At 40.0% G+C, this 72089-nt stretch overlaps 2 protein-coding genes across 2 annotated transcripts in view; both read right to left on the bottom strand.

Moving 5' to 3' along the window:
* Positions 1-30411: 30411 nt before the first annotated feature.
* Positions 30412-41400, bottom strand: LOC127619434 (tribbles homolog 1-like). Its single transcript, XM_052092292.1, has 3 exons — positions 40768-41400; positions 40119-40411; positions 30412-34639 (listed from the first exon to the last, which is right to left on the bottom strand). The coding sequence occupies exons 1-3, from the start codon at positions 41050-41052 to the stop codon at positions 34174-34176; spliced, it is 1044 nt and encodes a 347-aa protein (XP_051948252.1). The 5' UTR covers positions 41053-41400; the 3' UTR covers positions 30412-34173.
* A 28596-nt stretch (positions 41401-69996) lies between these two features.
* LOC127620097 (CBY1-interacting BAR domain-containing protein 1) overlaps positions 69997-72089 on the bottom strand; it is a 7002-nt gene continuing 4909 nt past the window's right edge. The window contains exons 8-9 of the mRNA XM_052093198.1: positions 72048-72089; positions 69997-70401 (exon numbers count right to left, since the gene is read on the bottom strand). The exon at positions 72048-72089 is cut by the window's right edge and continues 78 nt beyond it. Of these exons, the coding sequence (XP_051949158.1) occupies positions 70294-70401; positions 72048-72089 (150 nt within the window). The 3' untranslated portion in view covers positions 69997-70293. The remainder of the gene's footprint in view (positions 70402-72047) is intronic.

Here is a 72089-nt window from a genome sequence, read left to right as displayed (position 1 = left end):
CAGCACGCCATGGTTTTTAAACTGGCGAACTCCAGGGGTGGTAGCCAGCGTCTTTACCACCTAGCTATCCAGGCCCCCCTTAGCACATACATTTTTGCTTATTACTCCTATTTCACATTGCAGTGAAAGCACCTTTAGCATTCTGGCAGCATATCCAGTGTGTGAATGTCTGTTGAACGTTTTGACGTCAAAACTGAAGAAAAAATGTATAATGTAAGATGTCATGTAATGGTTTACTTGCATTGTCGGTTTTTTAAAATTAGCAGATTTTTTACAGTTATCAGCATTTTATTGTGCATGTAAACATGTTTCGTGTTGATTTTAAGGATATTTGATGTGTTCAAGTCCTCCTGGAAAGTTTTTACTTATGAGATCGGAAATCGTAAATATGTACATAATGTGCATTCAAGTGATTATACTCGGAAAGAACAGACCCCCTTTTGCAATTTCATATTTCTTTCTGTCTTTTTCGTGTACTAGCGAAGGCAGGAAGCTTTTTTCATAACAATATTTTTGCAAACCAAAATTATTCATTACACATTTGGCTTCAGTTTCCCAGTGAAATGTCCAGTGGGGGGCGCCAAAAGGGAGTGAAATTATGTTGTAATCAGATGAAGTTGAATATTAGATGGATGTTTTCATGAGTAAAATGTACCTCCTTAACCTAAAACTTTAACCTAAACCTAACCAATAGTGACCTAAAAGATAAATGAGAGATGAACAAAACAGACATCCTTCAACTTACACGCTTTCAACTCATAAATATGTTAATTCATTTACTTTTGTACAATAAACACATTTGATACAGTCTTTGGTCGCCACTTGATGTCCAATGTAAATCCGAACTGCTGCTTTACACTTAATGATCCTTTGACTGGTTTTGTATGCCTAATTAATTTCATAGAGGCCTTAAATGCATTGGTAATATTCAAAGCTTCTCTCTGAGTGTGGAGACAGGAATTACGCATTGAGTAATACATCTAAGAGAAGAGGGAGTCTTGAGGTCTGCCTCATGCAGATAAGTGCTGTGTAAGATTGCCCTTACCCGGCATTAAAGCACTCTCACTACTCTTGTCTGACACAAGTCTCCTCCAACACAAACCTGCCATCCATATCAGTGCACCTTTACTGATAAGAGGATCCAGTGGTCAGTGCGTTAAGTTATATGTTAGAGAAGAAAAAAGGAAGGTTGCTGCGGTCCTCATGGGAGGACTGTGAACATGAGTCGATTAAAACAAGGATGAGTTTTGGGCACTAAATCAGTTCTAAACATGTCATAACAACACATGCTAGTGCACAACAGATACAATTATGAAAGCATGGGAACAGCATTATTTATAACACCTTTTACGCATCTTGTTTTCACAGAATGTTACATTTTATAATCCTAAACAACTCACATTTAGGAACAAAGACGGCTTATTGTAAGAAATTAACAGAAAAGAGCTTTAATATTAATAAAGTTGACTTTTTAGGTGTTAAAAAGTATATGCAAGTAAACTTGAAGCGGTGACTAAAATAAGACAAATGTTAGTTAAATATAATATTGCACTTTTTTTTTTGAGGAATATGAAAGTGAAAGTGAATATTAACTAAAATTGTAATCTGTTTGTCACTTAAAGCTACACTAAAAAACTTGTTGGTTTAACTTCATTCAATTTTGGACATTGGTTCCACACAACACAAATTAGTTTCTTTGATATTAATTAAAAATGTAGGCCCTACACAAATACGTTGGCTAGCAAATACCTATATTAATTGAGTTAACCAAACTTAAATTTGACTAATTATAATAATATATAATACATTAGCATATATATATAGTTTTGTACTATAACAAGCATGGTGCTGCTGAGAGTTTCATTATACTAGTGTTTGCTTCATGAAAAGTGATAATGTAACCAACCTCGATCTAACCATTAGTTCCACTCTTCTCCACAATAGTACCCTAAAAATTTTTTACATGAAATAAACTCCTCTAAATCCCAACATAACAGAATATTAAACACTTAACAATTCCCCCACTTGTTTCATTTTGCAGAGAAATACATTAAAATAACACTTATCTTATTGTAATACACTCTCCCAGTCCTGTCCCGTGCAAAGCATGCTGGGAACTGGAAATCCCCTTCCCGGATTCAGCAATACATTGATACAACAAATATTGTTCACATTGTCCCGACACAGCTGAATTAATTGAACATAGATGGATTGTACATAATGAAATTAAGTTGAGACCAAATGCTAAAGAATTGTGTTGCAGTAGCTCATTTTAAATGAGCAAGCAGTACAAATCACAATGAGGGAACAGCATCCATTAGAAGTCTGAATACATTTGAACATTTCATCACCACTTTTTGATGACTTTTTGTTGACATTTTGATCACTAGGACTTTACATAATATATTTATGTTCTCATCTCAAATATAACTGTATAATGTTGATTTAAGATACAAGTGTACTGGTTTAGTATTTTCACTAGAACTGCTTTCCCTTGTATGGCTTTAGAGGACTTTGAATTTAGCACATGAGAAATATTGACTATTTAATGGTAGTTTTATGGTGAATTTTGGGGTATTTTTTGAAGCTTTACAGCCCCTGGTCACTGTTTGCTTTGCTTTATGGAAAAGAGCAGTGTGAACATTTTTCAACAACATGAGAGTGAGTAAATGATGACAATTTTTTTCATTTTTGTGTGAACTATCCTTTTAGCTGTGAAAGTGGTTTGGTTGTTTTTTTTTTATGTTTACCTACATACTTCTAACACTACTCAGGCTTTGCAAACATAAGAAATTTAGATATGGCAATACCTATAAGCAGTTTGCTGGGAAATAAGACTTGTTAAAGATGTCAAAGAGTTTAATGTGAGATTAAAGGGTTTCCAAGATACAAAAACAATGTCTGACACAAAACATCTAAGTATGTGCTTAAGTGAAAAAGCTTTATTTTGGCAGTGGAGAAATGGCAATAGGCTCTAATCAAGCCTTTCTCACTGATGTATGATTTCACTGGGTAATTTGCTTTGCATTTAATTACATGGTTATAATAAATTAGAGCATATCCTTCCTCCACAGCTTGTTTCTTAGTCACCAGTTTCACACTTGCCTCACAATGACAGAATGAGTGGAGGAGCAACATAAACGATGCTGTCAACTTGTTTGAACACTGTTGAAACGATTGCTTAATGAACTTGAATGAAACTGTGGATCAGTCACTGGATGAGCTTAATCCGGTGTGCATTATATAATTAAACAGTCAGTTGAGTTTATTATGGCCTGAATTCTCTCTATGATATCTTGTACAAAATGAATTTCATTTTAAACAGAGTTTGCCTTAATTTTTGATCCTTAAAATTCCTAATGGAAAAAAAATAAAAAATAAAAAAATAAATAAATAATAATAAAAAATATATATATATAAATATAAATAACCGCATTTGAATAGACAGAATAAACACTTAAAGGGATTTCAAAATGTGTTCCGCCTCAGGAACAACTTTTCTTTTCGTCAGACATAACAAATCTGTTACTTTCAACCCCTCTCCTCCTAAGCTTTGTCTCCATTTTGGTTTGTACTGCAACATCTGTCCCTCCCAACATTTTGTCTCATTAAATATCTTGTTTCGGTCAGTAATATGTCTAAATACAAAAGTACATGATCAAATACCATGCCTAATATTTCAAGCTTCTCTGCTGTGATGGTTGTCATGTAATAACTCTGCTAAAACTAAAGTTGTTGTTTCATCTGAGCTCAACTTCAGGAGCCACTGTGATGAATTTAAAATTCTGAATAATACATCGCTCAATTATATCCAGGGTTGGGGAGTAACGGAATACATGTAACAGGATTATGTATTTAAAATACAAAATATAAGTAACAAAAAAAGTTACATTTAAATAATTGGTAATTAGAATACAGTTACTATGTATTCCTGTGAAAATCTTTAAAACAAGATCAGTTTGATTGATCTTGTTTTAGAAACAACACTGCATAAGATATTTAGGGTTTTCAGAGAATGTATTTTTAACTGTGTATTTTGAGTTTTTTAGTCCAAACAAGTAATAAATCTACCAGTGCTGAAGAAGTAATCCAAAGTATGTAGAATATATTACTGACCTTGAGTAATCTAACAGAATATGTTTCAAATTACATTTTGCAGCATGTATTCTGTAATCTGTAGTGGAATTCATTTTAAAAGTAACCCTCCCAACCCTGATTATACCACACACAAAATCTCTCCCTACTTGTAAAATGCTGGGCGTCACGTTCATTGCTGTTGCCACAGATAAAGCTTAAATGATCGGCTCACTGATCAGTTCAGTCTGGGGAACTTTCAGATGACAGGAGTCTATGCAAATATAGATACCTCTATAATCTATAACAACATTACACTTATTTACATTTCATGTCTTCTCTAAATGCTTTCTCGAGTGTCAAGAAGGGCACATGAAAGGTCAGTGAACTACATTCAAGAATTATGTGTAGCACAAAAAATAATAATACATGAACCAGACCTTGGAGAGAATTACCTGTGTAATTCTGCCAAAATCAAGGATGCAATTTGTAGAAATTTGCATATGGGGTGCAGAGTTCAACGGGTCACACAAATACTTTAACCTCCTGAGACCCAAGCATGACTTATGTGTGAATTTTCCATTTCCCCTTTGGATTTGTAGTACACGGTACATAGTAGTACATAGTAGCAAATATACAAAAACATGTTTTTTTTTGTTTTCTTAAAAATGAATTTCCTCATATGTGTATGTAACCCTCGACTCAGGGTTTTGTTATCTAACTCTAAATATCAATTGTCTAAGTTCGGTCAAGAAGCTTTGGGAAATTTTCTTTTTAAGCTAAATACTTAGAACTAATTGAATAATCAAAATCTCATAAAAAGGGAAAAAACAAATAAAGTAATGCCACACACAGGGATTCGGTCAACCAGAAAATCTATATTGTGAGGCAACTAAAATGCTCTCTGTTCTGGCACTTCAAAACACCAAAGCAATAACCTCAAATGACACTCAATTTCCAATAATTAATTGAGCTTGTTAACAGAATTTAATACAATATAATTGTAACCCCAAAAAAATCAAAATGTGGAAAGTTCAGTTTTCTTTTCTTGGGGCAAAAAAACAAAAAAACGTTTCAGTCCCATGTAACGTGTGTAGAGCGAAGAAAAAACAAAATGTCTCAGTCCTACCACTTCCACAAGCAAAATATTCAGTAAATCAAGGACGAAGGAAAGAAGAGCTGAAGAGTTCATAGTTTGGGATGAGATGATGAAAAGGATTTGTTCCGGATGAATCCACTCAAATGATCCGGGTCCCAAGTGTATCACCAACAACCAGTCCAAGGGAAAAACCAGTCAGAATGTCTCAGAAACGGTCACAGAAAGCAATATGTATTCATCGACTTCTCTTCCACAGTGATTCAATTCAACTTCCTGGACGCTATGCGTTTTTCGCCGTGCTCCGTGCACATTCACTCTGTGCACTATTGCTGTGCACTCACTCCTTGCATGAACTAACCTATCTCTTAAAGGGGCAGTAACAAGTTTTAATGAAATGCAGCTAGTTATTGAAACAGGATATAAATGTCAAGGGTTACACTCTCCCCTTCTAAATCGCATGAGTCCCTGCGTGCGTATTAACAGGAAGACTGGCAGAGAGAATGCCTCCCAAGGAATCAAAAAATGTCATTAGGGCAAGAATTATGGGCTTTCCTAATTCCTCATATTCTAGTGTCTTTGGTGGGCGTCTCTCCCGACCTGAACGTCTGAGAGGTACAGATTCAGCCTCAACTGAATTGTGTGACAAATCTTGGGATTCTAACCCTGCCTCTGGTAAAATCTCCTCTGGGATTTCAATGACAATATGACCAGGGGAATGCTCAATCTCAATAGCCTCTGAAACCACAGTGACTGGTGTTCCCCCAGTAACAGCTTCTGAATCTTCTTGTGGGGGTTCAATCACAGGCTGGACAGACTCTGATCTGGGAATAGTTGAAATACATGGAGAGAACTCAGCTGCGTGAGGGTTCAATGGGTTCCACGTCTTCCCAGAAATATCATGTGAGGTGAGTGGCCCATCATCTACTCGTATAATGTAGGGACTTCTTGTGACTATTTCAGGAGTGGGTATTTGAAGGCAACTTCCTTCCTCATCTCTGGACAGCTCCTCAATATAGTCACATTCCTGCATGTCTGTATTTACTCTTGTTCTCATCCCACGTTTCCTGTTAGCTGTGTGTTTTGTTCCAGGCACCTGCTCTTCTGGGCTCACAGGCAAAAACCCGCAAGGCAACAAGAGATCCCTGTGAAGGGTACGATTTGGACTATCACTCTTTTCTGGCGTAACCATGTATACTGGACCATCTGAAATCCTCTTGACTACAGTGTGGACAGTCCTTTCCCATCGGTCTGCAAGTTTGTGCTTCCCCCTCAAACTCAAGTTTCTCACGAGAACCCGGTCACCAGGAATCAGTTCAGCTGCTCTGACCTTTAAATCAAACCTTGCTTTGTTCTTTGCATTCATTTTGCGAGAACTTTCAACAGCTAATCCATAGCTTTCTTGGAGACGCTCTCGTAGTTTCTTTACATACTCAGAGTGGGATTTGTGTGTTCCACTTGAAGAACTGATGCCAAAAACAAGGTCAATTGGTAGCTTTGCTTGCCGCCCAAACATTAATTCATAAGGTGAATACCCTGTGGTGTCATTCCGGGTACAGTTGTACGCATGCACAAGGGGCTTTACAAAGTCTCTCCAGTGAGATTTACCTTTCTCATCAAGGGTTCCAAGCATACTGAGAAGAGTTCTATTGAACCTTTCCACAGGGTTCCCCCGTGGGTGATAAGGCGTAGTCCTAATCTTGTCAGCTCCAATAAGGGCACACAACTCTCGGATGGTGTGAGATTCGAAATCCTTTCCTTGATCACTGAGGAGGCGACTTGGAAAGCCATAATGGACAATGAAATTCTCCCAGAACGCCTTTGCAATGGTCTTAGCTTTCTGGTCTTTTGTTGGTACCGCCACAGCAAATTTGGTAAAGTGGTCGGTCATGACCAGTATATTTCTAGTGTCATGACTGTCAGGCTCGAGAGACAAATAATCCATACATACTAGCTCAAGGGGATAAGTTGTCTGTATGGATTCCATGGGAGCTGCTTTCTGAGGGCACACTTTCCTCCTGAAACATCTCTCACAGGTGTAACATCGCTTCTCAACATCCCTTGCCATCTTCGGCCAAAAGAATCTAGCACGAGCTAGGTCAACTGCACGCTCATAGCCAAGATGGCCCACCTCATCATGAACACCATTCAATGCTCTCTCTCTGCACTTTTGAGGCAGAACCAGCTGGTACAAAGCAGCCCCGTGGGTTGTCCACTTCCGATATAGCACTCCATCTCGTAACTCAAGCCGTTTCCATTCCCGCAGGAGCAGTTTTACCTCGAGGGGCTCGAACTTGGATTTGTTGGAAGTTGGGTTTCTGACCTTGATCCATGAAAGAGATTATCCTTCTCAGAGTTGAATCCTCCCTCTGAGCCTGATACCAATCGTCACAGGTCATTCCAGGAATAGTCTCGTACCCTGTGGTGGTGAAACCTTCAGGAACAGATGAAGCATCCAAAGCCAAGGACTCTGCAAGAACAACAGACTCTGATGCCTTGGACACGTCACTTGACAAGACAAACGAATGACGTTCGCACATCGCAGAGAGTAATTCGGGGGAGATCACATCAGTTTCCTTGCATAATCGCCATTTCAAGTCTCCAATAGCCCTCTCTTCTTCAAGGAACGCATCATCTTCCTCTGGTAGATTTTGCGGTCTTCTGGACAATCCATCAGCATCCTTATTGACGGATCCAGCTCAGTATTTTATATTGAACCTGAAAGTAGACAACGCCGCAAGCCAGCGATGTCCTGCTGCATCGAGTTTTGCCGTGGTCAGCACATATGTCAGTGGGTTATTGTCTGTGAGAACAGTAAATTCAGTGCCATAGAGATAATCACTGAATTTCTCACAGACGGCCCATTTCAAGGCCAAATATTCTAATTTGTGGGTAGGATAGTTTCTCTCACTTTTTGAAAGACCCCTACTGGCATATGCGATCACGTGGAGCTTGCCCTCCTGCTCTTGATATAAGGCTGCGCCGAGGCCCTCCCCACAGGCATCTGTATGCAAGACATAGGGAAGTTCTGGGTTTGCGAAAGCGAGAATTGGGGCAGTAGTCAATTTCTCAATCAGAGTCATAAATGCATTCTCACACTCAGCTGTCCACTCGTCATCAATGTGGGCATTGGTATCCACAGGAGTGCTCGATTTCTCTCGCTTGTAAACCTTCCCCTTTTTCCTTGGAGGACTATATCCTGCAGTCAGACTGTTTAATGGCTTTGCTATTTGAGAGTACCCCTTGACGAAGCGCCGATAATACCCAGCAAAGCCCAGAAAACATTTTAGCTCTCGCCTGGTTGAAGGACGAGGCCAATCTTTCAGAGCGGAAATCTTTTCAGGATCGGTGTGAACCCCATCAGCATCCACCACATGTCCCAGATACTTTACAGATGATTTGAAAAAGTGGCATTTCTCAGGAGATAACTTCAGTCCACACTCCTTCAGACGAGTCAACACTTTCATCAGCCTGGCTTCATGTTCCTCAAGTGTTTTAGAAAAGACAATGAGATCATCCAGAAATACGAGTACTTCATTCAAATGCAAGTCTCCTACACACTTCTCCATAAGCCTCTGGAAAGTGCTAGGTGCATTTGTGACACCTTGAGGCATGCGATTAAATTCAAAGAAGCCCAGAGGACAAACAAAAGCGGTTGTGTGTTTATCTTCTTCGGCTACTTCAACTTGGTAATATCCTGATTTAAGGTCCATGACAGAGAACCATTTAGCCCCACTGAGTGCAAAGAAAGCTTCCTCTATGTTGGGAAGTGCATACGCATCTTTTATAGTGTGCACATTAAGCTTCCTGTAATCGACACAAAGTCTGATCTGGCCATTCTTCTTGCGAACCAAAACGAATGGTGATGCGAAGGGGCTCTCTGACTCTCTGATTATTCCAGCATCTAGAAGCTCCCTGAGATGTTGCTTAACAGCTTCCCGGTCACTGGGATGAATTGGCCTAGGTCGTTCCTTAAAAGGTGTCTCATCCTGTAGTCTGATGTGGTGTTTCACTGCAGTGGCATGACCATATGACAAGTCATCAACAGCAAAGACCTCTGACATGGAATTGAGTTTATCGGAGATGCGTTTTTTCCATTCTTCAGGAATGGGTGAGTTATCAAGTTCGAACACCAGCTTCCCACAGGACGCCTGAGCAGAACAAGACAAAAGCTCAGTCTTCAGAGGCAGAACATAAGCAGCTGCCATCTCAGCGATCACACGCTTGGGATGAAGGCTAATATCCCGGTCAGTTATGTTTTTTATTATGACAGGAATCTTTGAACGAGCCTTGTGTGGGGCACTAACCACAGCACACTCAAGCAGAAGACCACCCGGCAAGGGAAAAGACTCTGGTTGCTCTAAGACAAATAAGGCGTTTGACATTCCCTTAATCCTCACTTGACCAAAGAGGCATATTTTCTGTATGGCAGGGATAGTGATTTGGCCTTTCCCTAGTGCTTTCACTTGAAAGGATTTCCTCCCACTCTCATAATTCTGAGCAACATGTTGAAAAAGCAACGCATAATCACTACTGCCACCGGGTTTTTGGAAGAACTTGGCCCCTTTTTTTTCTACCCCCTGCTGATACAAGTGGTCGAGAACATTTGTCCCAATCAACAGTGGGACCTTACTGTTGAAGTGACAATCTGGGACAACAAGTAGGAGAGAAGGAAGCTCCTCCTCTGCACCTGTGACAGTACAAGGGAAGGTTATGATGGCTTGGATGTAACCAAGGTATGGAACATTCTGTCCGCCGGCACCCTCAACCTCAAACAACGCATGAATTGGCTGAATGGGAACCGAAGAAAGATTTGTCAAATAAAACGCCTCCGAAACAGTCGTAACTTGTGACCCTGTGTCTAAGAGAGAATCACACCGAGTGCCTTCAACAAGGACAGATGAAACACAACGTTTGCCAATAAGATCTTGCGGCAAGAATTCATCCTTAACCCTGATGTTTGTTTGGGTTTCTCTCGCACCATGGACTGTATCATGAACCATCATTGTGGGACGAATATGAGTGCTGGCAGCTCCTGAGTGTCCCGCAACAGGAGCTGTTAGAGGTTTAAAGAAAACTGTGATGTCCCATGCAATTTCCGGTACTCCTCGCGTCTCTCCCTCAGCTGTGAATTCTTCTTCCGAACAAGCTCAGGGTTGGGATCATTACTGCAGCGAACTGCAATGTGTCCATCTTCCCCACACTTGAAACAGAACCAGGGCTTTGGCATAGTTGTAGAGCCAGATGTCACATTGGAGCTGGACACAAGGCAGTCACTGGTAATTGCACTTCCTTTAGCATTTTTTCCACTTTTTATCTCATAGTCTCTAGTTTCACCTTTACTCGACAAGTATGCAACTTGTTTTTTCAGCGCAGCTATCTCTCCTTTAAGCTTCTGGGTTTCATCCTGTAGGCATTTATTAGTTGGCTCAGGCGAAGGTTCTACGTTAACAGGTATACCATACACTGAGTGAGCATGAGCAGCTGCTTTCGTGCTGCCAAGATGTTTCTTCATTCGATCTAGCTTTGCTGCCTTTTTGTCTTCCTCTGTTCTCACAGAGAGCAGGAGTTCAGGAAAGGTTGGTGGATTGTCTTTACGATGTTCAAGCTGAAGTCCTATTATCATGGCCTGGTCCCAGCACCCTCGACAGAACTGGCGGAGCAGATGCTTACGGGAATCTGCAGCACTGGCTCCCCCTCTGGATATTGCTCTGGTAAGAAGAGTATGCAGTCTTTGCAGATATGCTGAAGACTTTTCTCCCGCATTTTGATTTAGGTTAAGAAAAGTGGCAAAGAGCTCCTCTCCATCTTCTACTACACCAAAGGCTGATTCAATCTGGTTAAGGTAAGAGCTAGGTGAAGAATTAACACCTAAGGGCTTGACAATGTCCGCTGCTGGGCTGAGCAGGCTCTCTAAGATCATCCTTACTTTTTGAGAATCTGGCGAAGAGGGGTCAGAAAGTAGGAGATCAACTTGAGTACGCCACGTCTCATAGTCGACTTCCCCATTTGGCTTGGGGGTCCGGCCGGAGAATGTGCGGATACGGCTCTGCCTCAAAGGTGAATGCGCAGACTCATTACGGATGACGTGCTCCACAACAACCCTTTGAATCTGAGGGGGGTTAAGCATACTTTCATCAACATGCAATGGACTTGGTGGAGCATGCAAGGGGGAAAGGTTTGGAATCCTAGTTTGAGCTTGACTTAACTCAGCAGGGTTAGTTCTTCCTGGGTCATGAAGACTTGGGCTGCGAACAGTTGTATGTGGATCTGCTTCAGCAGCTTGGGAATCATCCGAATGAAGCTGAATGCTCTGAAGTTCATTCTGAAGAGCAAGCATGAATCCTGCTCTACCACTTCCGGAGATAGCGTTCAGTTCATCTAGATATCTTAATGCCAGTTCCCTGCCTAGCCTCTGCTGACATAGATCACGGACTATTCTTACATGCCATGTCATGGCAGGGTCTTTTGGGCTTGGCAGGTCACCTAAACAATCAGGCCTGATACTCAGAATAGATTTCTCAGACAAATACTGAATTAGGACTCTCCCAGCTGGCTGCTCTGGCTCATCAGGAACTCTAACTATTTTCTCAATTTCCCTGTGTGTCTCAAAAATATTCTGAATATCCTAAACGTCACAAGTTTCTTCTACCCCCGTAATATACAGACAGTTCGGACTATGTACATCAAAGCGGTCACAAAGATCCATATTTAGTTATGGGGCATATAATCAAGCTCAAAATAACTTTGAAAAAAAATGTAGATCCCACTCTCAAAATATTGAATGAAAATCAAATCACACAAAAAAATAGTTCTTTGAGGTAATTAACACAACAAGTAAAATTTAACCCAAGCTCCTGGCTGCTGGCTCGCCACTATTTTATGTAACCCTCGACTCAGGGTTTTGTTATCTAACTCTAAATATCAATTGTCGAAGTTCGGTCAAGAAGCTTTGGGAAATTTTCTTTTTAAGCTAAATACTCATTATAATAACTAATTGAATAATCAAAATCTCATAAAAAGGGAAAAAACAAATAAAGTAATGCCACACACAGGGATTCGGTCAACCAGAAAATCTATATTGTGATGCAACTACAATGCTCTCTGTTCTGGCACTTCAAAACACCAAAGCAATAACCTCAAATGACACTCAATTTCCAATAATTAATTGAGCTTGTTAACAGAATTTAATACAATATAATTGTAACCCCAAAAAAATCAAAATGTGGAAAGTTCAGTTTTCTTTTCTTGGGGCAAAAAAACAAAAAAACGTCTCAGTCCCATGTAACGTGTGTAGAGCGAAGAAAAAACAAAATGTCTCAGTCCTACCACTTCCCCAAGCAAAATATTCAGTAAATCAAGGACGAAGGAAAGAAGAGCTGAAGAGTTGATAGTTTGGGATGAGATGATGAAAAGGATTTGTTCCGGATGAATCCACTCAAATGATCCGGGTCCCAAGTGTGTCACCAACAACCAGTCCAAGGGAAAAACCAGTCAGAATGTCTCAGAAACGGTCACAGAAAGCAATATGTATTCATCGACTTCTCTTCCACAGTGATTCAATTCAACTTCCTGGACGCTATGCGTTTTTCTCCGTGCTCCGTGCACATTCACTCTGTGCGCTATTGCTGTGCACTCACTCCTTGCATGAACTAACCTATCTCTTAAAGGGGCAGTAATAAGTTTTAAAGAAATGCAGCTAGTTATTGAAACAGGATATAAATGTCAAGGGTTACATGTACAAAGACAGATTTGTTTTTATTTTTTAAATTGTTAATTATACTTCCCAGAGTGCTGGTTATTCCTGTTTTTAGACGTTCATTAATTCTGATTCAAAAGTAATATCCAGCATCATCCAATCACTGTCAACCTTGTTAAAATAAAATGTTACATTATTTTATTATAATTCTGAATATATGTACTGATTAGAGTAGTAGTAGTGGTGTAGTGGGCTAAAACACTAAACTGTTGAGCAGAAGGTTGTCGGTTCGATCCCCACAGCCACCACCATAGTGTCCTTGAGCAAGGCACTTAACTCCAGGTTGCTCCAGGGGGATTGTCCCTGTAATAAGGGCTCTGTAAGTCGCTTTGGATAAAAGTGTCTGCCAAATGCATAAATGTAAATTGATTACAATTGTCACATGTCTGCCAATCATTCTGAGTGGTCCAAATGTAATCTACAGCCTGAAACAGAATTTTTGGTTGGATTTTAGGAGTGAATGCAATTAGCTGCATAGAGAGCTAAAGCAGTGATTCTCAACTGGTTTGGACGATATGCGAACTGCAGTGGGTCTAGTGAGGGGGGCAGCTGGGTCTTAATGTGCCTCATGATGAGTGCGACAGGACGGTAGTCGTGGAGGCAGGACACTGAAGACTTCTTTGGCATGGGGACAATGGTGGTGGCCTTGAAGCACGTTGGAATGACGGCGCTGCTCAGAGAGATGTTGAAGATGTTGGTAAAAACCAACTGAGCACCCTGCCAGGAATGTTGTCTGGTCCAGCAGCCTTCCGTGGGTTGACTCTACATAGAGTTTTCCTCACATCAGCCGTGGTAAGGCAGAGCACCAAGTTATTGGGAGGAAGGGTGGTCCTCAGCAGTGCACGCACCTCCGCAGTCATCCACAGCTTCTGGTTGGAGCATGTGGTGATGGTCTTGGAGAAGGTGACATCATCAATACACTTGCTGATGTAGCTGGTCACTGATGCTGTGTATTCCTCCAAGTTGGTAGAGTCACCATATGTTGCAGCTTCCCTGAACATGTTCCAGTCAGTACACTCAAAACAGTCCTGAAGAGCAGAGATGGCTCCTGCTGGACAGGTTGTCACCTGCTTCTGGAGCAGTTTTGTGCATCTGACGAGCGGTCTGTATGCTGGAATTAGCATAACAGGGATGTGGTCTGAGTAGCCAAGGTGGGGGCGGGGCTGCATTTCTGTCGGCACGAAATGAGGCGAGCCCGTCTAGATGAATGAAGGTGTCCGGAACTCTGTCGCTGAACCACGTCTCTGTGAAAACAAAGATGCAGCAGTCTCTAAGCTCATGCTGCATAGTCTGCTGGAGTTGGATGTAGTCCAGTTTATTGTCCAGGGAGAAAACATTTGAGGGCAGGATAGACAGGAGAGCTGGCCGGCTAGGCTTTGTTTTTAGCCTAGCATGGACCCCCGCCCTATTGCTGCGTTTTCCCTTCCTTGCACACCGCTTACGACATCCTCTCCCCCGGGTACCGGCATTAGGCGACGCTGAGGACTGGAGGCCTGGTCTCCGCAGCAAGCCGAGTTCGCGTAGCAACTCCTGAAGATCATCGTACAACAGAACAAAAGCTTAAAATGACCGCAAAAAGAAACAGATTGAGGAAACTAACCAATATGAACACAAAAAATTAACAATGTCCAAATAAACGTCCAGTGAGTAATAATACCATGTAACGAGTAATGCACATTCAGTAATGCAGTCCCAGTCCTGGTCCTCTTTCATCGAGATCGTGTTGCGTCTTGTGTGGACAGACAGCATGCTTGCCGCTGGAATCTTATTGCGTTGTGTCTGGATAAGACACAATATGTGAAAATTCACCTTACAGTTTAAGTGATTCATAAAAACTGACCACACGCAGGTGGAATTTTGTTATCCCTACTAATCAGAGCCGAATATGATGACAAATTGTGATAAAGGTGTATTTGGTGAGGAACTCTTCATGATGTTCTTGGTCTTCATCAACACATGATTGCACGGCCTAGTGGTGAAGCGTAGTTGCAGCAAGTGAAGATTGTGAATTGACACCCTACTGCTTTCTCTGCAATGCCAGGATGTACAGGGTTGAATTTCCAACTGAAATTTAACCACTGAAATTTTAGAGGTCAATTTGCAAAGCGAAGTTTTATGGATTGAATATTGCCTGTTGAATAAAAAAAGATTAAATAATAATAATAAAAAGAATATTTTGGAACAGAATATTTATTATATAATTATTACATTTTGTGTGAAATGTTTTCAATTGAAATATTCAGAGCTTAAATATACAACCATATAAAATGGCATCCCTGCAAAAATCTTAATACTGTTAAAGCAATGTCTTTATTTTTCAATTAGTGCAATTCTGTGTGCTTTTTTTCTTTCAAAGACATTTGTCATTAATATGCTTCCATACTCTGTCAGCATTGTCTCCCAGGAGCTGGTCGAGTGGGAATGTGATGAAGCACCTCTCAATGTGATGATGACTTGGAGAAAGAGATCAGAGTGATGCACTCAAAGCTGTTTGAAGCCTGCTGTTCACCCGGAGGGGCCGAAGGGCCTTCAGTCCACAAAGGTGAGGGGAATTGATGGATGTGGAGCTTCGGACACTGCTGGACATCGGTGAACACCTGCTGTGTGCTGTGGTCCAGTTGAAAGCTATTCTGAGACATAAGTGGGTAAACTAGATGAGTAAGAAATGACACCAGCACTGTAATACAGTGGGATATATATACAGAGCCTCCGGAAAGTATTCACAGCGCTTCACTTTTTCCACATTTTGTTATGTTACAGCCTTATTCAAAAATGGATTAAATTCATTATTTTCCTCAAAATTTTACAAACAATACCCCATAATGACAACGTGAAAGAAGTTTGTTTGAAATTCTTGCAAATTTATTACAAATAAAAAATGAAAAAATCACATGTACATAAGTATTCACAACCTTTGCTCAATACTTTGTTGAAGCACCTTTGGCACCAATTACAGCCTCAAGTCTTTTTGTGTATGATGCTACAAGCTTGGCACACCTTTCTTCTTTGCAGGACCTCTCAAGCTCCATCAGGTTGGATGGGGAGCGTCGGTGCACAGCCATTTTCAGATCTCTACAGAGATGTTCAATCGGGTTCAAGTCTGGACTCTGGCTGGGCCTCTAAAGGACATTCACAGAGTTGTCCCATAGCCACTCCTTTGTTATCTTGGCTGTGTTTTTATGGTCATTGTCCTGTTGGAAGATGAACCTTCGCCTCAGTCTGAGGTCCAGAGCTCTCTGGAGCAGGTTTTCATCAAGGATGTCTCTGTACATTGCTGCATTCATCTTTCCCTCGATCCTGACTAGTTATGGTAGCTCTGTTTGTTTTAAAGGGATGGTGCACTCAAGCATGATCCTTCTGCCATCATTTACTCACCCTCATGTTGTGAAAAACTTGGGTTGCTTTTATCACCGTGATAACCATCCCTCCACGGTGACAGAGTGCCACAGGTGGTTATGCATGTGGCGTAAATATGCCATCTTACATAAAAGACCTTGTGAAAACTTGAAATATATTCCTAAAATAATGCAATTTGATGAAGGTAGTAAAGTATTAGATCCTTAGTAACTGTGTTGTGGATTCTTCATCCAAGGGATGTTTTAATTTGAACAATTTTGAGATTCTTGATTTTGCACTACATAGCGCATTGTTATGGAAATGGACTATTCACAACTTGAGATAAGCATCTAGAGCACAACTCAAGTCAAGTGTAAACCTATCAACTCAGTGTAGTGTTTTGTATTTGATTGCATTGATATGCACTCTACATGACTGATCACAGATAAGGTGTATCAACAACACTTTGATTAGTCCCCGACTGAAACTACAATCCCAAAATTCCTTCACAAACTCAAGCAAAGTTTATATGTGATAACATGTCAACAAACAACATGAAAGATTGTCAAGCTCCATTGTCCAATTGCTTCGGCGCCAATTTAAGTTGTGATATTATATATTTGTCAACAATGTTTGAATTAAAATTGTGAAAATTATCATAATACATGCCTTTTGAGAATTTTCATTTTTGGGTGAACTATTCCTTTAAGCCTTATGGTTTTTAAACTAAGTTCTATAGCGTAGCTGCTTCTGGCTGAAAGGATGACTTAAAGATGTTTTCACTCTGCCCATCCTCTGCACTTTCAAGTTTTCCTTTCATCTTTGAACTCAATAAAGGCAGACCACTTTTTACCACGTTGCTACAAAACTGAATATATCTTACTTATATTTCTTCGTACAGATTTTGCACTATACTTTGACATTGCAGTTGATGAGCTATTAGCTCTTGAACCATGAAATTTGACTCAATTTTAAATGAAATTGGTGAAATTAAAAATGTATCTAAATGGTGATATTGAATGCACTTTTAATGTAGAGAAGAAGTGCAACACATGAATAGTTATTTATATGAATAATTAATGCCATTTTCATGAGAAATGTATGTTTACCGTCTTTATCTACAGTTATATAGTTGGAGCTTCTCTCATTAAGGCTTTTTCTTCTCCCAAAGCCAATATGTTGTTCTGAACTGCTTAGTGTAAGGCATTAACATGTCAAAAGCTCTCTGAAGCTATTATCATTACAGGCTGACAGCATACAGAGTCTCCACAAAGGCCTAATAATCAGACTGAGATGATCAGTACCATGTTTTGTGCCTCTGAAAAGCAGCAGTGCTAAGATGTAATTAAAGTAGCCCAGCTTCTACAGTAGGAGGTCATGCATACCACTCTCTTCCTGTCCCTCACCTGCTGACATGTGAACCTCATGCTATTACACATCTCTTTGGGCCTCCGCTTCTAATGCATCCACCTCACCACCACTATCATGTTTGGAATGTTCATTATGCACATATGACCTTTGATTATGTAGGAACCTTCATTGTATTTGGGGTAAATGGCAGTCTTTGTTCATTATGGTACTGAAGCCCACAGAGGAAAATGTAATAAAGCACATTGTGGTTTGACAGTTTACAGATGGGTGGAGGTAGGTGTAAGCTACCTCATTTCACACTTCAGTCAACTAACAACCACAAGAGCAGGCAGCTTACATTATACATGTGTGCACACATGTGCTTTTGCACTTAACAAAGAGTTTAGAAAGCAATTAAATAACAACATAAAGCAACATAAGCTGAGGGATAAAATTTTACAGTAATTGAACCATAGGACAGGGGTGTAAAATCACTTAAACGCATGTATACAAGTAGCAAATTGCTTGCCTGTTATGTGTTTTTAAAATCTTTGATGTTCTTTTAACAATTCTACTTCTTACAATTATTCTTCCAACTTCATTATCCTAATTATAGGCTGTTTAAATTAACGTGCTGACAGGTCAGTGGACGGGGCCAGATGGAAACGATGGATATGAAGTTTACGCTTTAATTGAAAAAGTCCCCTGATACATGATGAAGTCACTCATATGTGGTAGCATTTCAAATCATCCATCCCCATCCTCCTTGACTTGTCGGCTGCTTTCGGCACAATGAACCACAAGATCTTCCTGTCCACCCACTATGATCTGGGCATCACATGAACTGTGCTTGAATGGTTTGAGTCATACCTCATTGGCAGATCATTTAAGGTCTACTGGAGAGGAGAAGCGCCAAAGTCATACCAGCTGGGGCCTGGGTAGCTCAGTGATGAAGACGCTGGCTACCACCCCTGGAGTTCGCTAGTTTGAATCCCAGGGCGTGCTGAGTGACTCCAGCCAGGTCTCCTAAGCAACCAAATTGGCCCATTGCTAGGGAGGGTAGAGTCACATGGAGTAACCTCCTTGTGGTCGCTCACAAATTTATGAGGCAAAATTGAGCAATCCGATGGCAAAGTTGTCACAGGGGCTCGTGGGTGTTCATGGACCTTTTGAGTTTAACCTCTGTCATGCGTGGGGTTAATGCGCATGTTTTTCTTTTTTCTGTTTGTTTTGGGGGAAGTTTGTGATTTGATTGATTCACAAATGGGGAATGTGTTCTGTATAATCTTGTTTTTGTCACATAATTAATTTTTTCAACTATATCAAAATGTCAAATGTTAATATGAGTGGATTGTCTCTCTCATCATGGAATGTGAATGGGTTAGGGCACCCCATAGAAAGATGTAAGGTTATTACTTTTTTAACGTAAGAAATATGATATAGTGTTTCTTCAAGAAACACACCTTTCGCCGCAGGAATCTGGAAAATTTGGGAAGATATGGGGTGGACATGTTTTCTTTAGTGCTGGCTCAAGTAAGAGCAGGGGAATCATTATATTGTCAAATGAACATATACAATTCAAATGTAAATTACAGATTAAAGATTAATTAAGGAGAGTAATTATTGTTTTAACTGAAATTCAGGGGCAAAGGTTGATTTTGGCTAATATTTCAACTCCTAATGCTGATGAGCAGGGCTTTTTTATAGATCTTGAAGGGATGTTGCAAGCCGCTGGCACCCCTCATGATATAATATTGTGAGGAGACTTGAATCTTTTGATGGACTCAGTCCTTGATCATAGTGAAGCAAAAGTGTGTTATTTTATAGAAACCCTGTAGCGGCGGTACAAACAAATTGACTAATTTCAGATTATTTTACTCTGGATAGGGGCACCCGGCAGGGTTGCCCTCTTTACCCATTATTGTTCTGTCTTGCCCTGAAACCATTAGCAGCCACGATAAGAAAGGAGGATAATTTTCCAAGGGTGATTGCGGGAGGTGTGGCGCATAAGCTTCTGCTTTACACCGACGATATTTTATTATTCGTCTCTGTAAAGGGATTAATGGAAAGGAGGAAGCGAGAACCAGCTTGTCAACATAAATAATAATTTAATAAGGAACTTAAACGAAAAGACACAAACACACATATATGACGGACAGCTGCCCGTAAACGCTGTCTCTGTCACACCACCGTCAGCAGTCGGCCTTTATCCCTCTCAGAGGCTTGATTAGCCTGATAAGGGGCCGGGTGTGTAGAATCACGACCCGGCCCAACCCTCTGCTCTGTCACAGTCTCCGACCCCACTAGATCTATGCCTTGCCTCCACAGAATGATTATTTCCTTTACCAAGTTCTCAGGATACAGAGTCAATTTGTCTAAATCCAAAGCTTTGGCTTTGACAGCGTAATGTCCAGTAACGGCTTTTCAGCCAGGCGCCTTCCAGTGGCCCAAACAGGGCATTAAGTATTTGGGAATTTTATTCCCAGCAAATTTGTCTGATTTAGTCATTCATTTTGATCTCTTAATAAAACGTTTTTTGAATGATGTGGACAGGGGGACTTCATAACATTTATCGATGATTGGGAAGGTTAATGTTATTCCTTCAACTACCTGCTACAATCTCACCCTGTATATGTACCCCTCTCTTATTTCAAGCAATTTGATAGCATAGCGAAGTCCATATGGAATGTAAAGTGATACATTTGGCTCATTGGTCACTTCCACCTGAGAAAGCCATTCCCTGGTTTTGTATTGAAAAGGAACATCTTGCCCAATCCTATTCCAGACAGTTTACTGTTCAGAATCAGAATGAGCTTTTTTGCCAAGTATGCTTACACATACAAGGAATTTGTCTCGTGACAGGAGCTTCCAATGCACAACAATACAAAAACAGCCGCAAGACATAGATAATAATAAAAAAAAAATTATTATACACAAATGTACATACACACACACAGTCACACACATACATAGATACACACATACACATACATAGTGCACTTCTAATACAAATCTATTATCTGTTATGTACAGTGCAAAATAAAATCTGTTATGTACAGTACATATATATATATATATTTATTTAATTTTTTTATTATAATTTTTTTCTTCCGAGGAATGAAATGGCGGAGAGAAGAGGTAGAGGTGTTGGATAAATATAAAAAAGACTAAACCGTGTATTGCACATAATTATTCTCAATGGGCCAGTTTTAACTGTTCATGAGATGGATAGCCTGAGGGAAAAAACTGTTCCTGTGCCTGACGGTTCTGGTGCTCAGAGCCCTGAAGCGTCGGCCAGAAGGCAACAGTTCAAAAAGGTAGTGGGGCAGGGTAAGTGGGGTCAAGAGTGATTTTTCCACCCTTTTCCCTAACTATAGAAGTGCATTGTTCTTGAAAGGGGAGGGGTAACTTTACATAAGAGGACAAACTACATATAAGCTGCATATAAGCATTTACCTAGAAGCTGTTTTCTTCAAAATGAGACATTTTTCACTTAACAGTGAGCTTTTTTGGTTAAAGAATCCAATGTTATAACTCAAATGTCCAGCATGATAAACAAATTATCTGAAAAATATGTTAAATACTATTGATTTTCACAAGATTTGGTTTGCCATAAAAATCGGACAATATTGTGGATCATTAAAAAAATCTAAATTAAACAGAGTATTGGGTCTCTACATATGTATATCTATGCATTTTACAACAGCTTTGAAAGTGGAACTATCTGTTTTATATATCAATTTTGTTTATTTATAAATCTATTTTGAAAATCTCTTATGTCCCTTCAAATATGGATTCAATTTGACAGAGCAACATTGAAAAAGCAAGGCAAGTAATGTGTGGGTGTAGAAGCTAATAGCATTTTTCTAAGGTTCTTGCATTCTGCCCGACAGAGAGGAACAAAACTCATTTTTCATATAAATAAAATAATGAATTGAGTCTTTAATACCCTCTTTGTAAATTGCTTTGGTAAGAAAGCATTTGCCAAATGAATAAATGTAAACACAGACACACACCAATACTGCTATTCAACAGATTTGTTGTTCACAAATATACTTTTAGAGAAGCTAAATCTATCAGCCAGAACATATTTGTAATGACCAACCTAATGTTCCCATATTTAATATCCCCATATTTTTCTTACTTTTTTCAGCCACAGTTTATTTATTCTTCTGTTAACACATCATGGCCCTGTAGTTGTATGGGGAGAACAACAGTCAAGGCTGCCAATGAGATCTATGGGATTTGAAGTAAACACAATAGGTGTTATGTGCTGAGAATCTAATCTTGTTGCCAGGATTCTCCCTTCGGTGGCTTTACTGAAAGGGAAAAATGCACAGTTTGCTCACCGAAGCTGCTTGTGTGCTTGGCTATAATAATGGTCAATTTTTGGAAACTGCAGTTAAGCCTCTCACAACGTGGTGTAAGATTAAGATTAGAATTAATCTTTCTTGTTATTTTGGGTGGGTTTTAAAAAAATGCTGATTAGGTATTTGCTGATGGAGCCTGGATCTAAGCTAGGAGCTAAGCTACTTACAGCTCTTGCTTTACTGTGTAACGTTCAATACATCAAATATGTACCAGTTTATCATGTACTTGATAAAAAAAGCTCTATTTGCACAAAACAGCAACATTTGTTTAATGTTAACCCCCAAAAAGGAAAAAACATTGTGCTTTGTAGCTTTATGAACCTCTTTCCACAAAAAAATATATTCTGAAATCTTTCGGACAGTAGGACTATGTCATGTTAGGGTCATACTATTTTCTTAATAAATTGTATAGTTTCATCCTTTCAGGTGTCTACATTGGCTAATAAACTGTGCCCAGTTCAGTGTACTGGTGACTCGCAAACTGCTGTGATTGACTCAATGTACTGTTGTCTCAAGAGCTGCTGTCCTCGGATCAGTGTACTGTTGACTCAAGACCTGCTGTCCTCAGATCAGTGTACTGTTGACTCGAGAACTGCTGTCCTCGGATCAGTGTACCGTTGACTTGAGAACTGCTGTCCTCGGATCAGTGTACTGTTGACTCGAGAACTGCTGTCCTCGTATCAGTGTACTGTTGACTCGAGAACTGCTGTCATCGGATCAGTGTACTGTTGACTCGAGAACTGCTGTCCTCGGATCAGTGTACTGTTGACTCAAGAGCTGCTGTCCTCGGATCAGTGTACTGTTGACTTGAGAACTGCTGTCCTCGGATCAGTGTACTGTTGACTTGAGAACTGCTGTGATTGACTCAATGTACTGTTGACTTGAGAGCTGTAGATTGGATCATCTTAATACGTTGATAAAACAGTAAAAGTCATAAACATATTTTCAGTATGTTTTATTTATTACACTCTATGTTATTCAGCAAAATACACCTGAAACACACATTTTGCCTCTTAATCACACACATGCTCAATGTCACTAGCTCGTTGGTTCTCAGTATGTCGGACATCTCCGAAAGAGGCGATTCTCAGTTCAGTGTACTGTTGACTCGAGAGCTGTTGCGAGCCCAAGCGTTCAGTCCAATTTGTGAACTAGTCGGAGCAGTTAATTGCAAAGAAGTGTTGGCAAAAGCAGATATCACCATTTCTAGGATCATATTACTCCCGGTTATAGGCTCATTTTGATTTGGAGTGTCAGGCACATCCAAGAGACAGGTTAAGATAGAGTAACTTATGGATCAGTGTTCACTCGAGACGTGAACTCTTTCAAACGATTCAGTCCGATTTGGTGAACTAGTTCAACTCGTTTGTAGTTTGTCCCACAGTATTAGGTGAGAGCAAACAAAATCAGGTGATTAGAAGGAGAACAAAGAGGCATATAATTATACACATAAATATTTTGTAATAATGATGATGCTGTTAATTAATCCCAACCAGTTGTGAACATTATATTTGGCTTTATGTTGAATATATTCATATATACAACAATAACATATGATTCAATTACATTTTTAACATCTGAGTTTAATAAATAACTGGTAGTGAAACGCTTTCCTTGACGTCATCATGGCCAAGACACGGTGATCTCTCGGGTAGGCAGGGTGTCGCCTCCTGAACGTGATGAACACTTAGATTCACTTAGCCTGAAATACCACTCCGGAGGTGGCTCCAGACCTTTAGGTGAACTCAGTAACTTTTGTCCTGGTGTCATCTTATACTGACACCTAGTAGCTTGGATGCAGCATCGTTTAAAATCAATAGTTTTCAGTTTCAGATGCCATTGTAGAAATTCACTATTCACAGCCAGCCATGATTAGTTTAATCAATGAGTGAAAGTGTGAAATAACAGGACGGTCACAGAGATTAGAAGTATTCGACTGGTCATGTGATTCTTACATGGCAGCCCCCATGTGCAGACCCTCTCCATGTAGAATAAAACAGCTTTTATTAGGTTACTGATATGACTGGAGTCTTCATTTTAATGTGAGTGGTCATGATTTCCTACATATACTGCAAAATTACTGAGTGCACCTATAAGAAAACCCTTTTAATAGCTACATTAAAAAGTATAAAACTACATAGCGCATGTGTTCTAAAGCACACATAACAATTGAAACAGTATTAGTGTCTCAGTAAAAAAGAAAAAGTAATCCGTCAAACAGTTTGACATATCCATAAGTTGTTAACTGTCAAAATGGGAAGCTCTGTTCTGTGTTACCATTCCAGTGGTGTACACACTACATTCCAGAGCAGACTTCCAGTCTGTAGCAGGTCTATTAGCAGATGTGATTGCTGATGAAGGAGCAAGCTGGAATAAACATGACATTTAGAGGAGGCGGTAATAAAATAATGAATGAGTGGCTCCAGCATCATCTGTCTGAGCAGTTTTGAAATGATGGCTGCTTTGAAACTTTCAGTTCCATCAGGAGTAATGATATAACACTGCTAGCAGAGCACTCATAAACATGTGATCTCATGAAGGGGAACAGTGTACCACAGATCTGGTTTAGAGCAACAATGTTTAGATTATTAAAAGATTAGCTTGCTCTCAGATTTGTTGCAACATTCCTCATGTTATTTGTCACTTGCAGGGACAAAAAAGCCTTTTGAAATGGCAATGAAGCTAGAAACCTACAGTAGCTTGGAAAATTGTCATATTGTCATATATTGTCATGCAGTAAGGCATTATAAAATGTATTCTAACTGTGAAATGAATTGAACAGTAACATCAACAAGACTGGAAGTCTGTAACATCAACAATGTTACTGTTAAAAAAGAAAACCATTTGATTTGACATTTTCTGAAGGAAATCTGAATAAACAAAATTAGTGTTTCTTACCTGTTATAGAGCTGTTCAGGTTGTAGTCCAAAATTCAGAAGAGAATTAGCATTTTCGAGCCATGGGTTCCCAGTGGATTTCCTTATGGGTTTTTTATAATGACAGTTTTGGATTTATGAGTAAAATAAGGTCTGTGGTAAACATTACTTTAAAGGTGCACATCTAGGACTTACACGGACACCTAGCGGCTTGGATGCAGCATAATTTCAGTTTCAGATGTAATTGTAGATATTTAGTATTCACAGTCAGCAATGATTACTTTAATCAATGAGGGCTAGTGTCAAATAACAGGACGGTTACTGAAATTATACAAGAAGTATTCGACTGGTCATGTGATTCTTACATGGCAGCCCCCATGTGTGGACCCTATCCATGTAGAATAAAACAGCTTTTATTAGGTTACTGATGTGACTGGAGTCTTCATTTTAATGTGAGTGGTCATGACTTCCTACATATATTGCAAAATTACAATTCATGTCTTTAGAAGTTAAACATTTTTAATGAGGAAAAAATTACTGAGTGCACATTTAAGATAATTGGAAATGTTGTTCTACAACATAAATAAAACACAGTTATACCCCAAACCACTGGAAGTGTTCAAGCGGCCATCTTGGATCATAGCATCTCATAGAGCATCAATGACTGACAGGCGAAAACACTCCCCTTTCACCTTCTCCGACCTGTGGATATGACAGTTACATTTTACCCTCTAGTGAGAATCATGTTTAAGGTTGAATTATCTTGTTATGGATAATATTTGTTACAAGGGAGAAGATATACACCGATAGATATGTTAGAGCCCTGGTGATCCGGCTATCAGTGCAGCACAACAATCACCTAAGGAAGCGGCAAAACAGTCCACAAGTTGTATTTCTAGTAGGAAAAGTTGTAATATCTGCTTGTTTAGGGTGACAATACGTCCTTACCCCTGAATAGGACTTTAAAAAGTCATACCGGGATTTCTAAATCACCTTAAATGTCATAAATATGGGATTGTTTGCCATTTAAATCAGGTTATCAGTTTAATTTTAACAAGCTTTGCATGTCTCCCTCAGGTGCTGCATGTGAGGGAGAGAGAGTGCTCTTATTCAAGTGACCATGAGAATAAGGCACTTTTTGATAAGTCTGAAAATGTCTGTTTGTATCTTACCTCAGTTTCAGTGAACATGTTTACATTCAGCAGGGGTGATTCTCTCCTTCCCCAGTATTTATACCATGATTAATGGAAACAAGTAAATGCTTCACTCTGCAACCCCCCCAATGTTCAAGCTGATCTGTTAATTGATGAAGTTTGTTATAGGTGGATATTGTTTAATAAAGATAGGCTACATTTAACTCGCTATGGCTTTCAAGAAACAGGAAAAATTGCAGAATTTAAATAATTGCAGAATTCACTGAAATGAGATGATTTCCTATAAAATCAATAAAGACACTGGAATGTTTGGGCATAGCAATATGGCAGAACAGTGGCTTCACTGAGATGACGTCATGAGCAATCCAGTTCTATATTATATATCAGGGGTTCATGACTAAACAGCTCTGTTACCGCAAGATACTATGCAGTTGTTAAGGTCTTCGGGGATGTTTTTAACTTGTCATTATGGGATTGCTAGGTTATTCCAGATGGCTACTAGGGTGCTACTAGTGTGTTGGTGTAGATTTATGGTACCGCTCTCAAGTAAGTCAAGTAATAGGCTAGTACTGTACACCTCTCCTCAAGACGCTGCAAATATTGAGATATCATTAATCTCTGTAGCAAAAAATAAATAAATAAAAAAATGGTGCAGGATGATTTATGCATAGAAATGTAATACTTGTGTTTAGAGGTTTGGTTCAAAAGTAACCAAAAATGAAAATTATAAATGACACATTAATTACTCACCCTAATATCGTTTCAAACCCAAATTACTTTCTTTGGGTTTTGTTCAACAAAAAATTAGACCAGGTATTCATTTTCATTATTATTTTTTAAGCATAACAGCCATGTTCAGCGTGTGTTCCATTGAAAAAATAACTGTAAACGACTTTGGAACGACATGAGGGTGAGTACAAACCTCATATTCTTTTTTTTGTGTGTGTGTGTGTGAACTCGTTCTTGAAGCGTGAGCAATAGTAATTGTTATGTTTTCTTTAGTAAGCGCCCTTAAGTAAAACTGACAGGCTATCCCATTACTTCCCTTTGATGCCGAGTTACAGGGTAAAATTATCTATTTTGTGTGGATGAATGGCGCTTTTTTTTTGGAGAAGTGATGTGCATATTTTACCAGACTGTGATGCTTAAACTTGCATGGAGAACCATCAAACCACCATAATAAGATGGGGGTGTTTGTTAGGAATATGGCTGATGTATTTATTTTGGAATATGTTTTACATGATTGACTGTTAAATATCATATATACACAGAAAGTGTTGAGGAGTAACAGAATACATGTAATGGGATTACATATTTAAAATACTAAATATAAGTAACTGTATCCCACACCAGTTACAATTTAAATCATTGGTCATTAGAATACAGTTACATTCAAAAAGTATTTTGATTACTGAAGAGATTACTTTGCATTTTATTGTCATTTGTTTCATTTAATATTTAGTCCTTTCAGATGGAAAACATTTATATATATATAAAAACATCAAACCATCTGTTCAACAGGCCTGAACACTTGATCAGAGTAGCTGAAATACTGGCCTCTGGTGGTTCATTCTGGTATAGCTTGGTTCTTGGCATTTTATTTTTTTGTGTTTTTGTAGATTTGGCAAGGTGTTATTTTAAACAAACACTAAATTATAATATTAATTGTACGAAACCCCCCTCCCCCACTCATTTATCCAATTCTGTTTCTTTTCCAAAAATAAATAATTTTATGAGTAGGTAATTTTTGCAGTACCTAATATATCCACATGGCTGTGACATTACATTGATAATCAAACATGAAATGTCCTCAATGCGTGTCAGGAAATATTAATTCACATCTTATAATTGATCCACATTCTTGAATTTAAAAGCAACTGAAGTAAGTCTTACAAAATTGTTGCCCTTGAGCACGCCAGTTTGCCTCGGGTAGGCCCAGAAGGTCCGTCCTTGAAATGAATGTACCTGTAGTGTACAGTAATTATTTGTATGAAAATTCTTCAAATGGATGAGCAACAAGTGCAGGTTGGATTAATTCTTGATGGTTTTGTACTATTTGATCATCAGTCTAAATCTCTTTTTAATTGTATTTATTTGTCAATGCAGAATGTGGTTCCTATAGCTCAGCTGGTCAAGCAAAGCAAATGCAAAGCCAAGGTCACAAGTTAGATTTGTATTGAACAAACAGTCTGACAAAGTGTACTACTGTATAACTTGAAACCACCGTACTGTAGAGTTTGCCAAATGCATACATTTAGAATTTACTATATAAATGACAATGAATCTGGTGCATTATTTGCCTCAATGTGATAAAGAATTAGATTTAGATGCAGGTAATATACTATGTTAAATGTATAATATGAAGATAATATATAATAAGCAATATTATTAAGCCTCTAAAGACAGTTGCTGCCACTAAGGGCTGATAACATAACCATCACTCAAAAGAGATTCATAGTTAGGGCAGTTGAAAAGTGACACATTGCAGCGCAAGTTGCTCACAGAGCCACTTTATACCCCTTTATCTATACCCATGTTTATTGCCTGACTACATATCACAGCTGCCTAACAGGAACTTAAATATTACCTATCATCCTATCACATCATCCTTTGATTTGAAGACATCTTTATACAGCATGCACACTCATCATTATGTCACTTAGACAGACAAGAGTTAAGATGGCACATCATTTGTGTAGTTCAGGTTCAGTGGTACTTTTTTTTATCAGAGTGTCACCCAAGGCCAGCTCTGACATGTTTACCAATTGCATCCATGGCGTGCGACACTCCTTGGCTGACACCCAGCAACGGAGACGCTCCAGCTACTCTGTTGATACCCAATCAGCCGCTTACACAAGTCTCTATGAAGTCATAACAGAGGGGCGGAGATGTCAAAATGCACATTAAGCTTTCTCTTTCAGCCACCCGGAATCTAGCACAGGAGGTGGCTTTATACCTGCCAATCATTAAAAGGTTATACTGACACCTAATTTTCAAGGGATGGGTTAGTTCACCTAAAGATGAAATTCTGTCTCACCCTCATCTACTCACCCTCATGTCGTTCCAAACCCATATGCCTTTCTTCTGCAGAACACAAAATGAAAATAGTATTTTGAATACAATGGCTGTGGATAGTGATTCAAGCTAAAAGTACACACAAGTATCATAAAAGAAGTACATGTGACATGTGACATATTCTAATCTTGTGAAATCAAACAAGGCACAACCTAAAATGAAAGTAATTTTTCAGTATAAATCTTGACGTCTGTTTTGCCTTCATGAGCGCTACGAGATATGCTTGTTTTTAGCAAACCACTATGAATGAGCATCTCTAATGTACTTAATTTTTCAATAACAAAATGACTTAAAGGTGTCATGACATGCCTTTTTTATTATTTTGATATGTTACTTGAGGTTCACTTATTATATTAGTAACGTTTTTTGCACAAAAAACAGTCATATATTTGTAAACATGGTCAGAAACACTTGGTTTTGGTGCTGCCTCTCCTTTAAGACTTGACAGTAAATGCCCACTGTTATGACTGGCTCACTGCTCTTGATTGACCTGTTCTCTCTACTTGCATCTCACTGCTCACCAGTACTGGGCAGGGTAGGGAAGTGATTTGAAGTAGGGGTTGATGTGTAGTTGTGGAGGCAGTCAGATGCAAATGTTTACCACAGTGTGATATAAGAGTCATATAGACTACTTTTATAGGTATTATAAAAGTGGTCTATATGACTCTTATATCACACTGTGGTAAACATTTGCATCTGACTGCCTATCAGTCACTATCAGCTGCCATTGTATTGAATAATCAATGAGATATTCCTAAAAAACAAATCCTTTTGTGCTCTGAAAAAAAAAAAAGAAAGTCTTACATGTAAATCATGAGTAAATGATGACAACATGTTCATTTTTGGGTGAACTATCCCTTTAAGGCCTTTAGGCTTTGAAAAAATGATCAGAGAATGTTGATGGTTCAGAGGTCACAAGGATTTAATGATGGATCTAAACTTGCACTAAGTAACATCTACACTGTCCAAAAAAAAAAAAAGTTTTAGCCCTAAATGACTACTAAATGACCTAAATGACTACTTCTGACTTATATATTTAAAATAATGCTCACATGGGATGAAGACTCATATCTGTGGCCTAGAAATGCAGTTTTATTCTACTAAAAGCAAGTCAATATGCAGAGATCACATGACCAACTGAAAACTGCTAACTTAATCTCATTAACCCCCCTATTAAGTGTACCTTTAAACTGAACAATTCTTCTAAAGCCATTACTTGTAGTTTTCTAACACTCCAAAAAAATTATTTATTCTCTTTTTAAAATGTACACATTCAATAGTATGACACATTTTCATTTCACATTGAGTAATCTTTTATTAATATACATTATAAATTAAACATACTGTACATGCACTGCAAAAACATAATTTTCTTACTGAGTTTTTTTTCCCTTTTTTTCAGTAAAAATATCTATTCCCTTAAAATGGGAAAATAATTACTTGAGAAGTAAAGGGATAGTTCATCCATAAATTAAAATTCTCTCATCACTTACTCGCCCTCCCAGATGTGTATGACTTTCTTTCTTTTGTTGAACCCAAACAAAGATTTTTAAAAGAATATCTCAGCTTTGTAGGTCCTCTTAATTAAAGTACAATAAATGGTTGCCAGAACTTTGAAGGTCCAAAAAGCACACAAAGGCAGCATAAAAGTAATCCATAAGACTCCAGTGTTTAAATCTGTACTGTATCTTCAGAAGCTAAATTATTGGTGTGACTGAGAAAAAGATCAATATTTAAGTCATATATACTATAAATCTCCACTTTTACATTCTTTGTTTTTTGCCATTCACATTATTTGTGCATCTCGTCACCCATTGGGCAGGGAGTAGAATTAATGGTAAAAACAGACTTAATTATTGATCTGTTTCTCACCCACACATATCGTATCGCTTCTGAAGATATAGATTTACCACTGCAGTCATGTGGATAACTTTTATGTGGCCTTAATGTGCTTTTTTGAGCTTCAAAGTTCTGTCCACCATTCACCTACATTGTATGGACCTACAGAGCTCTGAAGAGATTTTCTTCAGGTGTTCTGCAGAAGCAAGAATGTCATACACATCTGGGATGGCGTGATGGTGAGTAAATGATGAGAGAATTTTAAAATAGACTGAAATATTCTGTTGAGCACACATGTGGAAAAAAAAAAAAAAGTTAATGCAAAATTTTAGAAAGGCATACTTGTAGCTCAACTGGTGGAGCATGATGCTAGCAAAAGGTTTGGGGTTCATTTCCCATATAGGGATCGCACATACTGATAAAATGTATATCTTGAATGCACTAAAAGTTGCTTTGGACAAAAGCATCTGGCAAATGTGTAAATCAAGAAAGATTCTGTGTTTGGTCACATGCTTTTTCTTCTTCTTAAGAAACCACTTTTCATTCAGCCACAAACTTAAAAAATGAAAAGAGTGATCTTTATTCCATTTTATCCACACATTTAAAATGTACATATTTACACAGGCACATTTTTACAATGAATTTGAATCGTTAATCCCTCGCGGGCAGCCCTGGGGTTTGTGTCACAAATGCATAATTCACAGTGCAATATGAACTTTGTGCATCTGTGTCAGATTTCTCCGTGTGCAGCGTGCATGAGATATACATTTTGCATGCCCTGCATCTTCAGAGAGACTTTGCTTAAAAAGAGCCTTTCACAAGCCGTAAGAGTCGCATATAACATTAAGGCGATATAAGCAGGCGCCTAGGGCGGCAACGCTCTCTGAGGCCGAACGACATGATACCTGATCGATCGCCCCTGCACGGAGACCGCAAGATCGTGATGGGAGAGAGGTGCCCCAAATCATGCCACACTGTGACTCGCCCCCGCACAGAGCTCGCAAGATCGCGATGGGGGAAGGTGTCACGAGTTGTTCCTGACAGGCTGCTCAGCCTAAAAAGCTCTAAATGTTTAGGATCATAGATGTTCATAATGCATTCTTACATTCTGAACAAACATAAGATAAAGGATCGACTCAGTGGTCTTGAAAATATAAGAATCAACCATGTGATTGCTGGGCAGATTTGACTAAGTCACTGATGATTTTGCATCAATGAAATCTAAGGGGAGGGTTACATTTGAAATTAGGAATGATGTGTAATAGCACAAGCAGCAATCTCTAAGTGTTCTGCCATTTTCTTTATTTATTAAAATTCTGTATATAAAATGTTCATGTTAATATAATTTGCCATATATATATAGTTACTAAATTTCTATATTCAATGTCTAGTTATACCCAAAGATTTACATTCTTGCATCATTTACTCACCCTCATGCCATTCCAGAAACATGGCTTACTTTCTTTTGCAGAATGCAAATTACGATTTTTAGAAGAATATTTTAGCTCTGTAGGTTCATACAGTGCAAGTGAATGTTGGCCAGAATCTAGAAGCTCCAAAAAGCACATAAAGGTAATCCATAAAACACCAGTGGTTTAATCTATGTCTTTAGAAGTAATATGATAGGTGCAGGTGAGAAATAGATTGATAATCCCTTTTTACTCTAAATCTCCATTTACACTTTCAGAGATGAAAGTGAAACTAAACAGTTATCACATGTGACTTTAAGATGTGAAAGTGGAGAAATAGAGTAAAAAATAATCTTAAATATTGATCTGTTTCTCATCCACACCAATCATATCACTTCTGAAGACATGGGTTTAACCACTGGAGTCTTATGGCCTTTATACTGCCTTTATGTGATTTTTGTAGCGTCAAAGTTTTAATCAACCTTTACTTGCATTGTGTAGACCTACAGAGCTGAAATATTCATCAAAACATTTTTTCATTTGTGTTCAGCAGAAGAAATAGTCAAACATCTGGGATGTCATGAGGGTCGGAGGTTGGGTGGGGGAACAAAATCCTCATAATTCTTTTTTTTTTTGCAGTTTCAAATCTAAAGGCTTGCCACAAACATTTTATTTGAAATTCATGCAGACTTGAAAAATCTATGGCTTTTACCTTTACAACTAAGTATTTCAATATAGCTTGCAGTACAATGAGTCTTACTTTTAAACACGTTTCCTGTACAGTTTGGCACAGCGCAAGTCAGAATGACACACAGTATCCGTGATTTAGAACAACTTATTGCATGAATGCATGTATAGAGAGAATAAATGTGTGGATGTGTGTCTCCATTCGCCTCATATCTTATCATGCCACAGTATTCAATGGCAGAGTCAACATACACTTCTGGTTTTGAGAGTAAGAGTGAAGCCACAGGTCTGGCGCATGTCTGTCAATGCCCCTCCTTTGTAATTAATACTGTATGTTCTGATTCTTCTTGATGAGGTTAGTCACCATGTGACATTCGCTTTCACGTGAGCCATAATGCCAAGACTCAGCATTCACTTCATACAGCACAACAATGGTTACTAGCACCAAACAACTTCAAAATACACTGGCTGTGCACGCTGTCCTTTAACCTGACACAGATGATACAGTACTTTGAGTGAGTATTCACTAGAGGTTGACCGATATGGATTTTTTTTCAATGGCCGATGTCGATATGTATGGCCGATAGCCATAACAATGCAGATATATAAAATTGTAATTTACTTATAGTAAATTAGATACATTATTTTTAGAATAGTTTTTTTTTTTTTTTTGTCTATTTGTGTAGTTAAAGGAATAATTCTTTCTTCCATGGAATGTAAAATGAGAACAACAGCCTCTGTCATCATTCACTTTCACTGCATCTTTGTTACATACAATGAAACTAAATGGTGACTGAGGCTGTCAGCACCTAAGAAAGACATTCTGACCGAATTTTAATTTTGAGGTAAACTAACCCTTTTACATTACTTGAAAAGACTTGCATGTTTTGTTCTACAAAATAAATTACACACAGTCATACCTTAAACTAGAATTTTAATCAGCCTATGCCGATAATCTCAAAATGGCAAAATATCATCCGATTAGTCGGCCTTATCGATACAGAATACACTTGTTTTTACTGTGTTTATACTTCTTTATCTATACAAAATGCATTTGAAACAAAACAGAAAACAAACAGAAAACACAGAAAACAAAACAAAGAGAATGCTGAACAGTGTTGGTCCATTTTCAAGCTATATTGGTTTTCTCAGGAGAAAAGATCCTCGTCCTGCCCCACTTCTATCTGGGGCACTGTCTGTTCTCTGAGGATAACTTCATTTCCTGCATTTACTGTATCCTGTATTTTGCCATTGAACCACGGGTGAATAAGCACCTCTGCGGCGGTAAGTCTTTCGCTGGGGTCCTTTCTGAGCAAACTTCGAAGTAGACAGCGTGCCCTTAAAGACAGCCCCTCGGGGAGGCAGTATGTACCCCGGCGGATCTTAGAGAACAGAGTAGCGGGGTCCAGGTCATGGAAAGGGTAGCGGCCCACCAGCATTGTGTACAGCATAACGCCGAGGCTCCATGCGTCTGCCTGCTTGCCTGAGTAGCTCCCTCCACCATTCAAGATCTCAGGACTCACGTATGCTGGGCATCCGTGCGTGTCGCACATCGAGTCGTCCTCTCCAGACAGAATATGGCTGTCCTCAAGACCCTCTAACTTCAAATGGGTCCTAAAACAAACAGATCAGTGTTGTTAATAATGAGTAGCACACAAGAATCATTGTAATATGGGTGTAAAGAAATTCATAGGACTGGCCTAGGCAAGTACGTGTACATAGTGTCCACAGCCGCCCCAAATTTAATTGACATTGCTTAGCAATATTCTCTTCAAACTTTTGATCTGACATGACAGTAGTTGGTTTGAATGAGGAAACTCACAGTAGAAGCGGACAGTTAACAATAATGTCGGCTAAATAGCCCCTTGTGGCAACGTTGTGCTCTCTTATGAATTGGACATTTTTTGGAATGCAACAGTGCACAAAATCGAGCTTGCTAGAGTATATTTTGGTCTTTGTACTTTACAACCCATTCAGATACAGCAATATTTGTCCAATGATTAGGCCCAGATGGAATCTACAGAACTCTTATTTTCTGCACTATTTTTGGGTGAGAAATCTGTAGAATTTTGCAGAATGGATTTTTAACACGTTAAAAAGTGTCAAACTGAGCTGAGAGTACAACACTGTTATTAATAGCACTGAAGGTGACAGTGATTTTGACAAGGAGCCTTTCATACCAAATGTGTTCTTGTGCATGTTCTTGTGTTAAAAAAGCTAAACGAAATGCAACAAATAGAATAGAACGCAGGTGATATGAGATGCATTTTTTAAATGCTGAATTTTGTTTATAAGTAAGGGTCGTCTACCATTTTAACATAGAAAAACATTGCAGATGGACTCTGATTATTTTGATTAACCAATCAAATTTAAGGGGGGCTGGGGATGTACACCATTCTAATCAACCTATTATTTTACTCTTATTTTAAGGGTTGGTTATGGTTAGATTTGGGATTAGGATTAGGGTTAGGACTTTGTTACTTTGGCATGAATGTTGTTCCAGGACCAACAAAGGATGTTGATCCAGAAATATGTCTTACTTGACAAAATCACCTTGCCAAAATATTTAATAAACAAATGCGTCAGCCGTTGTCAGGCCTTCCAGTTCAGCAGATATCTACGGACCTTTCTGAGGAGTTCTGCGGGTGCTGATTCCGTGTGGGTCTGCCGATGATGGATTTAGTATCTTGAGAGAATTCGCTCTTCCACTGCTAAATTAAGCAATGTCTGGAAGCCCTTCTTTATTGTACATTAAACTCAAATATCTCTCTGTCACTTTTGTTTAGATCACAGATTGCAGTGCATTGAAATCATGGAAGAGACTCTACAGTTAGTGTTCTGACTCTCAAACAGTGCTACCACAACAGCTAAAGGACAGAGCCTTGTCTAATTATGGCCTTCGTTTAAACAAATGCATGCACCAGAGTTTCCACAGCGCACACACACAATAAACAGACTTCCTCTCTCTGTAGCACTCGCCAATGAAATCTTGTAGACTCGTGGCTAAGTTTAGCTGAATTTCCAATAGGACACAATTCGCTAGTAGTCTAGGAATATCCCGGTGGAAATTAACACTGTCTAGATTTAATGACCTATGAGTTTGTGTGTGTGTATATGTGTACGTTTGTCTGATGGTATCCCTTTCAGTAAAACATGAGCTGCTATGCATGGTATTGTGTTTCATCACCGGCTATCAGCCTCAGTTTGGGGGGTTTGTAGATGACACAACAGCATTCTGCCAGAGAGCTGGAGAGAATGAGTCATAGCCCTGTGTGTGCCGATGTGTGTGTGTGTGTGTGACAGACAGACAGAAAGACTGAGCGATAGAACAAATGATTGCCATGCTGCAGGTCTACTGTGTTCTTGCCGCACCTGTATCTCATGCTCACGCATCTGCCAGCCCTTGAACACTGCTTATACATCAGTGACGCATGAACAGCCCCTGTCCGTTTCACAATCTAACTACAAACACATTCCAGGTCAGCAAGCGTCTTTTTTGTTTGTGATCATGCACCATATCTCAGCGTTATCAAGGTTTCAACCTTATTTGCCTGTCGCTTATCCAACACTCATCATCGTTGCATTTCGTAAAAGCTATTCCAGGTATGGAACCTGCATTTGGCCTACGGAAAATATTTTGGCTCAAAGTTTCAGCTCAAAAGGACTATATACTATATTTTGAATGAATAATGTACAGTCAGCTGGTCATTATTGCAAACTATACATTACTGTGATTGTAGATTATACTGATTATTACATGTTTACCAAATAAGTAAATAAATGGACAAGAAATAATGGTTTTTTTATTATTTCATTGTTCAACAACTTTTACTCACTAAACAATTCTACTATAGATGGGGGAAAATGAGGGGTAAAGTAGCCCAAAACTTTAGATTCGCTTTTTCCATAGGCAATTATCTACACAATGAGCCATTTATTGTTTACTTGTCTGTGAGCTTACTTGTATGAATAACACAACATTATGTCTATAAAATGTCCAAAACAAAATATGTAGTCCAGCTGGAAAAGCATGATAAACAAATAATCAGAAAAATATGCTATCAACTATTGGTGATAAAATGCATTGAGCTTCTAGTCCACTAAGAGGCCAATATATTCGATGAAACAATGAGGGTGGTGCATGAACCAAAAATTAGACTGAATGTCTATGGACGAACACATCTGTGAGGGCTAAAATGCATTAGAGTGCCAGGTTACAAAGTTCTTTTTTACAACAAAAAAGTTTTCAAAAATTTTGGTTCATCATAAGATTGTGAACATATATAGTATTTATTATGAATAATTAAAATCTTGTATTAATTTGGGGGGTGTTCTGAAAAAATTATAATTTTTTTTGCAATTAGTCCACAGTACCGATGAATGGAGAGCTTTTAACCTTAAAAATCTCATCTGCTTAGGAGAACATTTAACTCATTTTTAACATTTAACATTTCACATCGGAATTGTCGCTATACATATAAAGAACAGAACTGTAAAGAAAAAAAAATCATGAGTAATCTTAATGTGATCACACCCAAATAGACAGTTCAGCATTCATTGTCGTAAAATATTAGACCGCAGAATTGATAAATCAGAATAAATTATTTCAGTGTCACGTAATACAGCGGCAATAACCTTTGCATGAGGAAATGTTTTCGCAGAGTAAGAAAAACATGTTATAACACTTTGCATAAGCTGTCAGTGTGTTATTCTTCTTGGTACTGCACAAAGTGAAAGAAAATAGAGATAGCAGCTTTGCACTTCTCATCCCCCCAAATGTCATCATGCCCTGGTCACGTCGGTGCTAGACGCGTCTGTCAGACCAGACTGCCAGTTTGCCAGTGTCGCAATGTCCATAGTTGGCACTGCTTGCCTACAACTGATGCCGTCTTTAGGAGTTGAGCATTGTATTTGTAAGTACATGATCCTGAATGGTAAGTTTTCCCTCTGTAAGTGTATTGCTATGACTCATCTCACTGCACCCGCTGGCTGCTATGAGAGAAGGGTGACTACATCCTCTTACACGTTCTTGTCTATTTCCATTCACTCACAAGCACGCCGATGCCCAAAGGTCAGCCTTTAAAATGTTGTCCCAGAAATGACAAACCTATCTACTTGTGACTGCAGATGGACTGTGATTACATTGTACTACACAACACAGGCTTGGTGTAGACCAGATAAAAATGTAGGCCATTTGCTTTTCATATATATATTTACATATTTTATATATAATTTACTTACATAATTTAGAGGACTCGTGACAAAAAACAGATCCAGAGATCTCATTACTTGTGTTGTTCCTCTTACAGAGAAACATGAGTAAGTGAATGTTTTAGGTTTGTTCCTTTGAATCTTTAGGGAAGTGGCACAAATCACCTGCGATTTGCCACAAAGGTGGAAGGAAGTGAGAAACAAATTAAACGAGAACTGACACAATTCGCCCAATATAACGCTGCTGATGTCACATTATGCATCATACTGCACCAGGCAGGTCCCAGAAACACCCATTTTAACACAAACTTCATTGGTACCGACTATCGACTAATCCTAACCCACAACCTAATCCTCTAAGAACACTTTTTTATTTGTTATTATTATTATTATTTAGAATTTTAGATATAATAATAAAAAAGAAAACAATCTTTATTTACATCATTGTTTACCTAAAAACGAGGATATCCCAAAATGGGCCCAAAAGAGGTTTTGTCAAATTTATGTTATTTATGGGTAGGGATGCACAGATACGAAACGTTTTGGCTGATATGATACCGATATTTTGCCACTCACTGTTTCGTCATCAACTCACTGTTTTACTTAGGAATTATTCTTTAAAAATGTACAAAGAGGTAAAAAAATCTTTTTTTCATTTTTAAAAATCTTTTTTTTTTTATTACCGTTGAACATGGATTGAATCTGTTGAACACATGACAGGCCACAATTTTAAAGAGAGCCACAATGAAATATAAATAGAAGATACAAAAATATACCAAAAATAACTACATTTGATAACATGATGATTGATATGTATTTATTTTATTTTTGCAGTTCAAAACAACAGAACTCACATTTTACGTGTATGTACTATATACAGTATGTACTACCATATATGCATATGTTCCATAGAATTCCATAGATATGTCAACCACATCAAGGGGAAAATAAGTTTTAACCAAAGGAAATCAAAACCTTTTTAAAGTATTTATTATAGTGGTATACTTGATAACGGATAATGCCATCCAGACCTCTAGAGGGCGCCACTTGATCACACAGTACTGACTGAATCTCTGAAAGCAAACACAGCCTTTTAAGTTTTAGTAATCACCAGGGCTGGACTGGGAAGAGAAATCGGCCCTGATTTTACATAGCAGGACATGGGCTACAGGACATGGTAGAGGCTCAAATTGATTTTGTGAGTCATTGGGTGTTCGCTATGCTTTCGCACTTTTGTGGTCCATTCTGCATAACGCGGTGATTCATTTTAGCTTATCGTGACCCATTTGGCCCATTTAGTGGCCGACCCACCAGCCTGTTCGGTTCTCCCAATGGCCAGTCCGCACCTGATTGGCCTCAAAGTGTGTCGGCCCACCGGGAAAATGCCTTGTATGCCAGATTACCAGTCCAGCCCTGGTAATCACGCAAGGCCATATTGTGATTTCAATCTTAAATGCAGCATTAATGGTCAAAGTCTGCTTTTGTATGGTTTGCCTCATCATGTAGCCTGAAGGTAAGTCGAAGGCATGCTCACAACTGCCATGTCAACTTATGGCAGTTTTTCCACATTAACGTGAAAACGAGAAAGAATAAAAATTTAATATTATATGTTCTTCTGAGTGCTTATTTCTGGATCATGCATGTGAATTCACAGAGTTTTAACAAAGTGTGATGATAATTAATTTTTAATGCACTATCGTTTTTTCATATGAACGTTTTCATGCTTATAACCGATACCCAATGGTTTTAATTTTGTCAATAATTGGCCAACAAATATCGGCAACCAATACATAGGTGCATCCCTTCTTTTGGGTACAATTTTATCCCCAAACAATAGCTAAGTTTGTGCACACACATGTTTATTTATAACAATGACTCTCACCTTTTCTCATTTGAGAACACAAACTTGCGAAGCTTGAGGTCCCCCAAAACAATGCCAACTTGATGGCAGTGGTTCACTGCGGATGCCACCTGGAAGAAAAGCTTGGAGGCCAGGTCTTCAGGAAGCCTCTTGCTGCTCTTTACAAAGGTGTGCATGTCGCCAAAATCCTTCTCCTCGAACACATAGGCTTTGCGCTCCCCAAGAACTATGTCTTTGATCTGTGCAATGTTCTTGTGCTTTGACAGCATGCTGTAGGAGCTTATCTTCTGCTGGTATTGGCTCATATCAAACACCTGCAGATGGCAATAAAATACCCGTGTTCACATTTTAATTTAAGTTTTGAGAGGGTAAGTCAATGAAACCAAAATACAAATTCAAAAACACAACACTAGTGCTTAAATTAATATAGCATGCAATTATTTGTCATTGCCTTTATGACACTTATGTGAAGGTCCGGCTTTAATGTGATACTAAATATTATAAGGCTTATAATAATTAAAAAAATTATGAAATATAAATATACATTTGTAATTCGTTTTATGTACCAAATACAGTAATGATGTTATAAATAAATGAATAAATAAATACATGATAATTTTTGCTAGGTCTCAACGTAAATGGGTTGTGTACATTATTGTATGTCACTTACTTTGCAGACCAGTTCCTCTCCTGTGTCCATGTCTAAAGCGCTGTGCACCCCCGGTCGATCGGTCAGTGGAACCAGCAGGAACTGCCCGATGCGAGTGGGACCCTGGTGGGTTGGAGTGACGCTCAGAGGAGCTCCGCTGACCGGAGATCCCGGCGAGGAAACCAAAAGACCCGCATCAGCCGAAGACTCGCTGAGCCTAGGACATTTGGCCACAGGCTCGTCCGTGTCAAAGCGCTTGTGTCCGTGTCTTCCCGGTACCGGATTATGAATCCACTGCACACTCATGCTTACAAACTACAATGAACCTAAAACAGACAGTTCTCTAACAGAGTCCGTGAGTCGGACTATCCGACTAATCTCACATACACATATTTCCAGAAAAAGATGTGTGCCCCGCGCTGCAAAACGAGAAGATCCTAGTTCCTAATCAATGGAAATAAATGCACAAAAAGTGTGTGTATCATGAATTTGCCGTTCCGTTTATCCATCCTTTTTTCAGCTTTTGCATTTAGCAATTTATAGCTCGTTGGAGAACAGTGGCTTGAACGAAAGATGCTGTAAGAAGAAGCAATGTTGAATTAAAGCCCCTGAAGGGTGATCTGTCTCAATGAACTACTGATGCTTTTGTCTGAGCTCTACTTTCAACCGTGGTGAAATCTGATTCGCTAACGAGTCGTTCTTTTGAACTGGTTCTTTTTGATCTGTTCGAACCGACGAGAGTTTGTGAATCGCTCCACTGTCATGGAGAATTGTGAGATGAAATGATTGCTAGAAGTTTAAACAACACAGTATTTGTGTCATATGTCAGTAATCTAATTGAAAAAATAGCGATAAAGAGGAATATTTAAGTAAAATAAAATTTACTACAAAATAAAATGTTTTAATGATTCGTTCGAACCAACAAGCGTTTGTAAATCACTCCACTAAAAACTGAGGTGACATGGAAGCATAAACAACACAGCATTTGTGTCATTGACGATCCTTGATTCGAAAACATAGCGATAAAGAGCAATGTTTAAGAAAAAATATATTTTACAACTAATTTGAAACTTCAGGTGACACCTTTTTGACGGATGACTCAAAAGAATTGGTGAATCGGTTTTATCGAACCATTTCTTTTAAACGAACCGTCCGGACGAACCGATTCGCTCAAATGAATCGGGCTTCCCAATGCTGCTGGAACTATGCCCGGTTCAGAGTCTTTAGTGACACATTCACGGAGCATTCGGCACATGCTACTCAACCCACTTCCAGAAACTATAACGCTAGACTTTCTTTTTTCCACCTCAGAAGTCAAGAAAAGCAGCACGCAAAGGATTTTAGTCATGTTCATGAAAAGTTGGACTCTACATTCTTGTACAATTTTGTAAATGTTGTGTACTTGCACAAATTACTCCATATGTTCGACATTGTGTAATCCAAATAACTTTATGCATTCATATTTTTCCCTCTACATCAAAACACGTGGCTGGCAATGATTAACTTTATTTCGACATTCCGTCTATGTTGTGTTCATTAGTTGCACTAAGCCTGTGCTTATTTTCTCACCAATATGTTAAATGTGTGTCAACCATAATGACATATATTTGCCTTCTCTCCATAACTGCTTGGTAAAAAAGGTCAGTGTCTGAGCGATCGGGTGTTGTACTCTATATTTGCAGTTCATATTTGATAATGTGCTGATGAGTCATCGCCATAAAGAGAAAGACAAGGGAGTGGTTTTGCCCTTTGTAAAATATCCATAGATTTTTCTACAAAGGGATGTTTGTTTAATTTAAACTGAAGGGTTCATACATAAAAAGAGGTCAAAAGGAATCTTGCAAAACTGCAAATGACTCACAAAATCAATTTGAGCCTCTACTATGTCCTGTAGCCCATTATACTTTAGGAAATAGTTTACCAGCCTTCAGGGCACACAAGACAGTTGACACATTGTGATGGAAAAATAAAATGTGTGACCAGGATCAAATTTGTAATCATGTAAAAATTACTGTATGCCCCACAAAGTCACTTTGGAACCTTTGTCCCCATTGTCAATGCTTAATTTGGTAGAGCAAGCACCTGTTTCGCCAACCAGAGGGCTATTTTAGAATAGACTCAAGAGAATGCAGACTGTTTTTGATGCTTTAAATACCAGATCATTATCAGATTGTAATTAATGAGAAAGATAAACAGGTATTTTTAGTGGGCTATCAATGCCCAAAAGAAAGGAAAATATGTGCCCATTAAAATGATTGTGAGGGGAGACTACATTACACTGTCAATATTTTTGAGGAAGGGGATAAGAGGAAGGTTCCTGCAGTTCCAACAAAAAAGTGTGGAATATTTCAGAATGCATCGTAGAATACTGTAGACGATGAGGCCTTCGGGTTTGGAGTTCCAACACAGCCAGGATGAGGATTTAATACTGATTATTTTTAGTAGTAATGTTTTTTGTTTTTTTTTGACAGTAGAATATCTCAATGATGACTCAGAATCTGATGTGTGCTTTTGTCATGTTGTTAAGCAGGAACAGAACAGGTTTTCTACGCTTCCTCTCCCTTTAGAGTAAAACAACCTTCTCTCTGAGCATGGGAAATATCTACTTCTGCTTTGTTATGACATAAACAGGTGTCACAGAAACCACACTGGACAATATTTGTGTTGTGTTTGCATACGATTTAGAGAACATGGCTATTTGAGGTCTTTCTAGCTTGAGAGTCCTAAGAGCACTCTTTTCCACTGTAATCAGCTGACTCATTGCCAGTAGCAAAGACAAAGGAAACTGATCTTGAGAAATTCTTGAGATTCAAATCATACTGTGCTCAGCCAGGAACAGGTGTAAATTCTCCATAGATAGTCTAAACACTGGCTGGAAAAAGTAAATCACTGGTGAATCTGGCCTTGACAGTAATGCTACATCATAATTGTGGCTGAACTTTAACCATGCATATGACTGTCAAAATGGGGAAATGTTTTGAATGGTAAACATGGTCCAAAAGGTTTATAGAAAGCTGTAGGATTACTCATGCAAGGAAAAAACTTAAATCACTTGATAAGACTACAATTTGGCATGTAAACATTCGTTTAACTTTCCCATAAATATTATATTTCAAGGTGATGTGTGTAAAAGTTTGTCTATATTAAAATACTATCTCCAACTCCAGCTTAATATACAGAGACTAGTAAACTAATTGTAAGAATATTTTTTTCTGGAGAGTGTAAACAAAACCTACTACTTCACCCAGTAACATTTTGGAATTCAGTTGTTATTTATGAATATTATTAACAGAACACAGTTGTCTCTGCATGCATTTTTAAAACCTGAAGTTCTTATTAACTAGACACAGTATCTAAAAATGTGCCAGTCCTCCGTGAGACACTGAAGAAACAGCGAGACACGGTGCAGCATGTATGGACATTAATCCAGCGCGTTTACACAGGAAAATAATGGAAAAACAGAGCAGACGCAGGCAAAAACACGTTCGGTGTGGATGACCTCTAACTCATCCGTTCACACATATCTGTGCTTCGCGCATATCTATGTCTATTTATTTATTTTTCATAAATTACAAACCCGAACCCTACTTAAAAAACGTACCTGTCCTGACCCTGGGGGCTTCTAACGTTAAACGCTCTAAGAGCACTGACAACAGCGTATTTGCGCATGTACCCTGAACATCATGTTACCCCTCAAGCATTTTTTTGTGGAGCTTTCCTACTGGGGCTGGGGCTCCCCTGACATCCGGGGCCCCAAGAAATTGCATGGTGGTTAAAACCGCTACTAGTCCCGCCCCCAGCTCACACCATTGGTTGAGTAACGTTGTCAGTGTGTGCCTAAGAGCGTCGCACAAAACAATCAGAGCAATTTTTATAGCACCTCTGAGACACAGTGTGACAGTTTTCTAGAAAATTAACCTTTAAATGGCTCACTTATAATTGTCTCTGGATATAAAGCTGGGATAGGAGAAAGTATTTTAACAGAAAAGTTACATACTTCCGTATAGATAGCATTGTATGTTGAACAGAGCAAAAGTGTTTAGGACTTCATAATTTGTGAATAAGAGTCATTGTTTTCATTGTTATTCAACTGTAATGGTTACAACTGTATTAGAAGTATAGACTAGTACAGTCTTCTTGGAAACTGTCAAAGAGTGTTATCATTCCGCTGGAGGTCAGGAAGGTCAAGGGCTTAAGTTAGCAGATTTTGAAACAGACAACACCACAGTAAGTCAATCACAGACAAGACTTTCCTCTTCAGTGGCTTTGGTTTAGTCCCAGCTGTGCGCAGGAACTACTGAAGTGTTGCCTAGCGAAATACATCTACTGCTAGGCTAATAAAATCTCAAGTGGAATGATTTTGAAATAATGGTTTTCAAAACATAATATGTTCAGCCACATTGGCTCACAATGAGCACCACTCAAACTGTCTTGTAAACATTTCACAGTTCAAACAGTATCAAATTTCTAACAGTCCAAGTTGAACCATCATCAAGTTTCCATGCAGCTTCTGTTTTCCTACTGTGAACTTTTGCCCTGAGATGTAATGTATAGTGTTTTGAAAGTCTTGTTACACTTTGTTTCTCAGGATCCAGTTAGTCCACAGGGTACCGAAGAGTTTGTTGTAGTGAGTGTTATCATCAACAAAAATTCATGATGATTCAGACTTCATTATGTCAGCTTGAGGAAATAATGAGTGATGTGGTGGCTAAGGGCAGTTCTCTTCACCATGCAGACGCCAGTTTCCCATTTCAGTCAAGTCAATAAAAGTACAGTCATTCAGAGAGGCAGGGCTCAGCTGCTTACTTTTGTATGACCTTAAGAACGAGGTTTGGAATGTGGAGCTGTGCTGAGAATCTCAACTGTTACCTAAATGAGAGGTTAAATGGTGAGGGCAATGTCTGTGAGGACTGCAAAGTGGACTTTAAAGTGATAGTTTACCCAGAAAAAATAAATAAATATGGTCATGATTATCATTCTGTATGGCATTCATTCTTCCATGAAACACACTTCTATGAGATACTGGACTATTTAAATATAAAGATGTGTTTATATTCCTTCAGACTCAAATTATACAAATGCAAGTATCTCCTGATCTTCTTGTTGTACAAATCCATTGTTTTTGTTTCCACATTCGTCCCCTGTTGTTTTGTGGCGATTATATCTTCTTCTAGCGCTTCTTCATGACAGCAATTACTCAAATGTGAGTGTTGACTACTTGTGGACCCTCTAAATAGTGCAAATAATTCCAGGCGCACATGCATTCTGCGTGTTCACAGACACGTGGTTAGAATATTGGGTTATGCGCATTCAGTGCTTGAGCACTTTGCTGATGACAAAATTTGTGTCACGCATACTGTCTGACTGAAGTATACAGTACTTTGGTCTTAAGTGATTATTCACTTTCATGGAAAAAAATCTCCTTTTGTATTCCTTGGAAGAAAGAAAGTAATAGGGGTTTGAAACAACATGAGGGTGAGTAAATGATGATCGAATTTTCATTTTGGGGTGAGCTATCCCTTTAATCATGTGTTTGCTAATCTTTTTTGCAGTTTTGAAAATGACAGACTTGTAATGGATATTTTAATCCCATTACGCAACGAAATAGAAAAGGGGAACCTTCAGCAAATGTTCGTATATTAAAACCGCTTTAATGCCTCTAAAATACAGGCTTACAGTTTACACTCTTCTTGAGTCCATTGGTGTGAATCCTTTCAAAAGCTTTCAGCCATCAAGAGTGAGTCAACTTTACTGAAATTATAAAAAATGATTTAATTGCAGCATATTATGCACATATAACAGGATTTCAATGGCCCTCAGCATTGTATTTGTAACGGTTACCCTGTCTTGTCTCACTGTTGCCCTTTGTTTGTAATTTTGTCACTTTTGTTATTCCTTAGTTTTCACTTTTGTCACCCTTGTACCTCCATAGTCTTGTTTTCCCTCGTGTTCACTGTTCATTGTTTTCACCTGCCCTTGTTAATTTGCCTTTGGTTTCTGTTAATCACCTTGTCACCTAGTTTGTGTTCTGTTTGTTCATTGGCCCCTTTTTCCCATGTTTTTGTATTTATATCCTGGTTTTTGGTTTAGTCCTTGTCTGTCGTTGAATGCTGTTGTATGTAGTTTGTGCTCGCTCCCATGCCTGTGTTGCCGTGTTCCAGTTCCTGTGTTTTGTTTTCATTTGCCCATCGTGGTAGTTTTGTTTATTCATGCCTGTTTGTTTCCTTTAATCAAATAAACCTGCATTTGGATCCTCATCCCTTGTCTGACTCCGACCTCATTCGTTACAGAACGACAGACCCCACAATGGATCCAGCGGTTATTCGGGCCAACTACCGGTTGCTCAGCCTCAAACAAGAGGACCGCCCTGTTGAAGACCACATCAGCGATCTTCCTCGCGCTGGCGAAGTTCACGGACTTCCCGGACTCAGCCCTGGTGGTTTTCTTCAGGGACACTTTACACGGTTCGCTCAGGGAGCGTTTGTCGCCGGCTACGTGTGATTGGACTCTCCACGACTTCCTAGAGGCGACCTTACTGGTCTGCGGCTCGCCGTACACCGTGGGCTTCGCCGAGAAGGACCCTACCTCTCCACCCACTGTGGAGACCCTTCAGCCGTCCGGGGCTCCTCCTGTCACGCCTACACCGGTCTGCAAGCCAGAGCCTACGCCTGCCCTGGCCAGCGAGCCCGAAGTCACGCCGACCAGGAACAGCGTTCCAGCGTCGCCAGTCGCCTTCCATGAGCCAGCGCGGCCCACTTCGTCTGCCCGGAGGAGGGAGAGAAGACGGGCTTCCACCTCCCGGCCCGCGCCAGCCCCGGTCTGGGAGCCAGAGCCCACGCATGTCACGGTGAGCGAGCTAAAGCCCATGCATGTCACTGTGAGCGAGCCTGAGTCCTCGTCAGCCACAGTGAGCGAGCTAGAGCCCTCGCATGTCACTGTGAGCTAGCCTGAGCCCTCGACCGTCCCCGAGCCAGTGCCTGTAGCCTCAGACGTCAATGAACCAGTGCCGTTAGCCTCAAACGTCCCTGAGCCAGCGCCTGTGGCGTCGACCGTCCCTGAGCCAGCGCCTGTGGCGTCGACCGTCCCTGAGCCAGCGCCTGTGGCGTCGACCGTCCCTGAGCCAGCGCCTGTGGCGTCGACCGTCCCTGAGCCAGCGCCAGTAGCCAGGTCCGTCCAAGAGCCAGCGCCAGTGGTCGTGCCCATCCTAGAGCCAGCACCTCTCGAGCCTTCCAGGGCTCCTCCTCCCGAGCCTTCCAGGGCTCCGCCCCTCAAGCCTCTCGAGCCTCCCAGGGCTCCGCCCCTCAAGCCTCTCGAGCCTCCCAGGGCTCCGCCCCTCAAGCCTCTCGAGCCTCCCAGGGCTCCGCCTCTCGAGCCTCCCAGGGCTCCGCCCCTCAAGCCTCTCGAGCCTCCCAGGGCTCTGCCCCTCAAGCCTCTCGAGCCTCCCAGGGCACCGCCCCTCAAGCCTCTCGGGCCTTCCAGGGCTCCGCCTCTCGGGCCTTCCAGGGCTCCGCCTCCAGAGCCTCCTACGGCTCCGCCTCTTGAGCCACCCGAGCCTTCGACGCCTCCTAGGGCTCCGCCTCCCGAGCCTCCTAGGGCTCCGCCTCCCGAGCCTCCTAGGGCTCCGCCTCCCGAGCCTTCCTGCGGCTCCGTCTCCTGAGCCTTCCTGCGGCTCCGTCTCCTGAGCCTTCCTGCGGCTCCGTCTCCTGAGCCTTCCTCGGCTCCGTCCCTGGAGCCTTCCAGGCCTCCGCCTCTAGAACTGCCTACGGCGCCACCGCCCTCGGCTCCACCTCCTGAGCCATCCTCGGCTCCACCTCCTAGGCCTCCCTCAGCCCCGCCTCCTGAGCCTCCCTCAGCCCCGCCTCCTGAGCCTCCCTCAGCCCCACCTCCTGAGCCTCCCTCAGCCCCGCCTCCTGAGCCTCCCTCAGCCACGCCTCCTGAGCTCCCAGAGCCTCCCCCAGCTTTGCCTCCTGCTCCTCCAGAGCTTTCCATGGGTCCGCCTCCCTTGGCTCCGCCTCCTGGGCCTCCAGAACCTCCCACAGCTTCGTCTCCAGAGCCCCTCTCAGCTCCGCCTCCGGGACCTGCCCCTGTCCTGAGGTTGCCTCCCAGGCCTCTTGGACCTGTCCCTGTCCGATGGCCACCTCCCAGGTCCCCTTGCCTTGTGGCCAGCTCCCAGGCCATCCAAACAGGCCTCTGTCCTGTGGCCACCTCCCAGGCCCCCCGAACCGGCCCCTGCTCTGCGGCCATCTCCCAGTCCACCTAAACCCGCCCCTACCCGGTGGAAGCTTCCCAGGCCACCCGACCTGGTTCCCAGCACACACCCCCAGAGACTGCTAATCTGCCCTCTCGCCCTCCTTTGTCTGTCTCCGTGTCCCTTGTGCCCCCCTTGGCCTGCCTGTCCGCCCCTCGTTGCTCCCTGGACTGCCTGCCTGCCTCTCGTCGCCCCCCGGACTGCCGGTCTGCCTCTCGTTGCCCCCTGGACTGCCTGTCTGCCCTTTGTGCCCCCTGTCATTTGTCAGTTGTTCTTCCTGTTTTTTTAGTTTTGTTGATCGTCTGGTATACGATCCTTGAGGGGGCTATGTATTGGTTACCCTGTCTTGTCTCACTGTTGCCCTTTTGTTTGTAATTTTGTCACTATTGATATTCCTTAGTTTTCACTTGTCACCCTTGTACCTCCATAGTCTTGTTTTCCCTCATGTTCACTGTTCATTGTTTTCACCTGCCCTTGTTAATTTGCCTTTGGTTTCTGTTAATCACCTTGTCACCTAGTTTGTGTTCTGTTTGTTCATTGGCCCCTTTTTCCCATGTTTTTGTATTTATATCCTGGTTTTTGGTTTAGTCCTTGTCTGTCGTTGAATGCTGTTGTACGTAGTTTGTGCTCGCTCCCATGCCTGTGTTCCCGTGTTCCAGTTCCTGTGTTTTCGTGTTTTGTTTTCATTTGCCCATCGTGGTAGTTTTGTTTATTCATGCCTGTTTGTTTCCTTTAATCAAATAAATCCGCATTTGGATCCTCATCCCTTGTCTGACTCCGACCTCATTCGTTACAGTATTGGAACAGAGGAGATTTACTCCAATAATACGGTGAAAGGAAAGAGCAATAATTTCTGAGAAATTATGGCATAACGCCAAGGAAGATTTGTTCAATGCTAATATACTTTCTTCTATCCAAGTTAATGTGCAACGGCAACAATAAGTAAGCATTGCTGACTGATTCCCTCCAAAAATGTAAACACTGTGGCATTATTAAGACATTTCCCTTTTTATTTGAGCATCCTGACCAGCCAGACATAGTAACATTAATTCAATAAATGGCATAAGTATGGAATGGGACTATCAATGGAGGCATGGGGTGTTTTCTGGAAACCTGTTTAAAACCAACCTGATCTCACAAGAAGTCAGACTGTTTTTTTTCAGAGAGTTCCGGTACCCTACGATCAGCCACGTTATGCTGAGGCACCGACAAGCGCCATCTCCTATAAGACATTTATGAATCAGCTCTAGTGTGTACCCCTTTCCTTGTGGAGCGACCGGAGCATGTTGTATTAGCAGCGTGTGAGACCCAAGTTCGGATCCCGTGAGGAAACCAGCAAATAATCGTGTTTGCATTATCAGTAACATGCTTGATTTGGAGGTTGCGTTTTCCCCTCTAACATTACATTTTTACTCCACTGACGGTTCTGTTTAAGTGTGGAGGTTGACTTGGGGTTACGTTTATAAAATATGCATTCCTCCTCACTGAATTACATCCTGTACAGCTGAAAACCACTCGATTCACAACTCGCTTTTGGCACCCGCCGTGGACATCTCCTAAAATGGAGCACACACGCCCAACAACAGTTACCACTTTGACCACTGGGGGCAATGTTTTACATTTCGGTAAACACAGACCAATTATAGCTAAAGAAAAGTATTTCATTCCTGCAATTTGGTTTTGTGCCGCTAATGTTAAAATACACACATACAAAATGTCTCATGCCCATTTACTTTTAGTTGACCTGAGGATATGAAGACAGTCATAATATTCCCAGCACAACCTAATGTCAGTGGAGACTGATCATTTCATTTCTAAAGTGTGGCATACAATAAACCTAGCTCTTTCTCAACTTCAGTACAAAAGAATTACCCCTTTCAGCTTTATTCAGAGGTGTGCAGGGGTTATGCAAGCTTTATTTCCATAGACATGAACTTGTTAGAATGTATTGCCAAGCATTGTGTTCAGGGTCTTTTGTACTAGTTTGTACTTGTTGAGGTAGCATGAATTAAGTGAGTGCTGAGAGGAATGTGTTATGTTAGTATGTAGGCGGAGGTAATTAAGAGCAGGAAACATGCATTATTAATGGTAATGTGTTATAATAATAGGCTGCAGCGTGATCTGTCATGCCCACCACTTTGGGTCATTGGCATGTTGATGTACCCGCTGTTGTTCCCTGGACCTGTCAGAACTCTCACTCGCCTGATGGAGAGCTCTCGAGTCGTGATGCTTTCAGGACACAGAGATGCACATGCCATATGAGGAGCAAAGAGAGAAATTAGCCAAATTTATTTTGAATATAGCATTGTGCTAATCATACAGTGACTTTAAGGTGGTTTGATGTTTTGAAGGAGGTTCAAAAATTTCTGTAGGTAATGTTTAGGTCACAATCTATGTGGGTTTGTCTCGTGCAACACAAATAGTCTTTGGGTGCCCTAGCTGTTTTGTGATGATCTTTTGTGTGACGTCATCTTTACAAAATATTACTTGGCTCCTTACATGTATAGTGGAAGTTCTAAGGTGAAATATCCAGTGAGTGACACAAAAAGCAAGTTATATTTTAGATTAGGTTTCCCAGCAAACAGGGAACGCCCCCTGGCCATTTGACAACATCACCTCAGGTCTGCATTTGCTTAATTTTGTAACGTTCAATGCAGGACATTCCCAAGACATTTTGCACATTTGCTACGGGTCCCAAATGGATAGTGGTAAAATGTAGACGTTCATTACGAACAATAATGACTATGCGTCTCAATGTTGACAAGTCCGAGGTTCTTTTTAAAGTAAAATGAAAAGGACGTTCAAAGGACTGGAAGTGAACGTTCCTTAAAGGTCCCAGAATGTTCGCCATATGTGTTCATATCAACAGGAAATGAGACACATAAAAAGTGAAATGTAAAATGTAAATCTATAATACTGTAATAATGAGTTGCATAATTGTCATGTTTTGTGAACGTGCGTGCAAACATGCTCAAACACAATATTTTGCTATGGATACCATTCAGATGAATACTAAAGCATTGTTTGAAAACGCTGTTAATATCTACAATTAAAAACAATAGACCCCCCATAAATTGCATGCTGTATGTCTCACAAGGATGAGGATGTGATTAGTTTCATGATAAACAGGATGATGAAAGCTTTCAGACAGCTCTTGCTGACACCAAAAACAAACATATTATGTAAATTGCCTCACTGACAGCAACACATCGCTACAGAGTGCCAAATTTCCCACAATAGGCAAGTAATATGTAATGGGGCTGTGAATGATATCTTCATGGAATTTAAACAAGCCAGGACAAAGGCAAGCATAGCCCAATATGGATGATACTCTATCTCCCCATACTGAGAGGAACAAAACAGACAAGATCTAATATCTTCTGCTTCAGTCCAAAGGAGAATTAGCAATTCTACTCTCTGAAGCAATGAAGAGGCCTGGGTGTTTTTGGACACACTGTGCTTGATAAATGGCTGGAGAAAAAGCTCATAAGTAGCATCTGTGCTATTGCCTGACAGCCAGCTCTGCATAGTTTAGCATGTTATTGAACTTAGAATAAACCACATATTTCTACTGTATTCCTTAAATGGATAGTTCACCTAAAAATAAAAAAATAAAATGTGCATGGTGTATGGCCTTTTTTCTGCTGTGGAAAACAAAAGGGGATGTAAGCAGAATGACAGCGTCAATCATCGTTCACTGTTTGGAAAAGGAAAAAGATGCGATGAAAGTGAAAGTAATATTTTTTCATGCCATGACAGCTGCTTTGTACGCTCAAGGCAGTTTAGTGCCTTTTACGAACAATTCACTCTATTCAAATTATTATTATGATTTATAACATGATTTCTTGGTAAAGCAAACAATGACGTCTCAATGTCATGAAGGGTCATTCTGGGTTTAGGGGTTGACTGAGCAGACATTCCTCAGGTTTTGCCAACTCACACAAAAGCCCTTAACACAGTCCAGATGCCTCTGGAACAAAATCAGAGACGGGAAATTATCCTCTTGGTATTCAGGAGTAAATATTTTCATCAGTTTGGAAGGTTAATGGAAACAGCCAGAGCTGGCCGAGGAGAAGAGATATTCCCCTACTACTTCTCGGACACTTGCTTGATGGGAGAACAAGGCAATATAACATGCCAGCATCTGCAACACTCATGATGAAAGAAAAGAGTTAAAATAATAGGCAACAGTGCTCATCTATAGGTCTGTCAGAAACCTTTTTAGATCATATTCAGAAGATGTAAAGATGTTTTATAAAGTTTGGCTTCATGTTCTGCATGAAGCCTGTTACGCTCACAAGCTTAAACCAGAAAAAACAGGATATCCAAATAGGTCAACCTAAAAAGGCTTATGTGGGAACCTTTCTCTCTCCAAAATAGCCCTTGGTCGGGGTAGATGCCATATTTAATTTAACACAAATGAAGACAAGGCTGTGAGAGATAGGTGTACTGTCTGTTCAAATGGTTGTACCTTGGTGTCGATTGTTCAATCGATGAAACCATGGGTTGAGGAAATTAGACCTGACCTGGTGCTCAAAGGGTTAGTTCACCCAAAAGGGAAAATGTTCTCAACATTTACTCAACCTCATGCCATCCCAGATGTGTATGATTTTCTTTCTTCTGCTGAACACAAAGATTTTTAGAAGAATATTTCAGCTCTGTAGGTCCATACAATGCAAGTGAATGGTGACAAGAATTTTGAAGGTCCAAAAAGCATATAAATGCAGAATAAAAGTAATCCATATTACTTAAGTAGTTGAATCCATGTCTTCAGAAGCAATATGATAAGTATGGGTGAGAAACATGCGAAAATACTTCCGGAACCAATAAAAAAAAAGTGGGAGGAGACTGTTGAGCTCTACAGGAAATATGTCAACACATGACAGAAAACTGTGCAAGTCAAGTCATTTTTGGGCTCTTCAAGCCATTGAAAGGACTATACATCTATCCCTCACAGCCTTGTTTCATTCACGTCTCATTTAAAATGACATCTACCCAGACTTCATGAACACCAACGGTGATAGCTTGACTTAGAAATTTGCTGAACTCTCTGCTTTCTTCTCCTTGACTTTGACTTCTGGTTAATTTTGTATCTCATGCCAAAGAGATATTACCATGATTGGACATGTGTAGGTCTTTGACTCAGAATCAGAGCCAGTGGTTTCCTCTTCATGACCTTCCATGCTCAAAAAGCCCTCAAAAGGACTGGGGATGGGCAATAAACACTGGGTTGATTTCCTCCAGACGACCCTCTACATCCTGTCCAAACAAATGCTCAGAACAAAGGCAAAGGGACACAAAGCAGAGCTCCAGTGTGTGCTCTATTACACTGTGTATCCTCCATGCTCTCTGGTGTCCTTCAGGTCTGATGCCAAGCACACTTAATTACTGTCTATCTGTTACTGGACATCTCCTGTTTACAGGATATGTTTTGGCTTGAATATATGGCTTTGTTTACATCACTTTGATGCATGTCTTATGACAGGAGATTCTTGGACTGTAAGTGGTCAGCTGATCTTGTAAGCCTCAGGTGATTTTGTTCATGACCTGAGTTATCCCCCTCCAATAATCAAATAAGTTAAACCCCCTCCTAGTTGATTGGGTGCTAAATTTTAATGTAAAAAAATTACAGTGAATTAATAATTTCATAAACATTCAATTGGCTGTGAAACTAAGCAGCTTTTGCCTGGCGTAAAAAAAAATTCCAGTTGTGTCTGCATTCAAACACAGTTCTGCCCTAAACATTGTTCAAGGAAAAATATTGTAAGGAAAAAAATCTTATTTTACAATTTCTGTGGAAACTTTGGTTATTATCTCTACACAAATGTTCATGATCATGTAACAGTTGTTGCAGTTCCATGACCAATTAACTGCATGAACCCACTGGAATATGAAAAGATAATTATTAGTGTGAAGAACGTCTTTCACTTTAAACCATTAAAGTGAGAGATTTACTGTCTGTTGACAGCACCCTTGTTAACTTATATATATAATATATGTTGGCTTATATATAAAACATGCCTCGGATGTGAAATAACATTAGTCTGGTTGCGTAGACAGTTACACATAAATATGAATGAAACTGCTTGTTATGACCTGAGATGCTTATTAAAAGGAAAGAAATCCTCTGCGTGTTCACCCACAGAGTGTAGTCTGCTGCATTAATCAGAGCACTGGCTGAAAAGAACATTTTTACATTTCAAATTTACAGTTTTCAAAGGCAGCTCTGTTTTAGGGAAATTACACAGAATCCTGTTAGTGGTCACACAAAGGAACGGATGCAGTATGACTCAAATTGACTACTTGATCTGTGGGATTCCATCCTACAGTACGTGGACATCTCATCTCTCAACAGGCAATCAAAAAGATTTTTCAAACAAAAAACTGCACAAATTTCACTGAGCACGTTGCATGTCTACTTGCGATTATTTACAGCAGGATTCAGCGCTCTTGTTTGCATAGAACTTAATTAAAGCAGTGTTATCTTTGATTTTTGACAGAAATGATAAAGGTTGTAATGGATAGACGTACAGACTCTTCAGTGGGCTGAACTGCAGTTTAAAGTGTTTTTGGAATGTTCTGCAGAAAAATATTGAAACAATATCTTTCCAAGAATATTTAGTTGACAAAAAACACTCCAGCCAACATGAATTTTGGAAAATCAGATGTGATCTAGGACCTTTTCAAAGCTTTATAACACGCGTGCCATTGAGTAGATGGTAAGTCTATCCTTCACAGCCTCGTTGTCATTCCCATTAAAAATCAATGATGGCACTACCATGAATAAGGTCTATAAAGTCCAAAAGCCAATCCAGGTTGCATACTGTATAACAACATCAGAGATGCACTCTTTCAGCTATTGAACCCTTTTCGCAGACTGTGATGATGTGTTTTCACCTTATTTAGCAGTCTAAATCTAGCAAATAATTTTATATTTACATTTTTTAACATGTTAATGCATTTGATTATTTTAAAAGGTTTGACACACAAACCACAAACACACAGCAGTAATAACCACTCAGCAGTAATACAGTGATGGGGAATGGAGCTCTTGATGCTATTTGTTGTACAAAACTAGCCTAGATGGAACTTGTGACAAAAATCTAATATTTTTCAGCCTAAGTAAAGTGCATTTTAATTACCACGGAAACACGCCAAGTCTTAACCATCACCAAATGCAGAATGCTGTTGTCTGCAAGCGCTTTTCATGAGGAGTTCAAAGCAGCGCTTGACGCTGGCATTGACGGCCTGACGTGATTCATGAACGTGGCTTCACGATTTCTGTAACAAAGCGGATAGCCATCGTCTGGCGGCCGATTAATATTGTGGAAGATTTGAGTTTAGGGGTTTAATGCCCATTGCAATGAATATGACACCTATGTGCTGACTAGTTATTTCAATTAGTTAATTAGCCACTCCCACTTAGACTTTGGGAAACGTTTAAAGTTAATTTCTATCTTTATACTGTGGAAGACTTTGTTTGGAAAATGGGTTCCACTTTATATTAGGTGTCTTTAACTACTATGTACTTAAGCATTTGATCAAATGTACTTATTATGTACATAGTTGTTGTTGCATTGTACTCACATTTAGAGTACTTGCATTTAATTACATTTGTAGTTAATCAGTTAAACTTTCCTCTAAACTCTTCCTCTTGTTGGAAGTTGTGGAAATGCACAGTGGATTTTTTCTTTTGCTTTTAGATTGTATCAAATGGACATGCAAAATTAATATTTGCTGTTGACTCCCATTCAACGCTATAGAAGTTTACCTTGCAATTGTCTACTTCTGCGATCCAACTACGGAAATGTGAAACAGGCCCTGGTCTGCTTAACATTGGCCATCCTTCTGCTGTTGATAACAAAAAGGGTATGTTTATATGAATGTGTTTGCCCTCAGTCATATTGACACAAACGTAACGTTTTCTGCCTTTTCTCTGTAGTCCAGTGTTTGTTCTTAATAAAGAAGGGACCCACTCCATGGAAAGGTCAGGATTGCTTCAGCCTCTTACACCAGCTGTTCCTGTTCTTTTGCCTATCCTTGGAACAGATGATAATCCATCCCAACTGGGGTTTCTATAGAAAGGCTTTCTAAAATGCACCATTGCATTGCAAGTGTGGGGTCCCTAAATCTTATATAACTCTAAAAAATCACTCAATATTTTCTAATTTAATACAAAAATAATTATAAATCAAAATACAATTTATGTTCAAAATAAAAAATAGCATAATAAAAATAACAACAATAGCCTTTTCCTCTGTTTTGCTTTAATGACACTAAGCACTGGAGCTGACATGGACTCCACAAGTTTGTGCAAAACCTGATAATCCATCTCAGTCCAGCATGATTTGAGAATGTCACTAAACCTAACGTAACCTAACCCTAACCCTTCACTTGAAGCAAGAAAATATAGTTAAAATAAAGTTAAAATGGTTGTTGTCACAAATTTCCTTAGGTTTGATTTGTGATGTAGAAATAGTGTAGAATCTATAAGTGGTATTTTGCATAGTAACACTACTTTGCATTTTCAATATCTAATAATAATATATATATATTTTTTAAATCCCACAATTATATTGTTGTTTCAGACCTTTGTTTTAAATAAAAAAAAAATACAAATATTATATGCATCATTATATTAAGATTATTTTTCAATTGAATAACATGCTGGATTTCCTGCATTGCAATTCTCTCTCTCTCTCTCTCTCTCTCTCTCTCTCTCTCTCTCTCTCTCTCTCTCACTCTCTCTCTCTCTCACTCTCTCTCTCTCTCTCTCTCTCTCTCTCTCACTCTCTCTCTCTCTCTCTCTCTCTCTCTCACTCTCTCTCTCTCACTCTCTCTCTCTCTCTCACTCGATTATATTGCCTGACTCACAGTATTTTGGGAATGCAGGTCTTTACAAGCAAGAATACAGTTACTCAACATTGGTTGTCTATGTATGTACACATTATTTAAACAACCCCTTTTTGGTGGTGACCTTTAAAAGTTCTCATGCAATGTCTAAAATGATTCACGAAGAGACATTCCATTAATAAGAACGTGATTGTGCATAATAAGATTATAATGGGTAGGGCGTGAGTCATTGGCAGACATCGGGTCGTCTGTGATGGTTTTATGTATTACGTTTCTTTTGAAACCTTAAGAATTTTATGAATTGTGCAGAAGTCAAGGAGATTAAAAGCAATGACACAAGCGGAAAAAAGCAGAGACTCTATATGAGGCATTGCCTCCCCTTCTTTGAAGGCTGCTATTTGCTCTGGGCAAATGGGCCAGTTGCACAACTGTTTTACCAATACTGTTCAAACGGCTTCTCACAACAACCTGCAGTAAACAAAAGGCACAAAAGCAAGCTGTGCCGGTTTGGAAAATCCCCCCACCCCGGCCCTATCAAACAGACCCTTTTTGCCCCTCTCTGCGACACTTGTACACTTACACAAAACCCCAGGCACTCTCTGATGAAAATAATAGATTAGAGCCAGAGCCCATGGAAATAGTTTGATTATGAAATAACGAAAGTTCAATGAAACCTGTATATTTGAACATACCATTGTCTTGCATCACTCAAAGCTGCAAATTGTATAAGCTTTACTCCTGTGGTTATACTATGGGTTTATGCTGTAGTTTTAGCAATAATCCTCTCTTATTAGCTCCTCTATAAAGACCTATGTGGTTTATGTTATTTGGGGGAAACCAGAACTATGTCCTAATAGTGGCCTCTTAATAACACAAAGATCTGTTTTAAACAGCTCAAGGTTGCATTGTCAATAATTTATTGCAATTCTCTCATCATTTACTCGCCCTCATGTTGTTCCAAATCTGTGTGATAAAATGAGTTGTTAGCTAAGGTGCCAATACACTAAGAATCTAAGAAAGAACCAGCAAGACTTAATTTAAAATAAATCTGACCAAAAAGGTGTTTTTGAGTTTGTTGCGGTTGTTTGAAAGCATTTGCCAGTGTGAACTTTCCTACATCTATTTGATAGTTCGCATTAAGACATTTTCAAGGACCATGTCATGTGATTTAACGTCTCCAAAGTCTATGAAATAAAATAACAAATGTAAACACAACCTGTAAGGCCCAACTCCCTTTTCTACATCCACCAAATTGAATGTTCCAATTTCTTCCATTCATTTTAATTAAAGTGGTCTGTCTCAGGCTAAATAGTTTCTCGTAATATGGCCATGTGTAGTGCGTTGGCATTAGAATGCATGCAGAATGTAAATATGACAATTTACACATTATCTACTGTATATATATTACTTTATTACTTCGAAGATCGAAGAACAACTACGTCATGAGTGTATCAGAGCCTTTAGCCTCCTTTTATTGCATCTTTGTATTCCATACAATGAAAGTGAATGGCAACTGAGGCAAACATTCTTCCTAGTATCTTTCCACATAGGAAAGACATACAGGTTTGGAACTAAATGAGGGCCAGTAAACTATGACAGAACTTTCATTTTTGGGTAAACTTTTCCTTTTATGAATACAATTTATTACCATTTACCAATTACCATAAAGATGAGATGCCAGTGGCTTCCCCTTCATTTGTGTGAATGCAAAAGCAATTGCACAACAAAACCCCCTCTGCTGTGTTTCCTGTGTTGATTATGAGCTGTTTAAAGTTTGGGTCAGGCATTGTGGTGGCAGTAAGCATAAATAGAGGCACGTTCCTGTTGATGAGGCCACTTCGCAGCCATTGAAGAGGATGTTGTGCAATCAGTGAGCAAAGCTAATTACCATGGAATGGTATCAAATAATGGCTCCATGGAAACCGCTCTAATTTTTCCAAAACAAACCACAGTGACTATCTTGCTTTCCCGTTCCTTTGAAACGATCATAATAATTTATGTCTCTGCCTGTTCTGTTTATTTCTGATGACACATGGCCATGGCCAACCGCCCATGTATGGATTTTGAGGAGCTGTGTCACAATGGAAATCCTAGCAACATTTTGGCTTGCATAGAAGCAGACTGCAGTGAAACTACTTTATTAAACTTGTCTTTATGAATTAAGATTCATCAGTATAATAAGGTGTCTTGATCCATCCACGGAATAAAATAAATAAATAAAAAAGTTAATTCTGACTTTATATCACAAAATTCCGAATAATTGCATGATATAAACTTGCAATTGTGAGATTAAGTGAGATTGTGAGATGCTGAGGAGCCGATAGAGAGTCCCGGCCTTGTCAGCAGCCGGTTCAGCGCCGCGGCAGGGGGGACACAACGTCTCGTTCCCTCCATTCAGGAACAGGGGTTACACCAGTAACCCAGACGTTCCCTGTCTGAGACTCACTCGATGTTTTGTTGATTTAGTGCACTAGGGGTTCCTATAGGAAACACAGCATTCGCTGAACCATGTCATGAGGTATGGACATGGGCAAGCTGCTGTGTGCCTCGCAGTGAGCGAACAACCACGTTGTGACCTTCCAGCAAGTTTAGGTAAGGCGTCTCCCTAGTCCCATTAAGGGGGGGACCCACTTTCCCAAGGAGGCTACAGCAGTGGCCTTTCCTGATATTTGCACCTTCTAGAATAACGCTGGGAAGTGCTCTTCCCTCTCCAGGAGGGAAGGCACTACGGAGACCACATCCTACTGGAGGTAGGTTAACATGTGTAATGATACCACCGGGAGGACTCTATCTACAGAGAGGGTACACAGCAACAGTGGCCGAAGCAGATTGACGCTCTGATGAGGGGAAACACAGGGTTCATCAGAGGGGAAAACTGAACAGTGGAAATGCATCACACTAAGCAGTTGATGTGCCATTGGAGTCGGGTCCCTGTCCAGAGCCCTTATACTGCTTGCCCATTGCACAAGGCGCCCCAGCCCGAATTTGAGGCATCTGTCGTGACAACGACATGCCTCGAGACATTCTTTAAGAAATGCGAGGTCTGACCAAGAGCTGAAAGTCTTACGGCACTGTGGCGTGATTGTCAAACGCTGGGTGCCGTGGCACCATGCCCACCTTGGGACTCTAGTCTGTAGTCAGTGCTGAAGTGGTCTCAAATGCATGAACCCGAGGGGAAGAACTGCCACCAAGGATACCATATGCCCCAAGAGCCTCTGAAATTGTTTCACTGGTGCCACTACTAAGTTTTTTATGCAGGTCAGCACTGACCGTGCACGCTTGGTCGTGGTGCTGTGAGAGTGGCCGAGTCCAAATCCATACCAAGAAAAGTTATGCTCTGCACAGGTGAGAGCTTGCTCCTCTCGCGATTGACCAGAAGCCCGAGTTGGTCGAGGTGCTGAAGCACAAGGTCCCTGTGCGCACACAATAGATCCAGTGAGTGAGCTAGGATTAGCTAGTTGTTGAGATAATTGAGGATGCGTATGCCCTTCGCGTAGGCCATGGCAGCCTCTACGACCTTGGTAAAAATGCGAGGGGACAGAGATAGACCGAAGGGGAGGACCATGTTCTGGTATGCTCGTCCCTCAAAGGCAAACTGAAGAAAGGGTGTTGAGGAAGGATCGATACATGAAAATATACGTCCTTCAGGTCAATGGCCGCAAACCAATCCTGATGTCGTACTGATGCCAGGATACACTTCTGTTTTAGCATCCTGAACGGAAGCCAATGTAAGTCACGTGGGTCCAATATTGGGCGCAGCCCTCCCCCACTCTTAGGCACAATAATTTAAGGGCTGTAAAAGCCCTTGTGTGACTCGACTATGAGGACGGGTTTTATTGCTCCCTTCGCCAAAAGGGTGGCAACCTCTGCCAAGATGACGGAGGCACCCTCGCCCTGCACCGCAGTGGAGAGGATGCCTCTGAACCTGGGCAGGCATCTAGCAAATTGATCGTGTAGCTGAGGCAAATCGTCCTGACGAGCCACCTTGAGCAGGGATGTAGTTCAGGGTATACGCAGGTATACGGCATATACCCACTTCTTTATAAATCTGTATTGCGTATACCCACTTCTAAATCCCCTCTGATGCACATCATTCAGTAGTGTCCTGCATTAGCCAAAAAACATGACAGTCCAGAACACGAGTAGCTAATCCAATCGCAGTGTTTCCCATTAATTGACTAGTCTAATTTGCCTCGCCACGGTCTCGTAATGAACCAAAATATTTTTGCACTTCTCAGTCTCACAATACACATCAAATAAAAGGCTATGTTTTGCTCTCTCTCTCACACGCCAGTAAGTTCCTCACCCATTGCTGTAAACTCACACACTCGAAGATATATGCACAGGAGTATTCTGTTCTTTATTTGGTTGAGGATGATGACAAATCTTTGAGGTAAGTAACGTTCTCAGCCCTCTACATTGCGAATAAATCACTCACATACGTGAGTAAATTACTCACTGTGCGACCAAAATACATCTGTTATTAGCCACTGGCAACAAGTAAAGTGAGGCATAAAAAATTATGCCGCACTTTCAATAATGAAATTAACATTTCACTCGCCAGTGATAGAGTTGTGTACTTTCGAACACTGAGTCCCTTTTACTGAATACAAACAGGTGAAGCTGGGTTTAGCCTCGCCTTTCCCTGCATGCTGTCTGATGAGTGCAGGAAAAAGAACTTGTGTCATTCAGTTGTGAAGATTAATCATTTCACAAGCGCTCTGATATGCACGCTGACTACAGAGACTTTCTCCAAACTCCCGTGAAAAATAAACAAGGTATAAACGTATAAATTTTGTGAACGCAACGGACTCCAGTTTTAATTAACGGCCATGTAATGCAAATGGGGTTTATTCACGCAGTGCAGCAGTGAGACAGAGATGTCCTGCTCTATTTCTGTGGAGATGATCAAATGCAAGAAACACAATCTCAAAGTCTTCCTTCTTGAGAAATAAGGGTGAGTTAATCAGAGAGCCTTAAAATAATGTGTGAAAGTGAAGAAATATTTTACTATTGCACATTTTACTATTAATACAATACAATATAATATAATAGCTAAACTGGTTGGCTGGGTCATAGTGAGTTTGTATGGTAATAAATCGTCATATTTGTGAAACAGTCTAAAACAGGCAATTAATCATCATAATCGCAATTATTTGTATGACAATTAATTGTCAGCCTCTAATTTTCATTATTAGGTTCCCACCTTGTGAATTGTTTTGTTAATAATATGTATGAAATTTCAAACAGTGACAACAGCTTGTCTCATTAGTAAAAATGCAATTTCATGACATCATAAAAATTGATAGAATGTGAAATTTTTACATTTTTTAAAAGCTAAAATGTGATTAAAATCATAAAGCAAAATCAAATAAAAATTACAAAATACTATATTGTGTGAATATATGAAGAGGATCCCTCACTCATTTTGCATAATATATTTTTTAGTTAGCATATATTGTGCTTACATGAGGTCAAACGTCTGACGAGTAAAAACAAAAATGTACTATCCAATGACGTTTTTTCTCCAACATGATCGTAGAGGGTTGTTAACTAACATTAAATGTATCTACTGCATTTATACACTACTCAACACACAATTTAACATCATCATTGTACAAGAGCAATAAAGATAATATTACTGCCGAAGTTACAATCATGATGATTAACATAAATTAACGTTAGCGTTACTAGGTTCATTGGAAAAACGTTACACTGCTTACGCCTTCACTAGCTAGCTATCGTTAGCAGTCTCAGGTAACGTTAAAAGATAAAAAGCTGAAACTGACATCCCTAGTTTTTAACCCTGCTTTTCTAGGGGTTTTCTAGCATGAAATTGTTAAAGCTACAGTAGATAGTATTTATACATTGATTTTTTTTAAATTTATATATAAACATGGTGTCTTGTTAATGAGGCCCTGTGAGAGATTAATTAGCACCACAGACTCAAGCTCTGAGTGAAAAATGTGGGTCAGGTAGTGTCAATCCAGCAACTTTTTGCCAATCGCTTTTGGCGAGGCAGGCTCTGTTTGTGAACAGCTGTCAATTAAACCCTAGCTGGGGTGAAGAGCATCATGTTATGGGGAAGAATTGGGGGCACTGTTTCTCAATTAAATTTATTTCAAAGTTGCCTACTGCAGCTTTAAGAGCACAACACTGTGTACAAGAGCACAACACTAGCCTCTTTATTTTGCTCTCAAAGTGCACCAGATGGAAGTATTTAACTTTTTTAGTACAATTTTCTTATGTGGGAGCATGCCCCCGAACCCCCCTAGAGGTTCGGAGGTCAACTCCCGATAGTCTCACAAAATCCTGTGGGAAACACTGCAATCGCATGTGAATAAATGCAAATAAACCCTAAAAACACCCAATAAAGACTACCATAGACTACCTGCAAGGTTAGAGAATAGTTGTCCAATTTTCATGTGTGGATGGACTAAGGAATAAGGAATAGATCACGCAAAATTCATAATTATGTAGTTGTCTCTTCCTATGGTCTTGGGCCAGTATTGATTGCAAAATCTGCACCTCTTCTGTGGCTAATATTAATTTCATAATGATCCTTACTCCGTGAAGACAAGCAGCAGAAGTTAAGTGACAGTGTGCAAATACTATTGACCCACTATTTGGCGTGAACTAAATAAGCAAGTCTAGTCTTACGTGTCACTGTTAATAACACAGGGCGTTCATCCTTTGCTGGGCCGCTTTAAAAAAAAAAATGGGGGCATAAATTAAGAGTATAGCCACTTCTCCAGGCACCACTACACCACTGACCGCGAGGGGCTGGAGAGCTCTGACCAGGTATCCAGACTCCGTGCCAGCGGCACCAAGGGGACAACTGGATTTATCGTGCCCGGGAAGGGTGGTTCGCGACAAGGCAGAGCAGGCGCCCCACCTGGAAGACAAACACTTACCTGTTCACCGGCTGTCTCTTGATAGAGAACGAGGGAACGCAAGGTACTCGCGTCCAACTGGTTGACCTGAAAGACTTCCAGCGCTTGGCCGTCATGAGCGCGGTGACCCAGGGAATGAGGAAACACCTCTTTTATTGACCATGTGGGTGCCAAGGCCCAGAGGGCACCTGGCAATGTTATACACACCACGCACTAGCCCAGCAACGATGGTGGGGCTGGTAGGTTCACCCAGGCCAGACCGGTTGGAGTCACTCAACTCATTCATGGGTTGCCCTGTCAGGGTCACCTCGAAGCCTGTCGGGGGTTCTTGGGGGCCGGCTTCCTACGGGATGATCTTCTTCTCAAAGACCGGCATATGGGCTCCGATGGTACAGGAGCTGAGGCTGGCACCGCAGGAGGACAGACCTGGCAAGAGGCAGATGGGGTGTGGGACTTCAGAGGCCTGAAGGCGGCCGAGATGTGCTGTGGCAAGATATGCTTGATAGCCTCCATCTGCTTCCTTACCATCGAGAACTGTTTTGCGAAGTCCTCGACAGTGTCGCCAAAAAGGCCCCCTTGGGAGATAGGCGCATTGAAGAAGCGAACCTTCTCGGAATCATGCATTTCCGCAAGGTTGAGACACAGGCGCCGCTCTTGACGCACAGCGAGGCTGTGAGCGGCGCCAGACCCCAGGAACCAGCCGTGATGGCTGTGGGGAGGATGGAGGGTTCCAGTCCAAGCCCACGCTGTTGGCTGCCCGGGAAAGCATGTCGGTCATCTGTGCGTCGGCCTCAGCCTGGGCGTTCAGGCCCGAAAGCGGCAGCCCAGAGGAGTCCTCAGCATCAGATACCACGCCCTCCGATGCCGCGGCGAGCTCATCTGCTTCCATCGCAAGAGGATCGGCAGACTGGCTGTGAGGCAAGTCGCCGCCGCCTCGAGCATGGACGGGAATCAACGAGCGTGCTGGGGTGCGGGTGGTCCGAGGGGGCGTACCCGGCGGAGCTGCACCCCAAATCCCCAAATCGCCTCCATCGCCAGCCGCATCGTCCTCAATCCAGTGGGAAGAAGGAGCAACACGGGGCGGCTGGAGTGGCTTGCTCACGGTTGTAAGCAAGCCGCGACCGCAACGTTGTCATGGTCATGTTCTCGCAGTGAGAACATGAAAACTTTATTTCTCACTATTTCTACTATATTTCTCGCAATTGCAAGAAATAAAGCAGAAATAGTGAGAAATAATGTTGCAATTGCAATTGAAATAAAACTTGCAATTGCTACTTTATTTCTTGCAATAAAAACATGATTAAAATGTGCAATTGCGACTTTATATCTCGAACGTGCAAGTTTATATCACTTGCAAGAAATCATCAGTTTCAAGAAAGTTACAATTTTGCAATATAAAGTCAGAGTTACATTATTCTTTTTTCTTTCATGCCACGATCTGGCTTCCATAATATAATGAAAAGATATTTCACCCAAAAATTTAAATTCTACCATAATTTACTCACCCTCATGTTGTTCCAAACCTTTTTTGACTTTCTTTCTTCCCTTTTATGGAAAAAGATGTAATGATCATGAGCTATGTGAGAATGTAAACATCGAACTTTCAGTATGATAAAATATATTTTTCCTCAGTTCCTGACCTGTTAGACAACAGACTGTGAACTCTGAGGAACCACTGAGGAAATACGTTGTTTCTTTGGATCGAGCACTCTGATGGAAACTGAAAATGTGCTTGGCTGACAACATGTGTGACCATAAAGTATTGGGACACACATTCCTCTTTGTTGTATAAATCCTAGGAGATTTTCCTAATTAATGCGCTGTTCACAGATATTAGTAAAACCAGTTACTCCATGCTGTGGGAATGAATTCCTCTTATATAACAGCCTATAGTTTAATTGTACAGCCAAACAACATGGTTTTGCATGCCATATAATTCAAATGAAAAAGATTTATGTCTTGTAAGGTCAAGTTTAATGATAGGGATCTTTTTGGCTTGGAAGGCCCTTGGGGGTCTGGCTTCCTCACCTATGACCTTGTGAGAACTTCCTGAACTCCTAAACCAAAAATACACTTATATATTTCCTTGCAGACCTGCCACAGATTTTGAATTTAAAAACCTTCAGACAAAATTCTTGCCAAGTGTTTTATTGTGACAGAGGGAAACTCTTTTGTGAACTGCTGACAGCTTATTTTTTTTGTCACCTCCCAAAGCAGTGTAGGTGTGTGCTAATTATAACTGACCTAGCCTCATTCAACAGTTTCAAGTGCCTGTTTTTTAATCAACATGTTTGACTCATTTCTTGACTTCAGTGGGCAAAGCCACTCCTTTCTACTTCTTAAGATTCATACAACACAAATAAAGAAGCTTTTTCAACCTATTCGCCCCTGCACAACCTGTAGAAAACACAACCATACATTTACAAACACATGCGCACATGGCCATGCAGATTTGCATATCCTTAATAAAGCTGAATGGGCCATGACCAACACTGACACATGCCTCTGTTTTCCTTTCTGCCAGCAGTAAGCTCATAACCCCAAGGCATCTCTGGCAGATTGTACATCGTAGACTCAAATAAGCCCTTGCGCAATATTGTACTGTATGTGGCAGCAGTATGCTTTTGAAGGCGGATGTCGAAACCATTAACAAAAACAAGCACTGGGTGACAGAGAACAAACCTGGAGTACAGGTACTTCTACTCAGAACACAGTATATGGTTAACCATTTGTGACCAGCTTCATCATTTAATGGATTGAAGTCAAAAGAAAAGAAATTAATTAGTAGAATCATACAAATTATAGGCTATCATTAGAAATACTACTATAGTGCATAAAACTCAAAATGCGTGTCTGTGTCAAAGTTATGAGAAATTCTAATTTTTCCTTTCACTTGAATTGAAATGAAATCTCACTAGTTAATTATATTCAGTAAATCTCTTGTTTGGACATACTTGCTACTCAGTTCATCAAAGAAAAATTCCAAACCATTATAATGAAAAAATACTCTATGTGCATATATTAAACATAAATGAAGATGCAGAAATATAAACAGTTATTCAATATTAAATGACACATCTGAAGCGTCTTTCAATTTTACAGTAATTCAGATGCATTGACACCTTTGCAGAGGTCACCAAGGCTTTTCCTATAGTGACAGCCAAACCTCTGCATTTGCTTGATGAATTGAGAGATTCCATGTATTGGGGAATGTATATCCAGACCCTGCAACATCTCCTTCTCTCTTAGTGAGTCACGGTGACTCATGCTGTAGTTATGATGCCTTTCTCTCTTTCTCTTTTATAACCGCTGCGAGGCAACCGTTGTGTTAATATTCAGTACAGTCAGGCGCTACAGCACACACAAACACACACTGGTTCCCATTATGGCCCCTGTAAATAATGAATCAGACGGGTGAGGAGGGAATCCTGTCCTCAGATATTATCGTCCCCAAGGGCATTGAATGAATGGTCAGTTTGTGCGTCTGTCACAAAAATGCCACGTACTCACAAAGACTTTTGAGATGCCATAACCATTCATTTCACAAAGGTGCAGCACATCAGCCAGTCAATGCTTCAATTTACTATTTTGCATGATTAATATTCTGGACCTTTTAGAAATTAATTATGTATGATTTGATAATTATACACATTTTCATATTCTTCAATATTCATATATTCTTATTATATGAATTCAATATCCTGTATTATATTCAAATTCTTGCAGATTTTAACCTCATCTGTAAACTGCCAAAATACAGACAGCACATTACATACCCTACCTGAGACCTGGATCACAACTACAGCCGTGGCCAAAAGTATTGGCAGTGACATACATTTTGTGTTTTGCCAAGTTTGCTGATTTAGTATTTGTAGATAATTTTTTAACAAGTTTCTATGGTATACTGGAAAACAATGATAAGCGTTTCATATGTTTTAAAGGCTTTTATTGGCAAAAACATTCAATATATGCAAGGAGTCAATATTTACAGTGTTGACCCTTGTTCTTCATAACCTCTGCAATTCGCTCTGGCATGTTGGATATCAGCTTCTGGGCCAAATCCTGACTGATGGCGATCCATTCTTGCCTTATTAGTGCTCGGAGTTGATCACAATTTGTGGGCTTCTGCTTGTCCGCTCGCCTTTTGAGGATTGACCACAGGTTCTCTATGGGATTAAGATCTGGGGAGTTGCTTGGCCACGGATCTCTCCGAGCCACTTCATTATCACTCTTGCCTTGTGACATGGTGCTCCATCATGCTGGAAAATGCACAGATCATCACCAAATTTCTCCTGGATCGTTGGGAGAAGTTGCTCTTGCGGGACATTTTGATACCATTCTTTATTCATGGCAGTGTTTTGGGGCAGAATTGTGAGAGAACCCACTCCCTTGGATGAAAAGCAATCCCATACATGGATGGTCTCAGGATGCTTCACTGTTGGCACGACACAGGACTCATGGTAGCGGTCACCTTTTCTTCTCATTCTGATAGAAAAGGATTTATGATGCTCTCTTGTGATTGGCTGATTGAAACTGGACCCTTTTCAGAAACCGTGATTTCAACTTGTAATATGATTTAAACAAACTCGTATACTGTACAGTGTATTACTAAGCCTTCTTTCTGACAGTTTTTTTCATGCCATATCTCATAGTGTGTATAAATAATAAATAACACATTCATTTTAGGCCTACATTCTGAATTGTTGCATTTTGGACAATTAGATAACCACAACAACATGGCACTCTGTATTATATGGCATATACATTACAGAAAATGTCTAGTTAGAACATGCATGCATTACTTAACTGATCTTTGTTCACTCTGAAAAGTGATGGACAACTCTCAGACACAATTTTCCTATCATATACACAATGCAGACAACTTGTGTTGCCAAAAATCTTTGTCTACACCAACATGCTGTCATATTTCATACAGCGACACCATAATTTCAGATTTCTATGTTAATGATCTGTATTTACACTTCTGCTCCTGTCAGAGCTTGTGATTGTTACACCAGCATTACTGGTTACTGTTTCTGACTCATTCATGACTGACATAAAAGCTATGAGACACAAAATGCAGAGCACTGGGTGGGTCAAGTTCCAGGGAATCACTATTGTTTCTACTTACAACATACCCATAGTGTGTCTTTTGTTATCTACAATTTGCAAACAGATGAATGCATGCAAACACTCTGTTTAAATGCAAACAATGGTTTTGAGATAAATGAAATAGGCCATTATGCAAGAGCTGGCTTTATTGGTACAATGATTTTACAAAGGCATGCTTTAAACAAATCACCATATTGATCACTGTTTGGCACTTTAAACACAAAACACATGTTGGCATTTGAAAAACTATTTCAAGTAATACCTGTTCCCTCTTTGAAGGTGTTCTCTGGTATATATAATTTACAAGAAAACATTTATTGCTGGTGGTACTAGTTTAATTATGTCATCTATTCATTAAAAATACTGTAGAGTTCAATAATGTCGCTGTCTAAAAATACTGTGGATCAGACATATTTGACAGAAGGGCAATGACAAGTCATCTTAATGCTCATCATCTGTCACTTCTTCCAAATCATCATCATCTTCATCCTCCTCCTCCTCATCATCTTCTGCCTCATCTCTTTTCCTCTGTCTGCTAGATGTTCCTGACTGCACCAGAAAAAAGCCTTTTAATTGCAGTTAAGAATCAAAAGTCTGAATTATTCTAACAAGATTGATGTATGGCAAAAAAGAACAAGACTTCTCCAGCAAGAAAGATGCAACAGTGCTGCCTGATGGAAAATCTTCTGTTTCTGTTGTCAAAGCATGGCATGTTACGCTATTTGCATGTCGAGGATAATTTTGCTCTAATGGTCATGGAACTATATTGAAATAAAACATGTTTTTATTGAAACTAACTACACAGCCAAAAGTATTTGGACACCCCTTTCTAATGAATAGGTTTGGCTAAGCCCCTTACTTCCAGTGAATAAAAACTGAAAAGTGGTGGTGGCATAGTGGCTAAAGCACAGGGCCCTTAATCAGAAGGTCGCTGGTTCGAACTCCACAGCCACCACCATTGTGTCCTTGAGCAAGGCACTTAACTCCAGGTTGTTCCGGGGGGATTGTCCCTGTAATAATTGCACAGTAAGTCGCTTTAGATAAAAGCATCTGCCAAATGCATAAATGCAAATGTTATGGCAACAATTTGGAAATACCAATCCATTAAACAGAACTTGATTGGTCTGCAGAAACTCCAGAACTGAACCCCATTGAACACCTCTCAAATGAATGGGGGCAAATACCCTCAGCCGTGTTCCAATATCTAGTGAAAAGCCTTCCCTGAGGAGTGGAAGCTGTTATGGAGGACAAACTCCCAAATAATATTAGGGATGTGCACGAGTAATCGAGTACTCATTCTGCACCAGCTAGTCGATTATTACACTACTTGAATATCCTTAATATACTTTTCTTACTTCATTTGCCTGATGTAAGCAGTGCTGATTTTGACAATACTTTCCCTCTGAATCTCTCACCACATCTCACAGTTACAAATTAGTCCACTGGGGGGCACTGTGGATGTTTGTCATTGAGATTTTTGGATGAGAGGAGATATGATTCAGACCTTTGTGTTCAAGCAAAGCCAAGTGTGTCAATACTTGAATATTTTTATTCTTTTTAAATTCTACTATATTAGTATTAGTTTCTTGTTGGAGTCATGTATACCAATGGACAAAGATCTGCTTTTATGGTGAAAAGAAAATGTGAAGCGGTATGAGAAATTTGGAAGCCAGTATGTGTGTATGTGCATTAAGTATCTGAACACTGACGGAGCGCATTTGAAAAGCCAACTTCACCACTTGTGTTTTATGAATAATACCATGTGAAATGATAAAAATATGATAGCCTTTATGTAGACTCTAATCAGTACTGGTTTCAGTACTGGTTTCTATGTAATCTCTGGGTGACTTCAAATGTTTTTACTATAATTAAATTATTTTTATTTTTTTCATTTCTAATAAAGTATATTGTTTATTTATTTTACCCCCTCAAAAGAAGAGCAGAGTTTGTTAAAGATACCTCGTGGTGTTTGGGTGTCCACATGCTTTGGCCATATACTGTAGTGATATATACTAAGTTCACATACTTAGAAAAGTAATTGCTTGAACATTATGATGTTATGAGTATACTGTTCTAAAATTTGGGATTATTATTATGGTATTTCCAAAATCCCTAAACAAAGACCAAAATAAATGTCTAAAATAAATAAAAGGCATACTACACAACCGCCATTCCATTTTACAAAAAACACATACCTGCAGCGTTCCTGATTTACTCATTGATGTACCAGTGCGATT

The sequence above is a fragment of the Xyrauchen texanus genome, chromosome 26, assembly GCF_025860055.1.
Source record: "Xyrauchen texanus isolate HMW12.3.18 chromosome 26, RBS_HiC_50CHRs, whole genome shotgun sequence".
NCBI classification, from domain to species: Eukaryota; Metazoa; Chordata; class Actinopteri; order Cypriniformes; family Catostomidae; genus Xyrauchen; species Xyrauchen texanus.
This window is presented reverse-complemented; position numbering and strand designations above follow the sequence as displayed.

Coding starts and splice junctions, on each gene's coding strand:
- LOC127619434 (XM_052092292.1), bottom strand. CDS start 41,052: ATGAGTGTGCAGTGGATTCATAATCCGGTACCGGGAAGACACGGACAC. Junction 40,412..40,767: donor GAGAGGAACTGGTCTGCAAA/GTAAGTGACATA, acceptor TGCCATCTGCAG/GTGTTTGATATGAGCCAATA. Junction 34,640..40,118: donor GTGTTCTCAAATGAGAAAAG/GTGAGAGTCATT, acceptor TGTTTGTTTTAG/GACCCATTTGAAGTTAGAGG.